The sequence below is a fragment of the Protomyctophum parallelum genome (assembly GCF_964188405.1).
Source record: "Protomyctophum parallelum genome assembly, chromosome: 8".
Classification (NCBI taxonomy): domain Eukaryota; kingdom Metazoa; phylum Chordata; class Actinopteri; order Myctophiformes; family Myctophidae; genus Protomyctophum; species Protomyctophum parallelum.
The window spans coordinates 3,260,921-3,333,009 of NC_139703.1; the positions used below are offsets into that span (position 1 = coordinate 3,260,921).

General features: G+C 41.4%; 3 protein-coding genes across 4 annotated transcripts; all 3 read right to left on the reverse strand.

The window, feature by feature from the left end:
• Positions 1-5,367: 5,367 nt before the first annotated feature.
• On the reverse strand, positions 5,368-7,103 carry il10 (interleukin 10; the record flags this gene model as incomplete). The annotated part of the gene is made up of 5 exons (XM_083772256.1): positions 5,368-5,463; positions 5,592-5,654; positions 6,252-6,416; positions 6,626-6,685; positions 6,936-7,103. The coding sequence occupies 5 exons, from the start codon at positions 7,101-7,103 to the stop codon at positions 5,368-5,370; spliced, it is 552 nt and encodes a 183-aa protein (XP_083628382.1).
• An 11,552-nt stretch (positions 7,104-18,655) lies between these two features.
• il19l (interleukin 19 like) lies at positions 18,656-25,001 on the reverse strand (the record flags this gene model as incomplete). The annotated part of the gene is made up of 6 exons (XM_083772257.1): positions 18,656-18,744; positions 19,792-19,854; positions 20,251-20,403; positions 21,013-21,075; positions 21,451-21,629; positions 24,968-25,001. 6 exons carry the CDS (start codon positions 24,999-25,001, stop codon positions 18,664-18,666), a joined length of 573 nt encoding a protein of 190 aa, XP_083628383.1. The 3' UTR covers positions 18,656-18,663.
• An 8,884-nt stretch (positions 25,002-33,885) lies between these two features.
• Positions 33,886-49,584, reverse strand: prelp (proline/arginine-rich end leucine-rich repeat protein). 2 transcript variants are annotated; one of them, XM_083771814.1, is made up of 7 exons: positions 49,443-49,584; positions 40,545-41,025; positions 39,979-40,164; positions 38,389-38,546; positions 37,691-37,887; positions 35,741-35,816; positions 33,886-35,086 (listed from the first exon to the last, which is right to left on the reverse strand). In XM_083771814.1, exons 2-7 carry the CDS (start codon positions 41,019-41,021, stop codon positions 34,996-34,998), a joined length of 1,185 nt encoding a protein of 394 aa, XP_083627940.1. In that variant the 5' UTR covers positions 41,022-41,025; positions 49,443-49,584; the 3' UTR covers positions 33,886-34,995. The 2 variants fall into 2 exon arrangements, with proteins under 2 accessions (XP_083627940.1, XP_083627941.1); XM_083771815.1 differs by having other exon boundaries at positions 49,447-49,558.
• Positions 49,585-72,089: the final 22,505 nt, after the last annotated feature.

A 72,089-nucleotide genomic window follows, 5' to 3' on the forward strand; every position in this document is an offset into this window, starting at 1 on the left:
ATACTGCTGCAACAGGACCCCATGGTCTGTGTCGTCAAAAATGTCAGAAACTTCAGTACCATTGGGTTCGTGACCTTGCCAAGTTGCCATACCTTAGCTATTACTGAATTGAACATCTGGGCCTATACTAGGCCAAAAGTAGGGCCTATGCACACACTTATAGAAAGTGTGTCTCTAGTCTAAATGTTCTGATTAATTGAAAATGGTGGACCCTGTTAACAAGTGTAGCCTAATGCTTTATCATGGTTCGTCCACTAGTAACAGTTTTTGTATTGACTTGTGCTTTCGTTTGAAATGTACCCATTCTACTAGCTCTGGCCCATAGCCTTCTACTGCTTCTACGATTCCTGCAACGCATTAGAGAGCTATGGACCAGAGCTACCATTCTACATACTTTGTGTGTGTGTGTGTGTGTGTGTGTGTGTGTGTGTGTGTGTGTGTGTGTGTGTGTGTGTGTGCGTGCGCGCCTTTCTCTTCCTGGAAAGTTAATAACAATTATTGTACAGTGTGTATATATATATATTAAAATACTAGTTATTCTAGTGTCCACTTTACAGTTCTGTGTTCTTGAATCTCTAAATGAACAACTCATAATTGTAGGGTTAACATCTACAGCACATCCCAAATATGGTCATGTTGAGGATATGACTGGTGGTTGCATAATATCTGTGTTGACAACTGTGCGTCTGTCAGTGTCACTTCTGATTTTGCCTCCTAGTAAAAGTTACGTCACATCCTTGGACTTTGCAAACATTATTTCCGATAAAGATGCTAGCAGCCGGTATACCCCCCCCCCCCCCCCCCCCCTGCAACCTTAGATTGCAAAAGAAGACACGAAACAAAACTCTAACCCTCTCAGAGTTAAATTAATTCCTCAGGATTTCGTTTTAGTGGCGCTTGCCGTATCACTATAGGAAGCACTGCAGGATGTACATGTGAATGAACTGTTTGTAGAACACCGTGATGCATGAGTGGATAAGTGTAGTAGTGTATACGCAACTACGGTATGCATCATCTTTCTGCACCTTTCCTGGTTGTCTATGGAGGGGCCCTATCCCCTCCAATGTCTGGCTTTTGAAATTACGTCATATGGCAGCCACGTCTATGGACTTTTAATGTTTGTTTAGAGCACTTAAAAAACAGTGGCAGCCAAGTCTATGGACTTAATGTTTGTTTACAGCAGCAGCCCTCACTTCACAGTTCACACAAGTTTGAATTTTCACTTTGTTTTGACAAGATGTGGACCTAAGCTCTGTACCCGCTGAATTAGTCTTGCGTTGCCAAACACTGCCTCATGGCAAGCAAACACTTGCCATGAGGTATAATATAATGGTGTAATAAACAGTCAAATCTAATCTAAAATCTAAAAATCTTAATTAATCAATGTGTCAACTAACTCAAACTGCTCTTGAGATAAATGGTTCAGATTTGGATTTATGGATTCAGCTTCCTCTCAGTGTGGAGCATCTTCTCTCTACATCCCTGCCCAAAAGGGGAAAAGGAGAAATGTCATGACTGCGGTCAGTGCAGTGATCTAAAGAAACTGTACCATACGGCACGCACTTACAAAAACACCTCGCTTTCACTTGCACACTTAGTTGCCACCGGAGTTGTTTGTGATACATACTGACGTCACCATGCCTGCATGGAAATGTACAACACTCAGTTTCCCAAATGATGCATGAAGATGTACTCTCCTTGTGATTGGGGAATTGTTGAAGGAGAGAACGTTGCAGGAGTTTTAACCCATTAAGACCTGTGGGCGATTCTAAACATGTCGTCTAAATCAGTTTTCTGTAAAAAAAAAACAACGTATGTTGCTATATCAAAGTTTTTCATGTAAAGAACCCTCAAAATTATTATGTATTTAGCTGCAGACCTCAATCTCAAAATATTTTGTTCCAAAGACCATGAACGCCCAGAAGCAAAGATTTTAGTTAAGATGTTCTCTTAAAAAAATAATAATATATATATATATATATATATATAATTATATATATATATATATATATCCCCAGTTCACCCCTGAGGTAAAAAAAAGCAGGTTTCGTTTTTGGCTAGACTCTAGACTCTGATTGGATGAAGGAAGGGCCCTCTATAGTCTAGAGGGCCCATCCTTCATCCAATCAGGATAGAGATGGGCTTTCCTCCAATCATGATCGAGCAGAGGCGGGCGGCCTTGGTGTGCGTGCTGTTGGCCTGTTGCGCGTCCCCCCAAGAGCGTGCACATTTTGTTACTGGGACGGACCAGGGTTCTTTCACACAAATCACTGAATGCTCCTATAAAGTGATTAAAATCAAATTTTGACACATACACTTTCCTGGTTTTAATGTGTTTAGACAGTTTCTAAGAAAGAGGTTCCGTTACCTTAGATTGAGATAAGAGCTATTTATTTATTTATTTAACCTTTTAGCTTTATTTAAGCAAGCAACATTATGAGACAATAAAATACATTAGGGGTACAAAACGAGATAAAATTCTAATTTCATCTGTAATTTTCAATATTTAGAATTCTAATGAAGCAATGAAGATGATGCATATAATGCAGTTTATTGAACAGAAATGTACTCATCACATGACAGAATATCCTTTTTTTATGTAGAAAATAAAATGGTTAATCACTCTACTGTGTACGACTTACGGTATAGTACCTTTTAATATCATGTTAATCTGAGTGGATAGCGCACCAGAAATCAGAGCACGGTGGTTACAAGAAAAGTCAAACTCTTTTCACCATCATCAGGTTACTGGAATGCTGATTAAAAAAATGCTATTTAAGAATATGAATTGGCAATTGTAAGTTTTCTCTATGGAAAATGACATGGTCATCTTAAAGTCGTTTCATATAAGCATACTGTATGTGGTCTCTGCGTTATTGTCAGGGAGGTGTCTCTGTATCGTTTGCGACAGTCAGTTACTCAGAAACAGGAGATAGGCTCCTGACCTAAGGACCAGATGGCTCTGCAAGGCTACTTAAGTGGTTGAAGTTTCATTATGTCTCTACAGAGAGTAGGGCTAATATCATTGTTATCCTGTTACATCCCCTAAAAATCACACATTGACTAAGCAGGTTCCTGCATGATGAAATGTCTTAAGAGTACTTTCACTGCAGTAACCTGAGTCAAGTCAAGAATAACCTTGTTGAATGGTCTTTGATGTGTGACGCAAACCACAGAGACAACATGATGGTAGTAATTTACTCACAAGCAGAAAATGCACTTACAGTCAACAGATAAATCTATTATTACATTTGAGGCATTTGACACATGCAGAGCATGCAGATTGCAGAAGCATGTGCCCCTACCCCTGCATTTTCAGCCCAGCTCCATGGTTTCCCTTTCCGTAATGCGCTGGCCCGAGAATATACACACACCAGGGGCCTGTTTGACGAAGGCGGGTCGAGCTTCTAGTATGTGTTACATTCAATCTAGGTCGTTCTCAGACGAGCCCTCCATTAAAAGGCACCAAAATACTATGGTGAAGTATTCTTCAAATTTTGAGTTCTCAAACTTTTTTATGTCATGGACGGTCTTTCTGTGCCTGGGACCCCTCATAAGAGACTATTTGTGTTGTTAAGTTGCCTTAAGTGGGAACTCCTGCAACTGGCTCTGCTGTGCCAGTCTCAGCCATAATATACCCACAATGATGAGCACATCATCAAGCCCACAGCACTGGGTTTACATAGCCTACCCAGCATAACTGATCTGTTTTATGCCTATATTATGTTGGTGTCTGTCTTTGCGCATGGAGTTATTATGGGGGTGATGTTGGGTAGTCGCAGTTTACGGTAAGTTAAATAAATTATAGGTTATACAGGGCCGGCTGCTGGTAAGTGGTATGTTTGAGGTTACGTCGACAGTCTGCACGTGCAGACTGCCAGACTGCAACACTGCAGAATGTGGCTATCAATACCACACACTGCCAAGCCAGAGAGCAGAGGTGTAAAGTATCTAAAGTACAATTTTGAGATTTTTCTTACTTTACTGAAGTATTTCCAGTTTTCAGTATTTTTACTTCTATTGCGCCACATCTCAGAGGCAAATATTGTACTTTTTCATTATTTGAAAACTTTAGTTACTTTGCAGATTTTGATTATTATTACAAAACCTACATTTACCACGTCAACCCTAGTATACTGTATACTGTTCGGCCATTTGAAAATACCAGAGCTTGTAGATCTGCTATTTTCAAAAGATCTGTACTGTATACATTTTATTTGAAAACTTGAAATGGGACATTCCGTGTAATGAGTAGTTTGAGCCTGTTACATTGATACACATACTTTATTCATAATAAATAAATACTGAATACAGACATTAAATTAGCACAGAATACAGGTGGTAAAAAAATAAATATCACAGGATACACAGTCAACAATGATAAATAATGCAGCATTGTGTTTTAGTTGCACACTCAACTTTGGCAACACAAAAAGCCCTACAGTGTTCTACATTGGTCTTGTACCTCCTAATTCCTGGTTTCTTTGCCAAGTTGATTTCTTAGTGAAACCCTAATTTCTCTTGTTCAAAAGTAGGTAAACACGAGGTAATACAGTCAATACGTCAATTGCATAGAAATAGTTATCTAGGATAGGATCATAAGTAAACCAAGAATCTATCAGTCTAAGCAGTAAAATATCAAAAAATAAATAATCTGTCCATTGAAACTATACAAACTATGCCAGGTCAACAAATGAACCCGACATCTGTCTACAAAACATCTCAAATAAATTACATTTTGACCTTTGCATAAGCCTGAAAGGTGCATAAACAGTTTAACCTATTAAATAAATATTAATATATTCGAAGGATTTGTACAATCTCTAGTCTTCATTTAACCATTTTAACCCATTTTGGTGTCAGCATTGTGTCGTGCTTTAGCTATTGAAAAATAGCAGATCTACAAGCTCATATCGCGCCACCGAGTGGCGCGATACGAGCTTGTAGGTCTGCTATTTTTGAAAAAATCGAAGAGCGACTGACATTTTTTTAATCTGATCTCAGGTCAGAATGGGTTAATCAGACCGGCGTGTGTCCAGTGGAAACCTCGTATGAATCTGATCTCAGGTCAGAATGGGTTAACCACTTTTGGCAATATATCTCAGGCACCAATTCATAAGCCCTGAGCACAATGGTCAGTAGTCAGAACTCGGCTCAATATGGACCCAAAATGATGTTTGCCCTCAGGACAAAATAGTACATTCAAACAACAGCAAAATTCCAGGCTTCAAGTAATCCAAACTGTATCAATAAGTTCTTCTTGGACAAAAAAACAAAACGTAAAATGTATATAAAGGATTGGATTGCTTTTTTCTTCTGAGATGAACGGATGTGAAGAACAACTTAGGTAGTGGACCATCTCTAAGCTCAGTGTCGCAGTTTAGAAGCCAGGTATGTCTCAATGTAATTAAAAAACACATCCAGCTCTCCCATAGCCTTATAAAGACCTCCATTATTCTCTATCTGTGGAGTGGACAAGCAAAGAATACTCAGTTTAGCAATGTTGTATGAATGCAACACAAACGCTTGAAGAAAACATAATTATGTTTAATGAGATTTTGAGATATCCAGCACTTTTGACTGACACTCACCTCGTTGTAAGTGGAGTTCAGGTTTTTGATGTCAAAGGGCCTCTGGCAGGAGAAATAGTTTCGCTGCAGGAAGAGAAGAGATGGGATTTTAGTATCGATATAGCCAGCAGAACAGATCAAATTGACACCGACAGTGTCATGGTGTTTGTGTGAGTGAGCAGGCGCTCACTTTCTAGATCAGTATAGTTCTAAAAATATATATTTCAAAGGCCCCACACAAACGGACTAATACAAATTAATTAAATAATGCTCATTGGCATTATTTAATTAATTAATTTAACTTTGCCTTTGTCAGTGCATATACTCATTGGTATATGCACTGACAAAGGCAAAGTCGTAAATAGGCTATTGTGTTACGACATATAAAAAGTGGATATGTTATATTGTTAGGCTCCACCACATCAAAACACAATATAACCCAAACTTCCTATATTGTGGGTTTACAAAAACAGCAAGTTGTGGATCATTAACCTATGGATCCATGAGTTATAACCTAATTTAAAGAACGAAAGAAAAAAAGGATATCTATTAGGCTAGCTGCACAGCACAGCCTTGACTATACATCATTAGCCCATTAAAACCGTGAAAGCATCTGTGTCATTTTAGATTTTAGTTATATATTATAGCAACATAAGTCTTTCAGAAAACTCTTGTACTCACGCATTGGATCATCTCTCTCTTGAGCTCATCTAAGATCAGCTCTATGGATTCCATATGCTGTGTGAAGTCCCTGATCTCTTCTGTCAATCCAGTCTTGGCTGATGGAAAAACTGTCCCCAAGTAAAACTCCAGAATTTTGTTCATGGCATAGCAGCCGAATGGACTCTGATGAAGAAATGAGTACATTTAATAATTAGTTGATTAGTTTGATAGTTGATACCACTCTTTTTTTTTAATGTTTTTTAAATTGTACATTTGGGTAAATTTGCCACATTTGCAAGTAACTCGAAATTTGAAATCAAATCAATAAAAACACTGGGCCTGGGGAGAAGAAGACTGTAAGAAAATGACTTAACAATAGAAGTGATACTCACTTTAAAGTAATTCTCCACATTCTGGTCTAGCAGTGCGATCTCAGAGCCGTCTTTGGCTTCCTGCAGAAACAATGGGGTGTCAGTCACATTGAAAGTGAGAAAATCATATAGCCTACTATTGCACAATACGTCAGATGTTGGCTGTTAGACAGTTCACTGCATTGTAGTCTACTCTACATACAGTAGGCTAGGCTATACCCATTAAGAATTAAGCAAAGTTTAATGCACCAGTGCTGCAAGACAAAAAAAAAAAAACATATTCATGCATATTAGGGTCTGTGGTTGGGTTTTCTAATTTAAAAATACTTACATAATAACCTCTGATCTCTGAGAAGCTCTCTCGCAGCTTTCTGAGTCTCACAGGGAATCCCTCCAAGAATTGGCAGCACTGGTCACGACACAGTGGCGTGCACCACAGCCCCGACAGCAAGCACAACGCAGTCAGCAGTGCCAAGGGTAGAGAAACAAGGGAAGTCATGCTCTGACCGTCTGCTATGGAAGTAGGCTAGTAGTGCGTCTGCACGTGGAAACCTTCTGAGAAGATGCTTGCTTGCTGGTTCTTGGACGGAAGAATAGAGGGTAGAAAAATCTTCTTGTCAAATTATTGGCAGAAGAGCAGATGTTGTATACCCTGCACTGTCCTCGGTCGCTGCATTTATAATCCTGTCCAAATGGGAATCCCCATTTGGGGGGAGGGCAGTAACTGGAATTGTTTCGGGGTTAACATAATATTCATCATGCAACCTCCTTACAAACATTAACGTGAATTGAGATAATCCTGTTGATTAATTGGCTTGAATATAATGTGATCATTATTATTAATTAGTTTTTCATCATTTGCATACTTTGAAAGGAAAGCTGATTTTCTGATTAGCATTGGTTAGCATTGCTTAACCCAATTGTTAAAACATTAGACATATTGACTTGTTTAAAGGTATATTCAGTGATTTCACTTAATTCAAATATCACTTATTTTTTTGTTTTGTTGTGATAATCCTCCCTACTATAGAGTGTGCTGGCCATATAAGGAGTTCCTCCCTGTCCCCAGTTAACCCCTGGGGGTCAAAAAACCTTAGGTTTCGTTTTTGACTCTCTGATTGGACGAAAGGCTGGGTCCCACAGCCAAAAACGAAACCTAAGGTTTTTTGAGTGAAATCACTGAATATACCTTTAAGCAATTGCAACGACTTAATGACACTAAAACGACTTTCTGATGGAATAAAAACATTCTTTAACATTCCAACTGTGTTAATGTGGCTAAAAACGAAAACCACCAAAAAAAGAAATGAATTGTATTTTCATCTATAACTGTATATCAACTGTGCCGACTTGTGGTTGAAATCACTGGACTGGGACACAAATGAGAACACGTTCGTGAACTATCGTTCTTTGAACGTGTTCGGGTACAACACTGCTCATCAAGCCATTCACTGTCCCTTCCAGGCCCTTGGATGGTGCATGCAGGCTTTGTACATCCTGGAATATAGACCACCGGGATAGAGATGTTTCATGATATAGAGTAAGGTCTCAACTTTGTACTGAGTGACCAACTAACCTCTGGAGAAGGAAGGAAGGAAGTTGACACATGCTATAGAAAAATGTCCCCATAGCACAACAGTCTCTGAGGCTCTCTTTGTGTACGTCAGACATGCACTTGCCCACCCCAGATATGGTGGCAAATTGTGATTGGCCAGCGTTTGATTGGATGGGAGATGTGCCATTGGTTGAGAATGAGATGACGTTGTATGATGATATGATTTTTGAACCTGAGGAAGTTGAATGACCGTCCTAAACGTTGCTTTAAATACATTATGCTACGTGTCGTGTACCAGGTCATCTTTTGTCGATGTTCACCATTTCACTCCCGCACTTTTAATCTGGGTGTGCAAAAGTGTTCTATCGACCGTGATTCATGAAACTGTGAGGCTAGACGACAGAAATGCCTCTGCAGATTTAAGCCCTAACCACACCAAAGGGTCCAAACGGTTGCAAGGAGTTGCATGGTGACCCTTTGGTGTGGTGTTTGGGCCATTGAATTCCATGCGTTGAATCACTTGGGACAACTTGGGACGACGTGTAGTGGGGTCAACGTGCAACAGGACATATCACACACCGCTGGGACAGCGCTAAAACCGCCTCGACCCTTTGATGTGGCTAGGGCTTTACACAGTGTCATGTCAACCCTATACAATAACCCCACTCTCTATTTTCTGACTCAGAATGACCACATGCTGTACGTAAGGCACGTTTATCTGAGGAAGTTGCTCAAGTTGCTCAATTGCTCGAAGTTTCCTCAAATATCACAATAATGCATGACCGTCATAGTCATCGATTTTCTTTCGGCCACAGTTTCTGACCCTAATATCCAGTAATGTCGGAACTACAGACTGAGGTGCTGTAGTCAGTTGTTGCTATTGAAACATTATTAGCCAGATGAGCATTCTTCTACTTCTACTAGATATACTGTACTATGTGTCGTTTTTTTTTTTCGTATTCTCCTTAACGGAAACAACGTTTTACACCTGTTTTACACAGGTCTGTAAACCTGTGATGTGACAAGTTGATTTAGCTGCATTGGACTTGAGGATGAAAAGTGAGGACCCCAGTGACTGGCCAGAATGTGATGATACATGATGATGAGAGCGCCCCTTACGTCACACAGGTGTTTCTTTTTGTAGTAACTCATTTTGCAAGCTCATGCGTGCGTGTTTGTGATACAGTCAGTGTGTTTGTGTTTATTTCCGTCTTACTCATCCACTCAGGCATTAACTAAACTCTGTAGTTGTAGCATCTAATACCTCTGGTTAGTCACTGTCGTTATCGCTGACAGATATTGAGATTGATCATTTGACTCCATCTCATATATGGATCACTCATAGTTCACAGTTCACACTATGTTCTGTTCAAGGTTGTACTTTATTGTTACATCTTGTGTACAAGTACATAAGAGTAAAACTTATTTTTGTTTGGCTTCCTTCAGACAATGCAGCATCATAGATGTCAGCAAACACGGCAAACAAAGGGATAGAACAAAGAGTTCAAAGAAAACGAGCAAACGGAGTAATAAAGAGTATTAAACAAGTTAAACATGTGCATGTGTTCCCTATTGTAGCAAAGTTAGGTCAAAGTCTGTGAACAACTGTCCCAGTAGGCTAGCTCTGGTCCATAGCCTAATGCTTCTATGATTCTGCCCTGCATTGGCTATGCTACTTTCACTTTTAAATCTCACATGGAACTCAGACCAGCCTCTCCTCTTTAGCGTAAATAAAAAGAACGTTTTTGCTGCTCACCAAAACAAAGGTGGGTCGTGTCATTAGAAAGCCTACTTTCCTTAGTGGGAGCACTCTGAGCCCCCCCACCACACGCATAAACAGTACTTTTTGGCCAGAAAGGGATTTTTTTTCACCGGAGGAAAAATATTCTCTATGAGGCAATTCTCTGGCCAATATCGGTAGAGGGCGGATTGGAGTAACTAAAAGTATTTTTTTTCCCGGTGGAAACAAAATCCCTTTTTGACCAAAAAGTACCGTTTATACGTGTGGTGGGGGGCTCAGAGTCAATATCAGGTCTTGCATGGGTTATGCTGCTGACACTGCTGTTGACAGGATACACAGCCTGTGAGAATGGGAAAGACGTCAAGTGATTTTCGCTTGACGTTTTCTCACGCGCTATTATGACTGAAAGCAACCTCATTTCTACACGAGATTCTGCACTCTATACCCAATAGTGATGGGAGATTAATCGGCAAACACATCGGTATCGGCCGCTTCTAGTTGTTTTTAGATTAATCGGTATTGGTTCGATTAATCAATCGGACCGATTAATTAATCGGTCTGTCTTTACAGATAAACAAGCCCAAAGTAACAGCTTGAACAGATCTACAAGCTCACAATATTAAATATGAAGGTATTTGTGACTGACTAGTCCCCACCCAGGGCAAGAAAGGACACAACACAGGGCAGCTTCCTTAAGTCTGTAGCTTTATTCCTCCAAGTCAAGGGAATAACAATTTGAAAGCATCACAATATTAGTTTACACAGGAGAGCAGATGGCTCTCCACTGTTCGGACAGAGGCTATCTCCTGAGTGTTTGTGGACATGACTGATTTAACCTGTTGTGCCTTGATCAAGTCCATGATGCACAACAGGTGTGCAGCCACACCCAGCTCTGAGTCCAGTTCTAGTTTGACTCAGGCCAGGTGTGACTGCTTACATCAGTCATCGTCCATCTCACAGTATTACATTTAAATCTGACTTCCCTAAGCCTGCAGTGCAGATACCCTGTTACATGTATTTTGGACAAAATTAATGTAGGTAATTTTTTAATACAGAATGAGATCATATCGACATCATCGGTAATATCGGTTATCGGCCATAACAGTAATTAATTATATTGGATATCGATATCGGCCAAAATGTCTTATCGGCATATCCCTACTATAGCTATTCTAGACAATTCTGCAGCTATGTTTCTACGTCCTTATACAATTATTTACAAGTCCCCCTCGTTAATTTACAATTCACAATTTTATTCACAACTAGTCAAGTCAAGTTCATCTTTTGCATAAGCTCAGTTCCATAGGCTTTACAGGCCTGCATTTTTAACAAAGGAAACAAAACAATTCCCAAGAAACGAAAGAAGCCCTTGACGGGAAAAATGCTCAGAGGAGCGAAAAGGAAAGTGCCGGGCAGACAGGAGTGCAATAGGTGCTGACTGTGGACACAGTCCAATCAAAACAAACAGTGTTGTGTTGGTGAGTACGCAGGTCAGAGTGGGTTATTATCAGTATCAGCCGGGCAACGAGGGCATCTGTATCCTTCACAATGCACTATACCATGGACACCACACCCATTCAGATCCTAGTACTTATAGTATTATTAAGCCCTGCTACTCATACACTGTTGGTGGTATAGATTATGATAGTAATAGTCTAAAAACACAAGATCATAAGAGAGACGAGGTCGTACAATGAGAGATGTCGATGTACCGTCTGATACAGATCAGTTGAAGACAGTTATTTTATTTAGCGAATTAAATCCTCCTTTCAGTCTTTGGACAGGGCAAAACGTCAATGATGTGCTCCATAGCTTGCTGCTCTCCACAAGCACACGGTGATCTTGGGTGGCCAAGCAGCAATAACCACCATAGTGGTTTTGTCTATATCTGCCAGGAATTTGCCTTATTTTTACACATTTTATTTGTATTGCACTTTTCATTCACATGGAATCCCACAAGTTACAACACATGTAGATCAATCACAGAACGTGATTGATGTGGTGCGTGTTACTGTCTGCTTAACAGCACGTTTTAAATGGGGTCAAATGTTGTCATGTGACAATCACTGAGTTGTGTGTGTGTGTGTGTGTGTGTGTGTGTGTGTGTGTGTGTGTGTGTGTGTGTGTGTGTGTGTGTGTGTGTGTGTGTGTGTGTGTGTGTGTGTGTGTGTGTGTGTGTGTGTGTGTGTGTGTGTGTGTGTGTGTGTGTGTGTGTGTGTGTGTGTGTGTGTGTGTGGTTTCAAATGTGTAAATAAAACATTTTAAAAATAGCAGATCTACAAGCTCACAGTGCATCACAAATACGTCGCGTCGCGACACAATACATTTTCGAATGAAATGCAGGTTGAACTGGTTATTGTATGTTTTGTAATAACAATAATCAAAATGTACTAAGTAACTAGTCACCATGTTAGTTGTCACCATGTTTTCGCTTTCTCAGAGTATCTCTATAGGGCATGGGATAGGAGGCGAAGGGTGACATATAACTCAATTATATTATGAACGTATGGCTGTTATTGAATGTTATTGTTTTGTTTTGCTGTTTTTGAATTGCTGTGTCTGATAATCCCATGTGGGATGGGTCAAGAAATTGTCTGGACACGAAAATAAAACATTCATTCATTCATTCATTCAGTAGCAAAGTTTTGCAAATAATTGTAGTGGAGTAAAAGTATAATATTTGCCTCTGAAATGTAGTGGAGTAGAAGTAAGTAGTACTGTAATTGGAAATACTCCAGTACAGTAAAAAAAAAAAAAACGTTTACTGTACACCACTGGTGTATGATGTGACAGTTCATCAGCAGATAATCAGTAGTACATGGGCGTGTACAGTCGGAAATGGCCCAGGAAACTATATGTTCACGCAATAATTGACCTGCTGCAATTTGTGACTTCATCACGAAACTGAAGTCTGCATGACCTGCATCTGAACTCTGTTCTGTACTCTCTTCTTGACTCACATTGATGTGATGGTGATATCAGATGGTGGCCTGAGACAGAGATAGAGATGTAGGAAAGGTGATTTTACATCCACACCAAAGCAAACTTATTTGTTGAAAATAGCCGATCTGCAAGCTCACCTAGCAACTCCTTGCAGCGTGAGGGCAGGCATTGAGTTGTATCTGCAACTTTTCGGTGGATGGCTAATGTAGAAGACAAGTGGCTAGCTAATGTAAAAAAAGTTCCTATCATGCAAAGACTTTGCTGCCCCCCCCGCCCCCCTGTAGCAACTCTGAGGACCTTTCCCAACGGTTCCCACCGTTCCGGACCCCATGTTGAAGACCCATGTTGTAGAAAATCATTCGTTGCCTGCATCTAAACTTCCATATAGGCTACTGTTATACCTCTTACATTGCTCCTATACAGTATATTGCATGTGAGACTGGGGAGATCCTCTTTAATAATTTAATATCCTCTTTTGGGGGGTAGAAATGCACACATCAGCGAGAACTATGTGGTTTATCCATTTCAAATCTTTCTATTTAATGCTGCTGAGTAAGCCAAATTAGGAGACATACTGTACAGTACGTAGTGCACGTGAAACTGTAAATATACTGAGCCAGCAAACCCACACCGCAAAATGGCACTTCCACTCGATCATGAACTATTTTCCTTTTTTGCAATACAATAATATTGATGGTTTAAAGTAAACCATGATGTGTCACTGAGCTATGCTTTACGGCAGGGATATAGGCAACCTATACATCCTGCACATAACATTCATTCAAACTCCCATAAATCTGAATGGGGAGGGAGTGTGGGGGTCTAGGAACCCTGTTCTACGGATCGTACTGTACATATGTTATTTACATTAAGCATAATGCTTATTATGCACGTTTAATGCAACTTAATGAGCACACTGGCAATTGGCATGTACTGTACAGTACATCTCCATGTGTGCAAAAAACATCTGTATATGTGAAGGTGTTAACCACAATTATGTAAGCCCTATTTTGGTGGGCTAGTTTCGCAATGTATAGGCATGAAACTTTTTTTTTTTTCAAATCTTTTTGATGAATCGTGCGAGGAATCATTTGCTGAGACATCAGTACCAATATGTACTGTACCATGCCAGAATATGATGATTATGATGGCTGAATGGCTGATTGATGGATTTAATACTTTATTATGCAGAAATGTAAACGTTACAGAGTACAGTCAAACACTTGACTTAGTCACTTGACTAAGGGAGGAGCAATAATGCATACAATTTATATAGCGCTTGTCAAGGTACTCAAAGTCGCTTTACAGAACCGAGAAAATTAAAACAGAAAATGAAACTAGTTAAAAAGTTGAAAAGGTTCAAAACTAGAGACCAAAGGTCTGAAAAGGTAGGTTTTGAGTGTGCTTTTGATCGTTTCGAAGGTGGGGGGCAGCTCTGATGTGAGTTGGGAGTGAGTTCCACAGTGAGTGGACTTGTGGGGTCCCAGTTGGTTGGCAGTGCTTGACCTTGACCTGGTTGTTGAGGGCTTTGTATGTGATGCTGAGTATTTTAAAGTCAATTCTGTACTTGACTGGGAGCCAGTGGAGTTCACGTTTTGGACAGGTGTGATCTGTGATGTGGTCCCTGGATCTGGTTCTGGTGAGCAGGCGGGCAGGCAGAGTTTTGTACATACTGTAGTTTTTTGAGAACCTTGGTGGTGACGCCATACAGGAGGCTATTGCAGTAGTCAAGTCTGGAAGTGATGAAAGAATGAATGAGTGTTTCAGTGGCAGGGTGTCATAGCATGGGACGAAGTTGCAGAGGTGAAAAAAAGTCCGTTTTGGCAGGGATGTGGTTGACACGGGGCTGGAAGGAGATGGGGTCAAGGATGACACGAGATTTTGAGGAGGGGGTGAGGGTGGCGAGGCCAAGGATGAGAATTTCAGATTTATTGCAGTTGAGCAATCATTTCCTCTCCCTTTGGCTAAAGGACACCATTCTTTTTCTTTTTTTTAAGGGAAGGGGTCAGGGCGAAAAAAATAAAACAACGTATCAAGTTATTAAAACATGAAACCAGGGTTTCTTACCAAGACTAATTTGCGATCCCTGTCCCTTATTTAGGCCTTTCTATACAAATATCTACCTGTTAAATGAGGCATCCAATTGTTCTGAGCATCCACTGTTACATTATGAGTTATGACCATGTGATGTGAACTGCTATTGTAAGATCCCTTTACCTAAATCATCAGAGTATTGGCTCAGGAATGCTTGAAAAAAAATATCCACAAATCCTAGGCTTCATTGGGTGTGTAATTGATAGAAAATACGTTATTTTTAGGTTAAATTGCTGTCCTCGGATAAATATTAAACACATTGGATTACTAGAGAAAGGCATTACAATGCATGGAAGTCAGTGAGAAGTGTTGAGTTTCCATTCTTGATAACTGCATAATACACACAATAATATAATTATTTCATTAGCTGTAGCTCCTCTAGCACCATCTACAGGTCAGGACATGGACATACAGTTGATGTGGGAGTGAGTGAGGATAGAACCATATAAAACTAGATTGTGTGTGTGTGTGTGTGTGTGTGTGTGTGTGTGTGTGTGTGTGTGTGTGTGTGTGTGTGTGTGTGTGTGTGTGTGTGTGTGTGTGTGTGTGTGTGTGTGTGTGTGTGTGTGTGTGTGTGTGTGTGTGTGTGTGTGTGTGTGTGTGTGTGTGTGTGTGTGTGTGTGTGTGTGTGTGTTCGTTCTCTATGCAGTTGAGAGTGAGAATTGTTGAAGTTTATGCATCGATGATGCTGCTGCAAACACACACAATAAACCAGAACCCCAGTCCGTGGCAGCCTGGGATTGTCGGTTATATACCGATGAAGTATTCTTTACTTAAGTAAAACGCAAAAGTATCAATATCCTACTGTAGAAATAGTCTGTTACAAGTTCCGTATTCAAGATTTACTTGAGTAAAAGTATAAAGTAGCCTATTGGCATCCACCAGTTCTCAGAATGTCCCATTTCTCAAGTTTGTAAAATATGTATAAAAATCCTTTGAAAATAGCAGATCTACAGTAGTTGTGAGCTTGTATTTTCAAATTTCCAAAGAAGTCTGAAGTGGTTTTGTAATAGCCTAATAATCAAAATATACAAAGTAACTATAACTAAAGTTGTCAAGGCTACAACATTTGCCTCTTGTAGAGAAGAAGTCAAATTAAAGAAGTATAGGCCTACTCCAGTAACGTAAAGAATACCTCAAAACTTTACTTAATCCATTTTGGGCGGGAACCCCTTTTGGTGTTAGCATTATGTTATGCTTTAGCTATTGAAAAATAGCAGATCTACAAGCTCATAGCACGCCACCGAGTGGCGCGCTACGAGCTTGTAGGTCTGCTATTTAAAAAAAATCGAAGAACGTCTGACATAGAAACATAGCTTTTTCAGAAAACTGTCAGGATGTAGAAGACATTTTTAGAATCTGATCTCAGGTCAGAATGTGTTTTTATGACTGCAGTTCAGTGTTAGTATTTAATAGCAGATCTACAAGCTCATAGCGCGCCACCGAGTGGCGCGCTACGAGCTTGTAGGTCTGCTATTTTTGAAAAACCGAAGAACGACTGACATAGAAACATAGCCTTTTCAGAAAACTGTCAGGATGTATAAGACATTTTTAGAATCTGATCTCAGGTCAGAATGTGTTTTTATGACTGCAGTTCAGTGTTAGTATTTAATAGCAGATCTACAAGCTCATAGCGCACCACCGAGTGGCGCGCTACGAGCTTGTAGGTCTGCTATTTTTGAAAAATCGAAGAACGACTGACATAGAAACATAGCCTTTTCAGAAAACTGTCAGGATGTAGAAGACATTTTTTTTTATCTGATCTCAGGTCAGAATGGGTTTTTAAGACTGCAGTTCAGTGTGAGTATTTAGTTACTTTCCACCACCGGAGAATCCCTCCGAAACGGAAGCTCTGGTCATGACACACACCGGTGCGCCGCAAAGACATACCGTTTCACCCGCTAAGTAAACATTAAGCAGTGCCAGCGGGAAGAGAAAAGGAAGTCCATGCTTGAACCTTCTACTATGGAAGTATACTGTCGTGCGTCTGCTCTGCATTTGAATTCTTCTGGCTGGAGAGAACAAGCAGAGGATCTGCTTGCTGGGTCTTGGACGGGATATCCGGTCTTCTGAATAAAACCTGTTCTTGGCAATAATTGGCAAAACAACAATGTACTGTACACCGTGTCACCGTACGTACTTTGTCCTCGGCTGCCACAAGGTGGGGAGGGGGAGGGCTATTACTGGAAGTGATGGCTGATGTTTTCTTTTTTTTTCGGCTTTTCTGCCGTTTTAGTGTGGCAACCAGACTCTAGTAATTGCAACACTTTATTATTCCACTAGAGTAACCTTTTTTTTGACGCGCTACTCCTCCCACAGTTTTGACTGTACGCACTTGAGCCATATCTCAAATTGACCGGCTTCATCTTTATGAATAATATTTGCATGTTTGTTATGATATGCACAATATGCAGCTTTTATGAGCACAGCACACCAGTACCTTAATTGGCACGGGCTGTCAGCTGTATCAAGCACTAATTTCATGAGCTACAATGTAACTTGTGCATATTAAACGCCACGAGGCGAGCTTTCAAATGCAGTCTCTATTTTGCAGTCTCTAGAATGCATCCAGAAAGTTATATCCAACTGAGAGAACACATTACTTCATGATTGTTTACAGTAATGCGCCGCACTGACCTACCACTGACCGTGACTGGTGGAACATACTGTTTGGTCAGGTGATGAGGGAAATGTTCTGTAATGCATGAGGAAGGCAGTGCATGCAAATCCTTGGCTCAGGTTTAACCCATTTTGGGCGGGAACCCCTATTGGTGTTTTAAACATTATGTTATAATTTAGCTATTGAAAAATTGCAGATCTACAAGCTCATAGCACGCCACCGAGGGGCTTGCTACGAGCTTGTATGTCTGCTATTTTTGAAAAGAATCACACCAGTGTGAACCAAGTGGTGCAACTCCCATCTATTGGTTCTCTGTATCGTTCCAATTTGTATCATTCCAATTTCTTCTCTGTAACGTTTCAATTTCTTCTGTATCGTTTGCGTCCAGCAGGTGGCAGCCATGTCACATACTTCTCTCGTTCCATGCTCAGGGGTACACACACACACACACACACACACACACACACACACACACACACACACACACACACAGGCACACGGACATTGTAAGCTGGATGTAGAAGTGGTTGCACCACTTAAAAATCGTTCAATCAGATCTTCATCAGGACATATACATTGTACAATGTACCACTTACTTACCGGTACTTACTTTACACATGCAACACATTTCATGTGAATTTCAAATGTATTTTCATTGTTTACCACTAGATAGAGCAACCACTGTTAATGTTTGAATTATGACCAGTTATAATATGAACATGAACTTGAACATTGTAAAAGTGCTATGAGCAGCGATAGAAAAACCAAACAAAGGTCAAGTAAAAATCACATTTTTAATAGATATATAAATATTCTGCAGTCTTTATATTGCATCATGAAATTAGAGTAACAGCCACCCCCGTCTACAGAGAACTCTACTGGACCATTTGATTCTTCAAATTAGTGGTTTACACGTGTACAAGTACATTCAAGTATTTCACATACAAAACAGCAACAGCTTTAAACTTGCTTACTTAAGTAGTGTGTCAGATAATGCTAACTTCATTCTCTATAGTCTCTACTGAATCTTTCTTTGAAAGTACTTAAAGGAAGTCATTAACTACGACCGTTCTGTGATCATTTGTTTCAGATCCACATGGCTCCTACTAGTGTTCAAATCCCTCCAGATATCCCAGTATGGTGTCCAGCTCCCCCAAAGCCTTGTGGACCGCCTGCTTCGTGCCCAGCTGCAGAGAGACGGACGGAGAACAGGTATTTCTGTTAGACATCCTCATTATGACAATCCCTTCTGCATGCAGCCAATAGTACTGATTTACATTTCTAAAATTAAATACATGTCCTCAGAATCACATTAGGCCAGAGGTATTCAGGGTTTTTCAGGACCACTCAGCTGAGAGGTCACACACACACACACACACACACACACACACACACACACACACACACACACACACACACACTACATATTGTACAAAATTGTGATGCCGATTAGATTATTATTTACACATTATCTATTGTGTTATTTATGTTTGATTCATGAATGAATTTTCATTAATTTAGTCGATCTGCAAGCTCACGTCGCAATGTTTCCCTCAGAATGTGGATGCTATAGTACCATACAGGTTCAAGTGGCTAGCTAATGTAAAATAAGACCCATGCATTATAGGCACATAGTGTCGCAGTCCCGTCCACTGCGAGGGCACCGGAAGATCATTTCCAATAATTGTTTTCCATAGACGTTTCAGAAAATATTTATTTAAAGACCTTTAAGCCTAGGACAAAGCTAACTCGGTTCCTGACAAATAAACATAGGCCTAACAATAAGAAATAGATAAATTAATAGATAATTAGAAAGAAGAAACAAGGGCAGTCTACAAGACTTTTTGTTTTTTGTTTTTCTTCTTTCTAATGTTCTAATGATATATTTGGCCCAAAAAATTGGGTTTGTTGTCATGAATTGTCAGCTGGCTTTGTCGGAGGCTTTAAAGGTCTTTTAAATAAATACTTTCTGAAACGTCTATGGAAAGATGAATGGGAAATTCTCTTCTGGTGCCCTCATTGTTCTGAAAGGTGGCGGGACTGCAACGCTCTATTAGACTGCCCTTATGGAAGTCAACGAAAAGCATTCTGGCCTTCGGGTCAATGACTTCATTATTTCCGTAGCCAGCTCCTCGGCACCATCTACAGGTCAGAACATGGACTGTTGATGTGGGAGCGAGGATATACTGTACACAGTAACTGTGGATGTTATAATAATCTAAATGGATATATACCTTTAAAAACTCAGCGTGCAGGGAGTCCATTGACCTCTGGGTTTCTTCTCCACAGTGGCAGTGCTGCACAACAGACGAACAAAATGAGTTGATTCCAACAATCATGTCAACAAAATTTGTAGAATTGAATGGGTGCAGTACAATTTAATGGATCACTTTTTAATGTGTGTGTGTGTGTGTGTGTGTGTGTGTGTGTGTGTGTGTGTGTGTGTGTGTGTGTGTGTGTGTGTGTGTGTGTGTGTGTGTGTGTGTGTGTGTGTGTGTGTGTGTGTGTGCGCGCGCGCGCATCTTGATGCATGTTATTCAAATGGCTTCAGGTTGGATTAGCAGCCATTCAGGGGCGCTAGGTAGAGTTTAGTTAGGATAAAAAGGTGTCATTTCTTTCAAGTATAATGTTGAATGTCTTTGAACAAAATGTGACACGTGTGTGTGTCTGTGTGCACGTGCGTGTCTACTTACACATAGTTTAAGCTCTTTTCTGATGCCGAGGAGAGAGTTAGCCAGTGCGCTAGCAGAGCGCCGGTGGTGTGGCTGAGACAAGCGGTGGCTGCTGAACACTCTCTCGATGTAGAAACGTAGCAGGAGGCGCAGGTAGCAACACGCCTCCCCCTCCTGACAAGGACGGGCCACAGGTCAAAGGTCAGACACAGCACATATATGTGCTACTTTATAATCGGTGGTTTTCCAAACCTTTTAGCATGAGACCCAAAACAGAAATCAGACGTTTGCCTGGGATCCAAACCTAGTGAGAATTGCAGTTCTACAAGCTCACAGCGCGCATTGTGAGCTTGTAGCTATGCTATATTTGCACTATACTTTATAAACTTCTGTTTATTTGTTTATGGAAATTATGCGATTGTTTCATTTTATTTATGAAATATAATTTTGAAATATTTTGAAATAATATATATGTAGGAAACACAAAATAAATATATTTTCTTGCGACTCACTGGAAACGGTGACTTACATGAATGATCACAAACCCAAATATTCACGGCTACACACGCACACACGCACAAGTCAGTCACTCGCTTTGCTTTGAATAATAATTGAAATAATATTGAATAATGAATATTGATATGATTGGTTGGTTGGTTGATATAGCGAGGTTCACATGGAAACAGTGTGGCTCCATCGTGGATCAATGGGTATATAAAGCCAGATAAAGAATAGCTTGACAGAGGTTTGAATCAGAAAGGACAGACAAAGCTATATGCTCACCTGGACACCCTTCATCAGAGGTCTGTTTAGAAGTCTCACTGACATCTCAGTGTCTCCAGCGAGCTGCATGTTAAAAAAAACACAATGATCGCAGGTTAGCTGGACAGAGGAAGTGGTGTTTGTGCAAAGCATGGTGACTTTTCTTTTGAATGATTGTGTATTTTGAGTACACAGGAACCCCAATGGAAACAAGCCATATAGGCTTTCTTGGAAAAATAATAATTTTAGCAGACCTACAGGTTAACTGTTCCCTCTACCTGTCAAAGTATTCAATCAATCAATGTTGTGATTTTATTGTTGATTGATATGCTTGGTTATTGTAGGGCTTTTTTTGTCGCCCTCTGCCGTGTGTGTGTGTGTGTGTGTGTGTGTGTGTGTGCGTGTGTGTGTGTGTGTGTGTGTGTGTGTGTGTGTGTGTGCGCATTTGATTAAACTCACAGCGGTCTCTCGTATTTCTGTGTAGTATCTTCGTAGTTCCTGTGTGTGGACGCTGACTGTGCAGCTGTCCACACTCAGTCTGCGGCCCTCGGCCACTTGGCACAGGTAGGCCAACAGGGTGAGACTGAGCACACACAGGAGAGACTGGCCAAACATCCGTTTATTCTGCATGGTATAATCTGATGGAGAGAATGAAACGGAGAGAAACTTAATTTTAAGTGTACAGATGTAACCAAATGGACAGCTACACATTTTTTTTTAGTATTTTTCTCCACTGTTCTATTAATTGTTAATAAAACATAAACTAAATAATATTTTATGTCATGTTTTATTTTCAGACAGTTCTGAAAAACTAAAATGTCAGATTTGGGTTCTAAATTAACGCTGACGAAACGGCGTTTTTGGTCGAGAAATACAGTTAATTGTATGTTTTTCGGGTTCAACTTTGATTAGAGACATGTGTTGCATGCAGTTGCATTTTCTCTGTCGGCGTACCGACAGAATCATTCAAATTGTCTTTCTTGTATGGTTAGTCACAACACATATTGCACAGCCGTCCCAAACAGAAATGACATCATGCTCAACACGGGTTACAAACATGCACTTTTCCGTTTTGTCACAACATTCCAGAATACCTCAGATGAACATTGTTTTGTGAGAAAGTAGTTTCAACTTCCTACTCCACCTTCTTGCGTCTAATTAAAAATAATTAAAGGGTCATGAAAACCCGACCCGTTGCGAGGTTGTCGATCTGCTAGTGCCAGAAGTCGGCCAGTGACAATAAATTAGTGAGTGTTACAGAGGCACAAGTTGACAGGTCTACATACAGTAAATCCCAATCTAGGGTGGCGTAAAAGACCTGGCACTAGAGGTCGATTCATTCTTGTAAAATACTTTAATTAAATGTATCATGCAACATATCAATAAGCTGAGTGTTTTCTAACCTAAGCTGCTTCACAGACCAGTTTACCCAACAAATGCAGTGAATGAAAATGTATATATTTTTAAGAAATCTGTTATTGAATTTCTTTAACTCCCATGTGAGGCTATAACAGTATGTTTAAGTGGTTGAAAGGGATTTTCTTTCCCTCTTGTATAACCATAATCATCAGACACTTTCCTAATGTAGGCTATAGCTTTGTTGTTCACAATTCTACTTTAATTCAAATGCCAAGTTCAATAAACGCACTGACAGTCAATGTAAAAAAGTGCTCATATCAGTACCTAAAGGTACAAGTACTAATATACTACAATGTATAAATGGTAAGAATCCTAAATACTTAAGCAAACTTGGGCTTAAAAGTAGAGACAATTTCGCATCAAAATATACTGTAAATATAAATATTATTTATATTATATTTATATTTATTATTTATATTATATTAAAGCAATGGATAAATCAAAATACTATATTATGTTTACTGAATTATAATTATTGATGCATTAATGTGTTCATCACTTTGATATATTTTAGCTTGTAAATATCCACTACAGATCAATAAAGTCTTATTTATCTGTTGATTTGTATGAAATAAGAAATATTTGTATTGTCGGGAAATGGTAATACTAAGTACATCACAAGTACCTCAAAATTTTAGTAATTGAGCAAAGGTACTTAGTTACTATAACACACTATTTAAATTCTGTATTTTCTTTTCTTTTTTCATAAATTAAAGCACTACTTTCAATTTGTATTCCCATAACCCCATTATCTGAGCCCCCTGCACTGTCCCTGATTGCTATTTGACCGAACGGTCTAGATGGAAAGATGGGTCAAATTTTAACTTAAAGCTATTATTATGAAGCACATCTTGACTCTATTACAGACACAAACTCATAAAAAATATTTATTTTTATAAAAAAAAAAAAAAAAAAAATCGGATCAGATCTATTCCTCCAGTCAGTCAACATCTTGCTGTTTCCATACAACTGAAATTGTCTCAAAATAATGTCATATTTAATGTAATAATGTGTGTTTCTGATCTGCTGTTTTTAAAGAATGTGAAAAAGGATCCTCTAAAATGTATCTTCTGTCAGACAGGTCCTCCCCTTCCATCTCCCACTGTACATCTATAGATACAGGACACACTGAACCACCACCAAATAGGTACCAAATAGGTATCCATGCATCCTTACCTGTTTGTGAAGTTGTTTGTCAGATAAGAAGTGTCGTGATGTGTCTCTGTGGGGCCATGCTGGGTCTACTTATAGTCACAGGTGGGGGATTCACCTGGTGTTACACAGGTCACACAGGCACGCACTTGAGCACTTGCATGAATTGTTTTACAGGAGAAGGAAGTGAATTGGATGGGGGGATTTTGCCTGATTTGTTCAAAGCGAGGCAGTAGGTTAGTAGGCTGTTACTGTAAGACATTTTGACATCTGAGCTTTCAGTTTCACAGAAATGCCGTATGGAACTATGGATCATTACTGTATATAATTTTTGGTTCCTTGACTTAATGCTGTCACCTGTAGGAATAACGTGTCCCTTCCACGCGCTACGTCCGGCCGGGGAAATTCCCCTCTGTCAGGTGAAAAGAAGCAGCTTGGACTCCTCATGCATAGAAGGAGGCATGAGGTCAGTCCGCTGCCCCCCCAGGTTGGCAGAGGAAGTGTAGCGCCCAGGATTACATTAGATAATTGGCACTGGGTGAAAAGAAAACTGGGTTACAAAATCGTGGGATAAAAATGTAGATAAAAAAAAAAAATGCTGTCACCTGTCTTGCATCATACTGTATCGGCTGTGAACTGAAATGCGTTTACTTTCGCTGTTTGTGATGGATGACTTCCTCTGGTGACATCAGTGACAGTGGAAACCAAAGTCAATAACATGTTGTGTACCTTCGTCACGCCGCGTAGTGAGCCGACATCACCACTAGCCTAAAGGGGAATGGGAGAGATATTAGGGTTTTGTCAGGCTGAGATTCTGAGCCATGCAGTACTGCTACACTCACCCCTCCTTTTGACCTCCCTTCACCAGGAAACCTGATCGGGGTCACATCCATCCATCTTCAACCGCTTATCCGTGAGTGATTGACTTTGCTGAACCTAAAGTTGGTTTTAATTGGTTGGAAATGGTATTCCTTTCCTTATTATGAGCTTCAGGCCAGCAACCCTCCGATTCACTCGAGGACAATGATATAAATTCCACTAATCACTTTATCCCCCATATTTTTGTTATTTACGTCAATTAAAACACCGAACAGCCGCGATAGGTAGATGCATAACATGGAAATACAATTACCTTAACGTGTCTTATCTTACAGTATATTCCTTTTCAATTTGATTCTCCATAAGCCCATTAAATGAGACCACCCCCCAATGGAAAGAGGGGTCTATACTGTAGGGTGGAATCAATTGTTTTCACTGTCTGCTTTTTCTTATTCCTTGAAGTGTGTATTATAAGCTCAGGGGTGGCTCAGGGGTAGAGTGGCCGGATGGCAACCGCAAGGTTCCCATTTCGAACCCGGGCTCCCCCAGAGTTAGTGTCGAAGTGTCCTCGAGCAAGACTCTAAACCCCCGATGTGCTGGTTGGTGCCTTGCTCCGCCATCGTTGTATGAATGTGTGTGAATGGGTGAATGTAATGCACAATCTATGTAAAGCACCTTGGATAAAGGCGGTATATAAATGCACCATTTACCATTTATGATTCAAGCACATCTTGACTGTACAAAAATCTCCAGTCGGTCACCATCTTACAGTTGTCATACAACTGGAATTCTTTCAATTATCCCAAACTCACTTTCCACGTTTGAAAGAATGTGAATAATAAACTTTCCCCAAAACTTCCCACTGATTTTCTGACAAACAGGTCCTTGTTGACCCCTTCACTGTACAGTAGGCCTACTGCTCGCCTATACCCAGCTCAGCCCACAAGGACCAGGGGGGCAGTCAGCCAGATATTTCGTGAAGCCTCATTTGAAATCGGTAGTTCATATAATGGCCTGTTGTGGCGCTGGACTGTCACTGGACCCAAAAAGCCCCATAGCTCCATAGAGGCCCATGTATTTTGGCCCAACTTCACCTAGACTGTATTACCTTAATAAACATGGTCATGAATACTTTCTTCTTCCAGTCACTAGTTTAAAGTCTCATTTCTAATGTCATAATATTCTTTTTGGAAAATTATGGTCCCATTAATTAAAATAATGACCATAAAGTCGCGTATGTTCTGAGGGGCGTGGCTACCGTTACCGTCTATGATCGGGATTCCCCTCCCACTCAAGAGTCTTCTCCTCCCACTCGAGTCAAAATAAAAACCAACGGAGAAGAAGGGGGGAAGTCCCGCCTCGTTGTCTGGGCAGCCAATGGCCAGCTGGACCCAAACGGAGCCAGCCAATGGCCAGCTGGTCCAAAACGGATCTAGAAAGATGGCGATTTACATGCAAGGGATTTCAGGCTTCATTTTACGTTCATGTTAGACCCGGGGAACGCTTTGTCCATATTTTTTACAGTCTATGACAAGGACGCTGTCGAGTCATTTGGAATTGAGTCAGCGAGTAACGATGTTGGAAGTCCAACGGAACTGGATTGACCAGTATGGTGGAGCAGCACTTAATATCGCCCACAGTCATATTGTGACAATAGCAGATCAACAAGAGCTTGTAGCTATCGGCTATTTACCAAAAAATCACACCTGTGTGAACCGAGTGGTGCAACTCCCCTCTCTCTCCCCCCCTCCCCTTCCTCTCTCTCTCTCTCTCTCTCTCTAGCTAAATTCCAATACCCAAAATCTCGGACACTCGCTCACTCCCACTCGGTCACTCGGGGTCATTCCAGCGTGACCCGGAAATGGTTAACGTTCCGATTGTTAAAGCGCTCCATCGAGGAGGAGAGGAGAGTCGAGTGGAGGAGCCGAGTGAGCTCTCCGAGACCGCATAGAGCGAGTGTACATCAGGTGCAGGCTCGGTGGGGTATTTCGTCTCCTCGCGCCGGATTTCTGCATCACGTGTACACGTTTTTCCTTCTCCAGTGACGTATAAAAAACGCCCCCTCCACATGTGGATAGTACACAAACAAACGCAAGCGAAGATGGCAAGGAAGGAGGCAGAACCAATCCATATGTAAGTTTGCGCATACATGCGCTATATTAATTCTGGAATAAATGGCTGTGCACACCAACAATGTTAATTATAGAGATAGCAATGTGGCCATCCACATTGATGAATGAAGATAACTGGTTGCACATGTGTTTTTTCTTTAGGAATCCACAAATATACATCCAAACGTAAAGAAAATGACAGTTCATATACGTAAATCTATGAATATTATGTGCCTATTCTGTCTCATCAAAGACACATTTGTGATTTGAATCGACATACTAGCTTGACACAAACAATTCCTTTTACAGGGACGGATGAAGAGACTCGTCGCTCATACTAGTGAGAACGACAAGCGAGCATCTGTTTGATGGCAGACGTAATTCTGCAAAAAATGCATGGACGTGAGTTGCATCAATTAGCATTTTATTTGTCACAATATGTATCAGAACAAACTGAGCTTTAGTTGTGTACATTTCAACTTGCAGGATAACATATAGAAAGTGCATATCCACATTGTTTTGAAGCTTTCAATGAAATACATGTTCATCTTTGTCACTATCAATATTAATAGAGTGACAAAGATGAACATGTATTTCATTGAAAGCTACAAAACAATGTGGATATGCACTTTCTATATGTTAAATGTTCAGTCAGCTGCTGGACTGTATTTTACTGTATATGTAGAGTTGACAATTGTATGAATGTGCGTATCCTGACATCATCCCTATTACAAGTTCAATAGCATGAACCATTACCATCAAATTCCCAACACATGTAGTAGAACGTGTGCACGTAACATGTTTTGTATTCCCCAGGAAAGTACCACCACCACCCAGCTCCGCAAGAAATGGGACAATTTACAAGAAAATACAAGGTATGGTTGCAGTGTGCAATTTCAAGTGCTTCGTGCCGTTTGGCCTCTGCTGTGTGTGTGTGTGTGTGCATGTATGTATACTAGTCTCACACATTGTGAAACTTGTAAGGCTGTTCAACTACAATGTTGCTTCTTTTCTTGTAGGAGATCAAATGTCCCCCTACTGGGTCAGGGACGGATAGAGGGGAGGACACACCCATAACCTGGCCCTGGTTTGCAGAGATGCACAATGCCATCGGGGACACCCCCTCTATGGTGCCCCCGGTTCTCATTGATTCCACTAGCACTGTAGTCCAGACGGCCAGGGGTGTGCCTGGCTCATCTCCTGGCCAGGAGGACAGGCAACTCTGTCTGTCAACTCTGTCTGTCCCCCATCCTCCAGTTCCACATCATCCTCCACCTCCCATCCATCCACCGGTACATCATCCTCCTCCTCATCTTCTTCTGCCAAGCGTCCATCCACCAGTTCATCTTCCTCTGCCAAACGCCCATCCGCCTCATCCTCCTCCACCTCATCTTCATCAGCTGCCTCTGCCGCCCCCCCATCCGCCTCATCCTCCTCCACCTCATCTTCATCTGCCTCATCCTCCTCCACCTCATCTGCCTCTGCCCCCCCCCCCCTGCCGCCTCTTCCTCTGCTCCGTCAAGAAAAAGGAAAACCATCACTGACTTCCTTGAGGAAGAGCAGAGGAGGGAGGAAGAGCGCCAGGCTAGCGAGGAGCAGCGCCATGCTGCTCAGCAGCGGGACAATACAAGGTTCCTTGACCTGTTGGCGGAGCTGGTGAATTAAAAAAAAAAAAAGATCTTTATTTAAGAGGCATTTTTTAAGAGACATTTATTTCATTTATTTAAGAGCCATTTTTTAAGAGACATTTATTTAATTTAAGAGGCATTATTTCATTTCTTCAGAGGCATTATTTCATTTCTAAAGAAGCCACCGACCATCTGCTGGTATACTGTACATTTAAGTGAGCCTTTTGAGGTGCTGGAGTCACAAATAAATTCCCAATTGTGGCCATATTCGAGTGTGTGGATCCTCCCTTATTGTTTTCCCCCCCATTTCTTAAGAAAAAGGATATAAGCTTGTAGATGAACAATTTGCTATTTCTATAACAAATGTATTCTTTCATTCTATGCCAGAAACACTATCAATCATTACCCTAATAGGAATTGGTTTAATGTGTTTGTTTATTTAAACTTCAATTCTTCAACTGCATTTAAGTTAACCAGTTTTTTTTAAACCAGGGCAGTATAGCACAAGTGGTAATTCCATCTCATACTAATTATTTAAATAGAAGAAACACACTAGACATACAGTACAGTACAGCATGTAAGAACATTCATTAAATGAAAAGAGTCTAGTGTATCAACGCCCAGAAGTTTTATTCATGAAATAAATGAAAGGTTAAACAAAAAAACAAAAAAAACTACAAATAATCACGCTCGTCCATATGATAAGGTATGTGCTCTGGGTCTGGAGCCGACAGTTGGGCTGCCATTCTGTCCCGCAGACCTTCCCCACACTGTTCCCCCCTCTCTGGACCGGCTGGAGGTCCATCCTCCTCCTCCTCCTCATTGTCAGGCTCTATTATGTCCCCTTCAGTAATAGCAATGTTGTGTAGTACACAACATGCAGTGACCACAGCTGGGACAAATGTGTTGTGGACCTCCAGGGCCTTGAAGAGCAGGGACCTCCATCTCACCTTCAGCCTGCCAAAGGCCCGCTCAATGATGGAGCGAGCCTTGGAATGGTGGTGGTTGTATCGGATCTTTATGGGTTGGACTGGATCCCGGTACGGTGCCACTAATGGTATGGGAGCACTGATGCATGGGTAGCCACCATCGCCCACAATAAAGTACCCTGGAGGAGGGTACAGAGACTCCCTGTACATCCCGCTGTTAAGAGAAAATAATGTTATTTATTGTGCAGCAAGGGGGAAATGCCTTGGCATATCAAGCCCACACACATGAATGATAAGTAAAGGTATTTGGACCATGATCCTGCCAGATGGAATGATACAATTCTCATACCTGTTCCTCAGGATTCTGGCATCATTGACACGGCCAGGATACCCCACGAAGGTGTTTAGGAACCTGGCCTTCGCGTCACATAAACCTTGCAGCTGCAGAATCAGAAGCAACTTTATTGTCACATCACAGGTTTACAGGTGAAACTAATTCATCAGTGGGTGAATTAATTTTTGAGGCCCCATCGTTTATGACATTTCCATAAAGAAAGGGGAGAATAAGAACAGTGCAAAGGGGAAGAAAATGATCTACATATTTATTTACACATAGTACTTGATAAGACATAAGGTGATACCTGTATGGAAGGGAAGACCTTTCGGTTCATATACTCCTGGCAGTGTGGTCCAGAGGGGAGCTTAATGCGTATATGGCACCCATCAATGGCACCAACACATTTGAGGAACACTGGACTGTTGCCCAGGCCTTCAAAGCCTCGCCCAACCTCTGCCAGCTCATGAGCAGCAGGGAACCGGATGACCTATTGTTAAACAAAAAAACATGATTATTTAATTACTGCATTGCATATCCGTATCTTAAGAGTTGTTGTGTCATATATGTTTCAATGAGTGTGTTGTTTGTTGTTCTTGTTGTTCTCGTTTTGTATGTTGAAGCATGTGTATTTGGAATGAGCTGTTTAAAGGCTTCTAGAATATCATGCTTCATGTTAAACCACAATGAAAACTGATCACCTCTGTGCGAAGAGCTGCAATAATAATAATCTTTATTGTCCCGAAGGATATTTGTCTTCACAATCTGTTCAACAGTTCAACACCCACATCAAAAACAACACAGAGCACATAGCACCAAGACAAAACATGAGTTCCCCACTGTGTACAGAACCATCCTATCGGCGGGGCAGTTTGTTTAATGCCGCGATGGCTGAGGGGACAAAACTCCTACTAAAACGGACCTTTTTCCATGGCAAGGTCCTGTATCTTTGTCCAGATGGCATGAGGTTAAAGAAACGATGCAGAGGATGATCAGTGTCATTTGATATCGAGAGTGCTAGTCGTGTGATGGCGTTATTGTTCATATCAGAAAGTGTGGGTGTAGGAAGTCCGATGATTTTGGAAGCAATACGGGTGATACTGAAAAGTTTGTTCCTGTTAGGCATGGACAGTATGGTGTAGAAACATGCAGAACAGTACAACAGAACGGGTTGAATAATGCTTTTGTACAGTAATAGCAAAAGATGAGGAGCAACAGATGGTGATCTTAATTTACGGATTACATGGAGTCTTTGCTGAAAGCGTGACTGGATTGATGTAATGTGTTGATCAAACCTAAGTATATTGTCCAGTGTGAGTCCAAGATATGTGAAGCTGTCTACCTGTTCTATTGTTTTACCATTAATGAGGAGTGGGTTAAGTCCAGTGTGGGTTGTTGTTTCAATGACCAGTTCTTTTGTTTTGACCACATTCAACTCTAGATAGTTGTCAGTGCACCACTGTGTGAAATGAGAAATGGTATTCTGATAGACCGTAATAGAGTTATTGTCATGGAGCAGTCCGAGAATGGCAGTGTCATCAGAGTATTTAAAGTATGTGATGTTAGTGGGTGAGGGGCTAATACAGTCATTTGTGTACAGAGTGTAGAGGAAGGGGCTGAGGACACAGCCTTGAGGGGCCCCTGTGTTGGTGATGGCAGTTGATGAAAATGATGTACCTACTTTAACTGTTTGTGGTCTATTGCTCAGGAAGATGTGAGTCCAGTGTATGAGAAGTGGGGGGATGTTGAGCTGATGCAGTTTCTTGATCATATGATGGCGTTGGATCGTGTTAAAGGCAGAACTAAAGTCAACAAAAATAATAGTGGCAAAATTGTCCGAGGATGAATCCAGGTGTTGGAGAAGGGAGTGAAGGAGGCATGCCACAGCACGTATGGCACGTATGCAATGGCATACGTGCCACTGTGGACCAGCCTGTGAACAGTGGTCTTTGGCATGTCAAATGCCCCGGACACCACCAAATAGGAGGCGCCATGTGCCAGCCAGTACAGTGTGACAAGCACCATGATGTCCCGTCCCCAGCCATGTGTCCCCTCATTTGGCAGCAGCCTGATGAGGGCCACGATGGTTTCCCGGCTCAGGCGGTACTCGCTCCTGAGGTGAGGGTAGTTGGGGTCAAACCATATTTTCAGGACACGCACACTCCTGTTCACAATGGCGTACCTTACCAGAGATGCAGGACTTTGGTCCTGTGAATTGAAAGTGAATGATTGTTGTCATGTACACATGAACTATATGTTTGTAGTCTAAAATACAGGCAATTTATCAAGAATCTCTACAATGGCATGAGGCCTGTCATTATTAACTTTGCTATGTATCCATTCATGTAAATGACTGACCGTAATGAGTGCTTGACAGTGCATGCAAAACACAAGATGTGTGAATTGTAGGATTTTGTTTGACATCCATGACATTGCCTACCACTTACTGATGTTTGGTTTAAGAACAGCTGGCTTACCTTGTGGATGAGCAGTATTAATGCACGGCGGATACGTGCTCTCCTGCGAGCGGACAGGGCCTGCTGCTCATTTTGTTGTTCTTGCCTTTTCAGCTGCAGCCACAGCCAAGAAGCTGTAATCAAAGCTGTCTTCATCTTGTCTGGTGATCATCAAATTGTTTGTAGAACCCCTTTTATATTCTTGATATTCGGCATCACCTGGTGTGTTCTGTGTTGCCAGCCAATAGGGCATATAGTAATTAAGGTCCATAACAGAGTGTAAACAAAGAGCATTGCTGGGAATTAAAAATAAATAAATAGATTGACTGATTGAATCAGAGTTTTGAATAGGTACAGTCCAAGGAAGGTACAGGTCAATATAAAAACTGCTATATGGTCTTCCATTTTCAATTCATCAAAACATTTAAAGACATAAATACACACATCTATGCAAAAATAAAAATAGAAATCATGAAATACACAGTTAGAAAAAAGGGAATAATAAGTGAACCAACAGTATAGAAGAATAGAGGGGAAGATTAAATAAGATTGTGATGAATTGTCTATTCTGCTATTCGGTAGGCTACTATTCTATGCATGTGTGACCAGGGCACTTTACCACTATACGTCACCCTGGGAGTTTCACCTGGCAGAGATTAATATGATAATAATACAAAATGATAGGCTACCAATTGAGAACCCACTGGGCTGAGATAAAGAAAAGGAGCAGAGACGTGCGTTTCCAATTGTACAATGATTCTGATGAATTTTGGGGGACATTTTGGGGGCCTTTGCAGCAATTTCACATGAGAAATGTACCATCTGATGTTATTTATATTATTAACTTAAAAACCCCTGGCGTAGTGCATTCCGAATCAGGAGAAATGTTCTCTCCACCAGTGACCACCACTCTGTCCTCGCATCGGATCCTCTCCTCCTCGCTGGGGGCGGAGCCGAGGAGCGAGTGGAGGACGCGAGGAGAGTGAGCGAGTCTGAAAGTTGCGGTATTGGAATTTAGCTTCTCTCTCTCTCTCTCATTAGCAGGCAGAAGGCACAGCACTACCCCTCTCTCTGTTTTTGGCGTCCCCTACTGGTATTATGTGATTTGACAATTAGGCCAACGTTTGACTTCAATGTTAGTTTGTTGATTACTTTTCTTTTTGACTGGTGCAACCAGTCCAAGGAACAGCATTGTCCCTATGTCCATCCCAATATGTCCATTATGTTTATGGTACCAACAGGGGGCGCTGTTGCACCACTCACTTCAGACAGGTCTGACTTTTTGTATTATTAAATAGGTCTTACAAGTCCTTAAATTGTTACTTCACTGTCATCTGGGGACCACCCCCTCCAAAAAATCATGTGGGGTCCCTCCCGACCCACAGGTTGATAACCACTGGGTTAGAACACTCATTCAGTGGTCAGTGACCACTAGAGGATTCAGTGAATGTTGACCATGGGGTCCACTTGAGGATAAAGAGGTCAGGCTCAGAGTCAGAGAATTTATTCATTGGCCCTAACTTTGGACACTATTGTACCGTTCATGCTTTCAATTTCACGCAGTAGGCCACACATACTGTAAATGTGTCCCTCTGGATAAACGGCTTTGCATCGTAAACCTGTAAGTGACATACATGTACCTACATGACGTCTTACAGTAAGTGTTATGTAAGCAACTGCTGTGGAAATGAATTTCCTCCTTGAGGACAAATAAACGTTCAAATTTAGTTTCTTTCCTAATTTTAGTTAACCGTAAACAACAACATTAACCCTTGCATCCTCATTTGGGGCAAATATACAGTACACAAAAAAAAAGGCAAGGCCTTTCTCAAAGTCATTAAAGACATTTCAGAGCTTTTCTTCTTTTTATTCAACGTTGCAGCGCTTCTTATTGTATTCGACATTAAAGGGCACGTCCCCCTGAGATTTGTATATACTTACTTGTAATACTTGTAATTCAAAAGCCTACACTAGAGGGCAGGGCACACTACTGAAGGGCACACTACTTTCACCATTACATGAGCATTAATGAACACATACAGTAAATGACTGAAGAAACGAATTTATTTCCTTTTTTTGGTTTTGTACAAAGCTTCTCATGTAAAAAAGGTCATTTTTACATGGGGTAAAAAACACGGGTACATCAAGGACATGTGTACTACATGGTAGTAACCTTTTGAACCTGTTTCTCTCCCTGTATTTTGTCACGTTTTTTTCCTACTCCTTTTGTAATTTGCTAGTTGAAGTCATAGAAAAGAATGGACACGGGAGCCCCATTGGACTGTTTTTTGAAGAAACATTTTCAGCTAATTCAATTTGGCCATCTTTGAACTTCTGGTCCCGAAATTAAACCGGAAACGACTGCTATGGGCTGCGACTGCAGTGAGGGCGGGTCTTCACTCGGTAGAACCAGTAGAAGCCCTAGAAGCATACTATACTTATTACTTTATCATAACGAAATATAATGGGACCAGAATTTAATAAACGCATATAATGGTATTTGAAAGAAGACTTTAAACTAGCGACTGAAAGCATAAAGTATTTATGACAATATTTATTAAGGTATAATGGTATGGTAAGGGCTTCAAATCGGCACCGATTCCTTGGCGCCTGGTTGAAATATTACAAGCATAATACCCTCTGTATATGTCAGTCAATGTAACTGTATTTCCAGGTCATTCTAATCTTCACAACACAACAACAATCCAGAGTGTGTAACACTTCTGGATTTTACTGTCTATCTATTGTATCTGTGTAATAAACAATACAAAACAAAAATAATCACATAAAGAACTGTAACAACTCCTACATAAACCATAATCTTAAAATGTAAATAACTCAGTATTTCAAGGACAACAAATAAGATGGTTCTTTGCCCTATTATTGTTCTGATGCACATTCAATGTATCAACATTTATTTAGTTTGAACTTATCAGAGCCTTTCCATTGAAGTGTCTCTGACAATAATAATGTGGTAGAAAAATTGCATCACTTTTCGTCTACCATATACTTTCAACAAGGACCCGTTGACTTTAAAGGAGTGTGTGTGTGTGTGTGTGTGTGTGTGTGTGTGTGTGTGTGTGTGTGTGTGTGTGTGTGTGTGTGTGTGTGTGTGTGTGTGTGTGTGTGTGTGTGTGTGTGTGTGTGTGTGTGAATCTAGATGACAACAGCGTGTAGGTGTCTGAAGCACATGATGACGTCCATAGGGACAGGTGGGCTCAGGTGATTCCCGTCCAAACGCAGATACCTGAGGGTGGAGAAAAAAAATACCCATCGTCATTGTCAGCATTTTTAATTCACAGATATCGCTATTGTTCCAGACTTCCTTGTCACCGCACCAGTGGATTTCCTTTAACAGTTATGTCATCATTGTCACATTCCGTTCTACAGCATGTGTACATTTTCACATACAGTACCACATGTTTCTTTTCTCTCACACAGACTGTAACACACGACATTGCGGTAATTAAAAATAATACGGCGTAACAAGTTTACCATAAGGGTGAAACACGAAGATGAGCGTGACTAGAGGTAAGTCACGCTCAACTTAAGTTGTCCTGGAAGCAAGGCAAATTGAGATGTCAGTCAAATCTAAAGAGCTATATTTCAGGATGTCATAAAAATATGATTTATTAAAAATGTGGTCATGTGGCACAAATTGCCTCAAGTTCAGGGTAAGTTGATCCAAGTCAAGTGGTAAGTTGACCTCAAGTTGACTCAATTTACCCCAGGGGCATTTGGTTCACTTTACCCACAGCCACCACTAAATTGACGATTTGATCCATTGGCAAATCTCCAACATGTACTGTATGATATAAAATTTTAGATCATGTTGCAAATGGGGTTTACGGGAATTCGTACTGAACCGTCATTGTTTCTACTTCCTTGTGATGTGACCTACCTTAGTCTTGGCACTGAAGTTTGATCGCTCAGGTCACCCTGCAGGCTGTATGGGCAGATCTGGGTGCCATTGATGCCTGGCATAAAAAGGAAATACCCATTAATGTATTCATGTATTCATAATAGATCACATTACTGATACGGAGGGAATTGTTTTCAGACGATCGTGGGAAATTGGGTTGGGTTGGCCGTGGGAAGATATTTACAGTAGGAGGTGCTGAACGTTTGGTAGTAACAGAAATCTGTTTTGATTGAAATTATTATTTTCCCCCTCCTGTCCGAGGAGGCGGGGGGGGGGGGGCTGTGCCTGGGGGGAGGGGGTGCTCCACAGTGGCGTGCACAGACATTTAGAGGGGCAGGTGCTCAAGTGAAAAAAAGGGCACCTTGTGCAGCGCTTTTTGGGGGCGGGAACCCATATTGGTGCTTTAGCTATTGAAAAATATCACATCTACAAGCTCATGGCGCGCCATGAGCTTGTAGGTCTGATATTTATGTATTTATCGTAGAACCACTGACATAGAAACATAGCTTTAAATTGTGGGGGCCTAAATAATATAGTAGAAGCGTTTTTTATCAAGATTTGATCAATGTCACCGCATGGTCCACACACTACAAATTAAGAAAAAAAACGTTTTTTTTTTAGCACATTGCCAAAAGGGCAGGGGGTGCTCTAGCACCCCCTAGTGTCTATCTGTGCACGCCACTGGTGCTCCAGCACCCCTACTTCCCTCAGCCATGGTTGGGCACAAAAGTAGGCTAATAGAGATGGATGGACGGACGGACGGACGGATAGATAGATAATGTTGCTGGGTGGCCAACTGTGAACCGATCAAATAAAACCAAAAGCCTTTTAGATTTTCCTATGCAAGGCAATGGGAAAAGTTTATTCACTAATAGTAGGCCTATATAAATTAAACTTTTCTTTGGAAATAAATGCTGTAGTACAATCATAAGTACACCATTGATGTGTGATGTAAATTTGTTTGCAATATTCTGCATAGAAATGAAGTTAGAATATTTTCATTTTCGGTGTTGTACTTTGTAGACGGTCCCTAACCGCTCAGCACAACGTCTGCTGCCAATATTGAACTCGGAGGTTGGCTGTTTGGGCTTCAAATCAAGTTGTAGTTCGTCCTTTATCTAATCAGGATAAGAATGACTGAGTGACAGACAGATATTTTTCGGAGCATTTAGTGTAGATGGTGATTGAAATTTGCCTCATTTTTTGCCAATCTCTCCTATAGTACAGTACATGCATGGTACTGTATGTTCAGCAATGTTTGAGATGTGCATGCCTTCTTGCTGGTTCCTATTTCAACTGTATACTACTGTATGTACACAGTTCCCTACACCAGTGATTCTCAACCATATTCTTTATATTTAAAGGACATTTCAATATGCATTAGGTCACATATTCACTGCATCTTTATCTCTGGGATTGTCCAATCTACACTGTAAAATCCTCAGTGTTAATTTAACTCTTGAGTGTACAAATGGAACCAAATGGCCCTGTCGGTTCCATTTGTACACACTCAGAGTTACAGACCTGTTAGGGTTCCTATAATTAATAATTTAGCTAGCTGGGACCCCCTAGAAGAGGAAACTCAGATTAGTGTCCTACTCAGTGGTGGTATAGAAGTACTCACATGTTTTTACTTAAGTATAAGTATCAATACCACCATGTAGAAATATGCAGATGTATCAGATCAACAAGCTCACAATGTGTCACATCGTGAGCTTGTAGATTGGCTACTTTCAAATTGCCAAAGTATACAGGTGTATAGGCTACTGTAGGTCTGCTTTTCTAAATAATAATCCAAAATGTACAGTGCCTCATTGGAAAATAAGACATATTGGTTAAAATAACATTGTATTCATTAAAGTTCCGCGTGGCATGCTCCAACAGTGAGGTTTTCCCAGGTGCACGTCGAGGTGCCGTGTGTGAACTCACTCTCGATGCTGTTGTGGTTGAGGTGCAGGTGCTCCAGGTGACCGTTGAACAGCGGGACGGAGGACAGCTGGTTGTGGGCCAGGTGCAGGTCCAGCAGGGTGGTCACGTTGAACACGGCCTTGGGGATGCCTTTGTCACTGAGCTGGTTGTAGTTCAACCGGACGAACGCCAGGTTACTGAAGCCTTGGAAGTAGTCTCTGTGGACACGACAGAGAGAGGGAGAAAGTGTCAATGGCCCGGTTTCCCAAAGAATGGTGTTGCACATGCTCAGTTGCCCTCTAGGCCGCACATGAAGCCTGTGAACATAGACCTTCCGTGCATAGATAGTGCCACGCAATGGTAGGCCTCAGGCCTGAGGTCTGGTAAGGTAGGCCTCAGGTCTACCATTCTGAAGTTTAATTTAATAATATTTAGACAGCTGACAGTAGGCTCTCTTCACTCTTACATTTTTTTCTTTCAATTTAATTTCTTTGATGCTGAAGTAGGCCCACACATTTCACGTGCGTGCGTGCTTGAAGAGATGCATGCGATCATCAGTAAGTCAGTGGTGAGGTGACTCCGCTTGTGTATGAATGGTTTATACGCCAATGTATGACGGAGTCTGATGTCTTTTCCAGGTGAAACTGGAAAAAATCCTTTTGCATGTTGATGTTAGTCTGGACACGTGGACATTGCATGAAATTGCATGAAATACTTGCTTTGGAATGTCGTCGATGCTGTTTCTGTCCAGGAAAAGCTGTACGAGGCCATTAGGGACTCCGGCAGGCATCTTCCTCAGGGCGTTGTGGGCCAAGTTGAGCTGCACCAAGTTTTTGAGGTCCTTAAAAATGTTCTTTCCAATGTTGGAATCACTGAGCTGAGAGAGAAGGCAGACAGACAGTGTAGTGTCACATTTCATCAACAGTAGTAGGCCTAGGCCCTGACTTTCTATAGAGATAATGTTTTACATGATTACTGGGTTTTCATAGAGTTGACATGATTAGATATGTTATATAAACCCACACGCATAATACAAACCCCATGTTTTAAGTAGCGCTAGCTCCGTTTGTAACCTCATATCTACGCTTTAGCTCCGAGAAGAGGTTACGTATCAGGATATCCCTGCATCGGTAGAATGGGGGTTGAGCTGTCCAAAAATAGTGGCGAAATCCCTATTCGCAGTATCGTTTCCAAAAAGAACTGAGCTACAGATGATACATTTAGGATAGGCATGTACAATTTTAAGTCAGGGGTGAAACAACTGCTTAAATCAGGCTTAAATAAAAATGTAGTCCAGTAAACCCCCATCTGCATGCGCAGTGCTATTTCCGTAGGATTGCATTGGGAAGAAATGATACTGGCTGACAAACAGCGGCTTTGTAAGCTGTTTCACCCTTGACTTAAAAATTAACAGTTTTTATTACAATTATTCAGTAAAACAATTTTAGTGTGTTTTTAAAGTTACACTTACATCCAGTGCCACGTATTAATTAATTTGCCCGTGCCTAGGTCTTTTCAGTCGTGGCTTATTCAAGCCGAAAAAATTACCCCAGGAACGTAAACCGGAAGTTAAAGCCGCCTATGTTAAATCTATTGCATCGCATATCTAAGTCACACGAAACATACATTTGGTAACCGTGTTCAGCAACGTGGCTGTAATCGGCTGTGAATAAAGCTTGTTTTAATTAGAACCGGAATCTGGGATTTGAATCGGAGATAAAAGCATTAAAAAAAGTAAACAAACCGTGAGTCAACGGCCACGGCCATCGAGGTACATGTTACCTAGTTTCCCTTTAAGGTTGGGTAGGCATAGTTTTACAGAGCTTACGTTTAGGAATACAGTTAGGTTTAGGCCTTAGGGCATAGTTTTACAGAGCTTACGTTTGGGATACTGTTAGGCATAGTTTTATTGAGGTTACGTAACGTACGTTTAGGAATAAGGTTAGTTTAGGCATAGTTTTACATGGGTTACGTTTACGATTAACTGGTGGTGTTCGTTCTGAGGTTGCCGGTTTTGCCCCGGGGCGAGCATGTTTGGGCCGAGCGTTCTTCTGTTCCTCAGAAGTGCAATAACTCATTGCTTTATTTATCATAATGCCCCTCTCAACAAAACCCAGTGGCCGTTATTTACAGAAAGTACCAGTAGACCATTACTCTCTCTCTGTCCCGATGTTCCCAGTTGAGTCCAGGCATTCAAACTGGCAGCTTGCCAGTCACCAGCTGTTCCCGATAATAACTGCAGTAGACTGCGAGCTGACTCCGGACACAGCAGGTGAGTGAGACCACTGCTGGGGGAGAGAAGGGTTTACCTTGTTATGGTGCAAGTCTAGCAGGACCAGGTGGTCCATCTTGCCGAAAGCCCCGGGAGGGATCTTTGAAATCTGGTTTCTGCTGAGTTGCAGCTGCTCCAGGCCTGCTGGGAGGTCTGACGGGACCTCCTTCAGCTGGTTGCGCTCCATGTACAGGAACAGCAAGCCGGGGATCTTCTCAAACACCTAGGAAGAATTACTCATTAGATTGCACCGCTGTAATGTTTAATTTTTTTTTTGCACTTCCAGAAACACCAGATCCTATGGGTTTCATTACATCATTATCTTTGTAGTTCTGTGGGTCCAGGGACTCCCAGGGGTCCTTGAAGGGGAGCGCCCCAGCTAAATGTCTGGTATACATAACATGACCAATACCTGATGCTGTAGAAAAATGAGGGGCGCCTCAGTCTCGAGATGTATTGACTCACATGACGTTTATTGACCCACATGACGTCGCATAAAGTGTACTGTTGTCAAAATGTCCATTTATTTGGCTGCCATATGACGTCATTTCAAAATCCAGATGTTTTGTTCTAATAAAATAAACGACGCAGCGTCGAACTGACCTTCTTATCGACTCGCTGAACGCGGTTGTTGGCCAAGTTGACCCACTTGAGCTCGGTGGCGTTTTGGAACGGTTCCGCCGTCACCTCGGAGATGTAGTTGTTCTGCAGGTACAGGTAGTGGGTCCTGGACGGGATGGTAGGGATCACCCGGAGGTTCCGGTTCTCGCAGTAGAGGGCGCTGGGGAAGGAAGGGGGGCAGAAGCACTCCCGGGGGCAGTCGTCGAACATGGAGGGGGGACCCAGGATAGGCGGGGGGAAGTCCGTGGGCTCCTGCGGCTCAGCAGCCCCTCCCACAGGTGCAGCAGGAGAAGGCCTTCGTACAGGGGGCTTCCTACTGGAGGGTACAGGGGGCTTCCTACTGGAGGGAGGGCGCTTTGTGGGCTTCGCAGGCTTCTTTGGCCGAGGTCTCTGGGTGAACACTGTCCCCACCAGGAGGAACAGTGCCAACGCACAGAAGAGTCCCACACCAGCCTTCATCGTCCTGTAGAGTGAGAGAGTTTAACACCCATTAAAACCGGGAAAGCAACAAAGCATCCATGTGATTTGACTATTCAAAAATAAAGCTCATACTGTAGCGCGTCACTTCAAACGAGGGCCCCAAAGTTCTATTGAAAGAAAAGAAATCCTGTACATTGTCTTCAAATGCAATTAAAACGTTTTACCGGTAATAGGAATAACAATGTTTACGTCTGTTAAGCCCTAACCACACCAAAGGGTCACCATGCAACTCCTTGGGTCCAAACGGTTGCAAGGAGTTAACGCTAAAACCGTCTCGACCCTTTGGTGTGGTTTGGGCCATTGAATTCCATACGTTCAATCACTAGGGTCAACGTGGGTCAACGTACAACAAGACATATCACACTGCAGGGGCAATGCTAAAACCGTCTTGACCCCACAGACATTCCAGACATTCCGAAAAATTAAGCATTCCAAATTGAAATGTCATTCCCTTGGGAAAAGTACTTCTTGTACAACATGTACAGTACATGTGCTTGCATTATCGCCATTCGGGCCTCACCATGTACAGTAGAATGCCATCATGCTTGTTAAAATAAAATACATAGGCCTCCGACTAAAACATCCTCTCACAGGAAAACACTCCTCCGACTTAACACATAGCAATAAATTAAGCTAGGGAATGTACATTGTTGACATTGCAAAAAGGGAAGAAAAAAAAAGTAGAAAAGAAAAACACAATCAAGACTTCCACTAGCCTGAAAAAAAGAAGAAAAAAACTCCCACTGGTTGGTCTCGGAGGGCTCATTTGGGGCCAGAAAGCTGTCTGTACCATACAGACTTTGCCCTACAGTACGTCTCCTAGTCAGTGATGCACTGAGCAGGAAAGACCACCACTTTGTTTTGGATGCAACTGAGATGCTTGTTATTGTCTCCACCAGGCCGAAGGCATGGGGGGAGAGTATGTTTTGCACTCCGTCCGTCCGTGTGTGTCCGTCCGTGTGTGTGTCCGTCCGTGTGTGTGTGTGTCCGTGAGCAGCTAATCTCGGCCACCGTTAACCCGGTCGATGCCAAATTTTGCACACACACTCCCTGGATGCCAACGATGAACCTCTGCCCCAAACTTTCCAGAACGGCCTGTTATAGCGCCACCAGGAGGCCGCTTTGTGCAAAACAAGTTTTTGCACAGTACACCTACAGATTTTGTCCAAACATCACGCAAATTGGTACACAGTCTCTCTAGAGCCATTCAACGAAACCGGTCTTTCAGATTTCTCAGACTCCATCCTGATTGGTTAAGATTGGCTTCCAAAGTTCACAGGAGTGCTCAGTTTCAAACAAAATGCTGCAAATCATGAACACATCGCGTGATTTCCGTGAAATTGTGCACCCACATTCCCACTAGGCCGAGGACGAAATGCCACATGAACAATTTCAACTCAGCCTCAAGGTGGTGCTATAACTGGCCGAAAAGTGTTTTTACCTCTAACTGCACGGATCTGTGGATAACTTTGTATGCCAACTCCCTAGAGGCCAAGGAAAAACCTTTGCCTGGAGTTTTTCACATCTGCTCTTTATAGCGCCACCAGGAGGCCGACATATGTAAAACACATTTTCTATTATTACTCCTTCAGATTTTATCCAAATTTCACGCAAATCGGTACACATGATCTCCATAGTCATGTGATCAAGACAGGTTTGTTTGATTTCTCATATTCCATCCTGATTGGCCACGATTGGCTCCTACAGTTTTCAGGAGTAGCCCGCTTTGTACAAATCGCCACAACTCCTCAACGCAGCGTCCGATTGCGATGAAACTGTGCACGCATATTCCCACTAGGCTGAGGAAGAATCCTGGTGGAGACCTGTGCCCAGAAGGGCACTTTTTCTAGTTTGTTCATGTTGCTTGCTCCACCTCTCCCTCACAGTTCCTTGTCACTCGACCCATTTTAGCCTATACATCCAGTGGTGAAAAGTAACTAATTACATTTACTCCAGTACATCTCAGAGACAAATATTGCACTTCAATTATTTGAAAATGTCAGTTACTTTGTAGTTTTGAATTATTATTAAGCCTACAAAACATTACATACATTCAGCCATTACAGCCACTTCAGCCCTATATAATATATACTTTTGCTATTTGAAAATACAATACTACAAGCTCACAACCCGTCGAGATGTGACGTGTTGTGTGCTTGTAGATCTGCTGCAAAATATTTCTTTTAGTTTTAGACTTTAACGGGACATTCTCCATAACGAGTATACTTTTGGTACTTATTATTAGTATATTTCAATGCCAATACTGTTACTCAAGTAAATTATTGATTGCTGGACAGAGTATTTCTACATTGCAGTATTGATACTTTTACTCAAGTAAAACATGTGAGTCATTTTTCCACCACTGCCTACACATCTACCTATACTAGTACCTCCTACACTACAGTAATCACTGACCAGTGACCACTGGAGGACCCTAGAGTAAACAAGTCTTTGTGCTTTTTCTGGTTTTATCCTCTCAGCAGTTTTTGTATTGACCTTTACCTTCCGTGAACTGTACCCATTCTGCAATCTGTTAATCAATCAATCAATCAATCAATCAATCAATCACGTCACAGCGCCAACTGGTATCCATAGCAGTGTAACCCTAGCCTGGTTAATAAACCAGACTAATATCGCACGGATCCGCGGGATATTAGTCTGGGGAGGCTCAGCTTGGATTTCATTTCCAGGGAAACATTTTCTCTTTGACGCAATTGGTCAGAGCTACTGTCAGTCAAAGGTCTCAAGCATTGAACGTCACTGTACCAAAGCCCGCCCATATTGCATACCGTGTCCCTATTGGGCGCACACGTTCTCGCGTGTAGAAAATGGGCGTACAATTGAGCCTCTCCAGACCGAAATCCGCCGGTAGGCAATTTTTTTTTGCCAACGGCTGATTCGGTCTGGTTTATTAACCAGGCTAGTGTAACCCACCTTCATAGCCCACCACCAACCCATCCTCTTGCATCGATCAGCACAGCTGATGATGGCTTCATTCACATGAACACGAACAGGGCATTGAAGTGAATTGTGATGGAGGACAACATCCCTCCATCACTGTATACAGTATTGCCCTGAAGATGTCCTAACACAACATCTAAGAAAAGGAGCAATACTTGTATTGCATTGATATGATATAGTACTTTATTGTCAGTTCACACTGAAATTTGTCTTGTGACCCAGCATCCATGTACGCAGAAAGAAACACATATACTGTACACACATTTGACATGGCACAAAGAACACATTGGGGTTATAAAGTGCAGAGCTGTGAGTGGGCGGGATAATATTTCCCAGAGGAATTAATGAATTAATTATTAAAGTAATGGTAGAGCTTCTGTACAAGCAGTCTAACCACGAAGTCCCAGACACGTTTTTCACGTGTGTTTTCATCTGTCCCAGCGTTAAAGGTGGTTCACCCAAAAAAAATACTTGTTTTCTATCAATTACGCACCCCACGAAGCCTTGATTTCATGGAGATTGCTTTTGTTTTTATTGCATTCCTATACTGTAAGCCAATAATTGAATGACGGTGGCTGGTCAGTAGGAGACTCAATTTCATCAAATTATTGGCTCGGGAATGCGACAAAAAACATGAATTCAAGGCTTTGTGGGGTGTGTAATTGATATAATTAGTCTATCAAACTACTCCTTTAGGGAACAGAAGGAGCTCGGGGCTGGAGGAAAGTTGGAGAGAGAGAGAAAAAGAGGCGAGTAACGAGTTAAAGAGAGAGAGAGAGATGCGATGAGAGGAAGTATAATATTTGACTCGATGTAATTAGAGAGAACTAGGCAGATATTGACACAGGGGAAAGAGTCCATGCATGCATATGAGAGAGGGAGGAAAAAGACTGGAGGATAAAGCCTCCATTGTCAGCACCGGTCCAGAGGGAGTAGTTATAGCATGGAAAATGGCCAGTAAGGTTCTCGGGGTTACGGCTCTTTGACCCTTTGGGAGGTCCAGAGGATGATGGAATCGGCACGCAATTATATACGTAGTCACAGCAAAACTGCACACACATCAACGGTGATGGAAGAAGTACTCACATGTTTTTACTTAAGTAAAAGTGCCAATACTGTAATGTAGAAATGCTCCGTTACAAGTAAAAGTCTGGTATTCAAAATCTACTTGAGTAAAAGTATAATAAAGGTATTGGCATTAAAGTATATTTTAAGTACCAAAAGTAAAAGTACACAGCAATTCTACAAGCTCACAACTTGTTGTAGCTCTGATGCAAACCTTTTCAAATAATTGTAGTGGAGTAAAAGACTTGCCTCTGAGATGTAGTGGAGTAGAAGTAAAACTATAGAAATTTGGAAATAATCCAGTAAAGTAAAAAATACACCTTTACAGTACTTGAGTACATGCACTTAGTTACTTTACACTGCTGTTTGGAGCGGGACCACATCACCTCTGTACTTGGCCTCGATTCTTTGGCTCCCAGTACAGTAGAAGAACTGATATTAAAGTGTCTTTGTTTCTAAAACTGAATGGATTTGCATCAGCCTATTATTATCTCTGGTCTGCTGTGCCTGTGCCCCCGGGCCCCCCCCCCCCCCCGCGGACTCTAGGTCACTCAGATCCTCTGCCAAGATGCTTCTTATGATCCTGACTGTGAACCCGGTTTAAGCAAAAGGGTGATCACGCTTTTTTTGTTGTTGCTGCCCCTAAACCTTCCCTTTAGGTCTGCTACCTCTCTGGATACGAAGATGAAGATTCAAAACACGGCAGTTTCTTTGTATCTTCTTTGTGTTTTGCGACCAAAGGTCACAGTTAACTATGGAGTCGTGCATTTCCCGTGTCTTGTGACATCATGTGACATCATCAGGGAAGGAGGTGTGGAGACCCTGATGTCATAGTAAATGCGACCTGCTGTCACAGTTAGTCATATGGAGTACCCTGATGTCATCAATATTCGTCAGAAACTCTACATCTGACCTCAAACCCTTAGATCTCCATATATGGATATATGTCAGAACCTGGTCTCACATTCCATATGTTGATCCTTCCCCAGCCATCCTTCCTCTTCGATGTCTCCCTTTTGACTCATACCTATATATTAGTGCAGCCGCGCCGGGCAGCCGGCAAACTAGAGTTCTCAACAGCCCTGAAAATTAAGGCCCTCCCTGGGCCCTCATCAAACCCTGTACACTAGAGAATGTCCTGGCTACCACCATTATATCTCCATTATATGGAGCTGACCTGTTCTGACATTCCATATGTTGATCTGACCTCATCAAACCCTGTACACTCAAGACATGCTCCTTATGGCCAGTACAGAATTCATTCATTCCCCCATGCCAAAGCGCCAGCACTCGCCCAGCAGTCTGTTGTCAACGAGGCGGATGCGACGTTGCTCTTTGGGGCGAGGTCGCTTCTTGCCCTCAGGCACCTTACTGGCATTGGTTATATCTAATATATGCGGTTAATACATTGGATTTAGCATTATAAAATGCAAACTTAAAAGGACACACACAAGATCTTTCACGTGTACCAGGAAATTAGCAAGTGGTTGCAACTTGACTTCAGCTGTTAAATTAATAGTATGCTAAACAGATGTGTTGTACACTCTACCGGAGACTGTCTCAGCTCTGTGTACAGTATATACAAACTAGAATGATCTGGATGGTCGTTGCACTGGGCCTGCTCTCAAAACGGATCAATGTGCTGATGAGTGTTGGATGGATGCCCAAAGTGTGGTTTGGGGTGCATTAGTTGGAGTGTACACGAGTGAGCGCACTGGAAGGAGATATTATGCAGATGTTTTACTGTTGTATTGCCATGGAAATGAACCTAGTTGGAACTGCTCACTGAGTGATGAGGGACCTCGGCAATACATCTCTGTTCATCTCCACTACATGCCTGCATAAGGAGGGGCTAACATTTATTTATGTTGATCTTACTTTAGTGTGTGTGTGTGTGTGTGTGTGTGTGTGTGTGTGTGTGTGTGTGTGTGTGTGTGTGTGTGTGTGTGTGTGTGTGTGTGTGTGTGTGTGTGTGTGTGTGTGTGTGTGTGTGTGTGTGTGTGTGTGTGTGTGTGCGCGCGCACATCTGCAGTAAGCGCTCATGCATGTTTGGCCACTTCATATATGCAGCCAGATGTTGTTTCCTATCACCAGGATCGATCTTTCGCAAACAATCACAAAACACAGCTGTCAAAATACACAAATACAGTATTGTAGGCCCTACCTTTAATTTGTAATCACTTTGCTTTTCTTAGCTAAAGCTTATTGACCTATTTCGATAAACATCATGAATCATGGGACTGGAACGAAGCGCACTGTATAAGGGAGACGGGTTTTGTCCAGCCAGGAAAAACAGTGCTGAACTTTTTCTCCCGGCAGGCTGACTATGATGATGATGGTGTTCCCTGCCGCTGCCCTGTGGACCGTGTGATTCCACTTTTCCTCCTCAGTCATCCAGAACCTCTCCCAGACCAGACGCATGCAGAGCTTATTAAGTAAATAAGATTGGGGGTAAGTAAGTCCCGGGCAACATACTAGCGTCATGTCCAGGGGGTGTACTTGTATACATCAAGCTGTCATCATGCTACAGAAACAGGAGATCATCCTACTGCACTAGGGGCCTCATGGCTCGGCAAGGCTTACTACTTACTTAAGTAAATGCACTTAGTTACTTTCCAGCACTGCAGTCTAAGGCCCGACTCACACCTTCGCATCTAGCATACAACATTGATGCATGCTAGATGTATACAAAGGGTGTGATACATCTTGCCCCAATGCATTTCCAATGGAAGTCACATGGTTTGACACAACATTTGTGTTCCGGCTGTGTTTCGACTGCCCCGGCCCCCACCCCCTCATCATACAACACAAATGTTGTGTCAAACCATGTGACTCCCATTGGAAATGCATTGCGAGCTTGCATCAGCTATACATCTCATACAACAAGCATACATCAGTCTGTTGTAAAGGTGTGAGTCAGGCCTAAGCTCTCAGACAGTGATGAAGAGTATGATGTGCTCTTGGCCCGTCAGTCTTTTGATTGATGAAGCTCGTCGCTCAACAGTACAGTAATTCCTGCAGGTTCATGACTTACCACTAAAGCATTGCTTTCCCACGCACAGCTATACCGAATACAGTCGGAGGCATTACAGATGTCCCTGGCCTCCCTCCCACCTTCTATCCTGCATTACTGTTATTTGGATTACCAAATATTTCCTCTTGTGGGTTGGGCCGCGCTGACGCTGGACCAGATCAGACTTGTTATGTTGACTAAATATTTATCTGACGATTAGATATGTCTGTATTACCAGGTCCAGGCAAAAAAAATAGATGCATTCTTATGTCAAGTGGGTTGAGATAATACCAGCACCCAAGAGATAAAAGGACAATCCAGGATGTTTGCATCTAGCTTCTGTATAGGCTCCAGGCTATCTGTCCTGCATCCTGTCTGCTGTCTGGTCAGCCCCGTTTGTCTATTCTGATGGTCACTGCAGCCAGGCTAAAGCAGAGATCAACATAGCTTTCCCCTCGCATTCTTTGCTCACAACCATAGCGGAATTTTGATCAACACTCTATTGCTCAATATTTTTTCCATCCAGCCGTTTGCCACGGTCTTGTAAAAACACTTTGCATGCCTGATATTTTTCCATCGTTCAAATATTTTTTCCCCCACCTCAAGCTGACTTTGGCCACTGGCTGACTCCCTCTCTGATCGACGATTATGACCTATAGCAAGATTATCTGTCACGAAAAGCTGCTTCAGTTAGAGCGGTTCTTTGCGATACATGGAATAAGAGTCGGGACCAAAGCATTAATGGTTGGATTTGTGCCTCAAAATGCACTGACTTTCCGATGTAAACTACAGAACAGCTGGAAGTGGAACAATGTACACTTTCTGCACCCCTTGCCAGAATCATTACAAAAGACTTATTCAAGAGCCAGACCTCGGAAACCTGTATGTGCACTGCCCTCACGGTCCCATACTTTAGCTCTATTCACTCACTGATGGAAAAAGGTTAAATCAGTTATACACTGTAAAGTTCAGAGTATTCTTTTAATTCTGTTAAAAAAGTACCAATTTCCCCTCCCTCCTAGTTAAATTAAGACTCAGTGGCATGAGTGAGGGGGGGGGGAAGTCCTGTAATGCAGCTCCCTGGCAGAGAGTACCCCTCAGTATGGCACAAGGTTTCTATAGAAACACACAGGCATGGCTCGAGTGTGCCAAGTTTTTCCTCAGGTCCACAGACACACACACACACACACCCCTTTCTGTGTCTCTCTCTCTCTCTCTCTCTCTCTGAGTCAAACACACACACACACACTGTTTGTATCTCTATCATTCTGACACATACACACACATAAACAAACACATCGGCTCCGCTTGCTTGTTGTTGTTGAGCGTGTAATTTGTTAATCAAATAATGCATGTCTTACCTGCCTCTGGTACCTGCCCTGTTTTGTCAAGTCACACGTTTTGTGCCTCTCGTCTCTCTGCCCCTCTCACTCCGTTCCCTACCCCTCCTCTCTCTCTTCCGTGCTCCTTCTCAGTCCCCCACCAATCCATTCCTCCCTCCCTCCCTCCCTCCCTCCCTCCCTCACTCTCTTCCTCTCTCTCTCTCCTCTCTGCGGAGGACAAGCCTGGCTGTTGGTTCAGTTCCCTGGTGTTTTTCCCCCTCCTCTAAAGGTCACAGTGCTCTTTTGGTTCTCGTCTGCCCCGTCTCTCTCTCCAGGACAGTGAGATTTAATCCACAGGACCATCGACTCTGTTAAAGTGTCTAAACCCCCCCGGCTGTCACACTTTGTTATTCAGACTGGTCTGAGTAGGCGTCAGGAGGATGGGGCTCACATGTGTCGCACTTGCACAGAACTGCATACAGTGCGCATCGTTGTTCACACTCAAGTGTGAAACACTTGCGTGTGCATTTCTGCAGCGGTTTGCGTGCAAGAATGCATGTGTGTGTGCGTTTTTTACAGTGTAAACAAAGTAGGCTATTATTATTATCATTCACTCATATCTCTCGATAGCGGGAGCCTTTTATGCATTCCAAATCATGATTACCGGAAGTAGCCGATCTACAAGCTCACAACGTGCGCCGCGATGCGAGTCAGTGTGAGCTTGCGGATCGGAAGCGCAACACTGATGTGTAACCAAAGTATATAAACGAGGCCTAACTGTGAGAACAGAACCGTGGACCCTCATATTATGACGAGAGCAGAACCGTGGAGCTCCATATTATGACGAGAGCAGAACCGTGGAGCTCCATATTATGAAAAGAAGCGACTGTAATTTCATCTCCTCCATCCTCTCTCTCTCTACTCTCCTCTCGCCCACGCGGCGATTGTTTACATGACCCACAGCGATCCCACAATGCATGTGCTTGTCATTAGCAGCATCTCTCTTTGCCGTGCTCTCTGCATCTCTGGCATGTCTGTGGTGCCATGCCGTGCAGTTATACAGGGACGTCCAGGCAGGGTTTCCACAATGTGATGATTCAAGGCTATCAGGGGGCATGGGGTGTTAGGGTCTGTCGGGACGCTGGGGGTTGGTGGTTAACGAGGCGGGACGTCTGACTCAGCCTGTCTGCCTGTATATGTGCTGTACAGTATATACTGTACAGTTGTGTGTGTGTGTGTGTGTGTGTGTGTGTGTGTGTGTGTGTGTGTGTGTGTGTGTGTGTGTGTGTGTGTGTGTGTGTGTGTGTGTGTGTGTGTGTGTGTGTGTGTGTGTGTGCGCGCGCGCGCGCGTCCGTGCGTGCGTGTGTGTGAAACCCTTCCCCACATATGTTCACCTCGTTACCTTCATGCTGCATCTCACAATCCAAGAATGCCTTTCACTCACACACAGACGCACATACATAAATATAAATACACATGCTCACGCACACACACACACACACACACACTTTCTCATTACTCTCACACAATTAATTCGATATAGACCCCCCCAATAACCCCCCCCCCCCCCCACCCCCACCACCTCTCCAACACTCCCATGGAGCCCCAGATCATGAGCTCAGTCCAAACCCATGAAGCCATCTGGCCCCGACTGCTCACAACACAGGGAGGTGGATGAGTGAGGGACGACAGAACAATTCCAATGAACAAGGGAAAACGTGAAGAAAAAGGAAACTGCGTTCCCTCAAATTGGTGACATGCACCTCCCCTACGCTCTGCGTTTGAATCTGTATTTATTCATTGGGGTGGATTCAGCTCGGATCCAACTACTGTGGGTTTTATGAGACTCCCGTGGAGATGACATCATTGGAGGTAGTTTGGTCATCAGGGCTGTAACAATAACTCAGTGATGAGTTCATGATAAACTATGAAATGCTCAGTGTTCAGTCAAATCCGAGAGTGCACAAATATCAAATGGATCTACTGTAGATGGTTGATATCACACATTACATTTGAAACGAAAACAAATTAATTTGTTTACCGTATCTATATGCTCAATACACATACAGGTCTGCCACACTGTGGCTGTCTTGCCACAGTTTTAATTACAAACGCACCAACCATAGTAAAGGGCATTTATTTTCACCAATTCAACCATGTCAAGTGAAGATACAACCATTACTTTTTGTGACGTGCCAACTACGTAAATATCCGTATCAGCTTTTAACATTGGTCTCCCCCAGCACCAGGATCTTTGCACACGCCCTCCAATTACCTCCAGTCAAAGTAGGATTTTCAAAGTCTTATAACTCTGAAAATACGAGCGCTGTACTTGGTGATCGGCATCCATCCAAGGTTCAGATGTCATTTGTGATTTTGTACTGCATCACTCCCGACGTTAAAGTTTCTGGCGAAAGATAAACCGCGTGGGTTAACGCAAATAGCCAATCGTTACAACGGTGGTCTCTAGGTTGGGAAACGGGAAATTAACAAAAATAGAAGAATCCCCCTGACAGGGTTTACCTACACTCTGCTGCCACCTAGCGTGGCACAGAAAGAATATTATTAAAGACCTAACAGGAAGAAATGTGGTGGTTTTTGTTTCTAATGCAAAAAAACAACCACTGTTGTCTTCTGGCTCGTAACTATGTCTGACTAACAGCAAGGTTTGGGGTCAAGTATGAATTGAAGTTGCAGATTTTCACAAGCCTACTCTTTATTGGGCTAGAACCCACTATTAGAAGAGGCAATATTTAAGCAGCAGTCCCTACCATCATTACCACATAGTAGCAGCTGTTTTCCAAACAGATGAGGAGAGGGAGTCAAGCCAGGGCCCGACCCAAATCACTTAACAATCTGATCCAGGAACTGTCATTTTCACAATGACTCAAGTTGTGAAATCCTGATGTGAGTCTCAGTCAGAGCCACTGGCAGAACAAATCCTAAATGTTTGTCTGTTTCAAAACAGGCAACCTGATCCAAGGTTAGGGGATGTGGCACAGTACGTGTCACTGCACTTGTTGTTGATGTTCAAAGCTTTTACACTGATATATAAAAAGCCCAATAAAGAAGTTTAAGGGCAAGGCGACCTTTAGGTGTATAAACGCTTGATGTCTTGGCTGATTGTGTTCTAACTTTTGGAACGCCCTGCCCAAGGACAAGAACATTGTTCGCCTTCTCAAAACCCCATGAAACCCGGTTGTTGTTTATAAAAACAATGATCGTGATGAACATGATTTTAGTATGTTTTATTCGTCTCTAAAACTTGCGTTTGGTAGTAGCACGTGTCCTAATAATAACAGTGATGCATGCAGTTAAATCTAAAACCATGCAAGAGTAGCACATCATGTGAGTGTGAGTATGAGTACGTGTTGCAACGTTACATGTTGTGAGCTATATTTGATTTGATTTTGCAGAGGTTTTTCTGAATATAATATACAGAAGGGTTTAAGTGGTTAATAGCTAGAGTTTGCCAGGATGAAGGATGGCCAGAAGAATCCCCCCGTAGACTCAGTGAATGTGAGTTATTACTTGCGCAAGCAGAGCGTGCAAGTACTGGTCGGTGTTGTCCACTGGCCAATCAGATGTACAGTATGTATGTCGGCGTTGTCCACCAGCCAATAAGATGTATATATGTCGGTGTTGTCCACCGGCCAATAAGGGACCACCATTCTTGATGACGTAACTAAGGTATGTTTGGTGATCGGTTGCGGGTATGTATTATGTATGTATGTCGGGGTAAGAATGGTGGTCCCTTATTGGCTGTTGATGGTGACGTAACTAAGGTATGTTTCAAGGTTGGTATAAGGTCAATAACGGGTCTAAAGGATTTAGAACAGCAGTTGTAATAGACATAGGTTAATAGTGCATTTCTAGTTGATTATTTTAATATTTTAATGCAACGGGCAGGGCAATGGCATTTTCCTATTGCTATTCTTTCCGTCCAACAAAAACAAACAATTATGTGCTGTTGAGTTGTTTTGCAAAGTGCGCCTAAATAGTTTCTGCACTAGTACACAATGTATTTGTGCACACTACACTACACAATGTTGTAAATAGTTTACTATTGTGACAAAAACATTGATGTGATACAAAATTCTGAGGCTGTTCTGTCACGATGACCGACACAATACATTGGCTGTTGGCTCTGATAGTTCACAGCTGGTGACCGTGTGGATTTGCCCAGTGGCCCCGCCTGCCCCTTGAGACTGACAAGCCCTCGCCATTTCCAGGTGCGACGATTGCAATGTGCTTGTATAAAATGAAAAAGAAGAAACTCCCACACAAAAGGTTTTAATGGGAAACAAACAACATTTCCGTATGTTAGACCTTCGTCAGGTTATCATTAGAACCAAACCGAGAGAGAGAAAGACCATCTTTATAGGCTGTCTATAATCTATGGTGGAGTAATCGGGTCACAGCAAAAAATGGCATCACTGTTTTTACAGTTGTAGCAACTCATAATGTAATAGCAACTCATAATGTAATAAGGGCTCAAAAAGGCTCATAATGTAATAAGTTAAATGTAATAAAAACTCATAATGTAATAATCAGCTCATAATGTAATAAAATCATGAGCGCATAACGTAATAACAGATTTTTCAAAAAAAGACCTGTTACATTATGAGTTGCCTTAATAGGCAGCTCATAATGTAATAAAAGTTCATAATGTAATAATGGCCCATATTGGTGAGAAAAGTCTTACACTGTCATTGTTATTACCTCTGTTGACAAATGTAGACTTTCATATGGCCCATATAGTCTTACACTGTCATTGTTATTACTTGCGCAAGCAGAGCGCAACACAAATGACCATATTTCTTACGTCATCATTGAGAGCTAGTCATATATACTATATACATAATCAGTAAAAATAAAATAGCAAATTGTGCCTGATCTGCTGGGACCAGAGTACGTGGTGTGTATATGTATGACTAGCTCTCAATGATGACGTAAGAAATATGGTCATTTGTGTAATCTGGTCTCAGCAAAACAGGCACAGATTTGATGTTTTTTTCCATAAACATAAAATGGCGGGTTGGCTGTCACGGTTTTTGGTGCAAAGTAACCACAGTATACCGCTAGTCAACTTACAACTACATACTCTATATAGTATATGTATATGTATACGTATGTCTTACATCATCATTTAGAGCTAGTCATACGTATACTATATACATAACCAGTAAAAATAAAATAGCTAATTGTGCCTGATCTGCTGGGACCAGAGTACGTGGTGTGTATTTGTATGACTAGCTCTCAATGATGACGTAAGAAATATGGTCATTTGTGTAATCTGGTCCCAGCAAACCAGGCACAGATTTGCTGTTTTTCTTGCATACGCATAAAATGGCGGGTTGGCTGTCACAGTTTTTGGCGCAAAGTAACCACAGTATACCGCTCGCTAATCAACTTACAACTACATACTCTATATAGTATATGTATATGTATACGTATGTCTTACGTCATCATTTAGAGCTAGTCATACGTATACTATATACATAACCAGTAAAAATAAAATAGCTAATTGTGCCTGATCTGCCTGGACCAGAGTACGTGGTGTGTATTTGTATGACTAGCTCTCAATGATGACGTAAGAAATATGGTCATTTGTGTAATCTGGTCCCAGCAAACCAGGCACAGATTTGCTGTTTTTCTTGCATACGCATAAAATGGCGGGTTGGCTGTCACGGTTTTTGGCGCAAAGTAACCACAGTATACCGCTAATCAACTTACAACTACATACTCTATATAGTATATCAGGCAGATCAGGCACAATTTGCTATTTTATAACTGCTCTCAATGATGACGTAAGTAATCATGCAGTTCCAATCTACAGACATGAAGCTATCATTTTCCATGGAGGCAGAAGAACAGGATCAACAAATAGGTTTCAATTCCCGTTGACATTAGCTTGGGGATTAACTATTCATAAGGTTCAATGTTTAACTATACAAGAGATTGTCGTATCTATGAAGGGCTCACATTTTAACCCGGGACAAGCCTATGTAGCATTCAGTAGAGTGAAAAGGATAAAAGATCTATACCGTATATACTTGACTTTAATCCTAAAAAGATCAAAGTGGATAAGAATGTAGAGAGAGAAACGATACGATTACGACAATCACCTCTTGAAAATCCAAATATACGGAAGATAACTCAATTACCATTAAAACATTCATTAAAAATTGGATTATTGAACGTCAGAGGTTATCTAACACATTTAGAAGATATAAACTCAGATTCCCAACTCGAAATGTTGGATCTAATAGCTTTTACTGAAACACACTTAAAGAAAAATAATAACATTACAATCAGGAATGACAGAGAAAAAGATATAGGTGGGGGAGTTATGTTTGCTATAAAAGAAGATATTTCCATTGAAATAATTCAAAATGAAATCAGGATATTAGAAAAAGTAGAACACGTATGTATACATGTAAAATATAAAGATCTATATATCATTCTTATGTACAGATCACCTAAAACAGACCTTTCAAAATTAAACACATTTCTCGAAAACATGGTAAAGTATCTATCATCTCCGACTTCTGCAATTATGATAATAGGAGATTTCAATGAAGACCATAATACTGAGAAAGATAGAAGTATAAAGACCTACATGTCAAGATTAGGCTTTAAACAATTAAATACAAATCCAACTACAGATTACGGAAGTATTTTAGATCATGTATATTTTAACAAATGTGAAAGTATTATTACAGAAATTGAAGTTAGAGACACATATTACTCTGATCATGATTTAGTATTAATATCACTATAGTCCAAGATGAAATACATTTCAAACAATTGACAATTTACAATAAGTAATACAATAATTATACTGTATAATATATTTTAATTCAGTTTATATAAAAAAAAAATCATCACATTTTTCTTTTTTTTCTTTGAAAAAAAGATAAAACTGTATTTCTTATATAGATAGAAACTCGAACCATACTTAATAATACTAGGTGTTTACATGCATAAAGTAGGTAGGTAGCAAATAGTTACACCTAATGATTATACATTTCAAACGTTCCTTCACAGAGATACTGAGATTTAACAGTTTACAGCGGTCGAAAGTACTTGCGCGCTCTGCTTGCGCACTAGTTGGCCATTTATGGCCTACTAGTGTGCAACAAGCAAGTATGCACTCGACAGAGTGCAGTTCTAGTTACCTCTGTTGACAAATGTAGACTTTCATATCGTCACCTTATTAAACTAATTAAACTAGAAATATGAAAAAGTATGACTATTGCCATACAAATAAAGGTGTATGTCAATCATGTAACATGTAAGGATAAAATGACTTGGGCCAATATCTGAACATGCCATTTTAACTTAGGCAATTATAAACGTTATTTAGGCCAAATTACTTCTGCAGTAAGTAACTTAGGCAAAATGTTTTATTCCAATTATTTTTAATAAACCATGGTTTAGGGTCAGATTGTTTAAAATAATATCAGAGAACAAAGACATTTGACACTGAAGGGGAGTGAATGGGAGTGAATGGGAGTGAATTTGGAGTGAATGGGACTGAATGAGAGGTACTGTTACTATGGGACTGAATGGGAGTGAATGGGAGGTACTGTTACTATGGGACTGATACTATGGGACTGAATGGGAGTGATTGGGAGTGAATGGGACTGAATGGGAGGTACTGTTACTATGGGACTGATACTATGGGAGTGAATGGGACTGAATGGGAGTGACAGTCCCATAGTAACAGTACCTCCCATTCACTCCCATTCAGTCCCATTCACTCCCATTCACTCCCTTTCACTCTGAATGGGAGTGAATGGGAGTGACAGTCCCATAGTAACAGTACCTACCATTCACTCCCATTCACTCTGAATGGGAGTGAATGGGAGTGACAGTCCCATAGTAACAGTACCTCCCATTCACTCCCATTCACTCACATTCACTTTTATTCACTCCCATTCAGTCACATAGTAACAGTACACCCCATTCACTCCCATTCAGTCCCATTCACTCCTATCGTGTCAGTCCCATAGTAACAGTACCTCCCATTCAGTCACATTCCCTCCCATTCAGTCCCATTCACTCCCATAGTATCAGTCTCATAGTAACAATACCTCCCATTCATTCCCATGCACTCCCATAGTATCAGTCCCATAGTAACAGTACCTCCCTTTCACTCCCATTCACTCCCATAGTATCAGTCCCATGGTAACAGTACCTCCCTTTCACTCCCATTCAGTCCCATTCACTCCCATAGTATCAGTCCCATACAGTACCTCCCATTCAGTCGCATGCACTCCCATAGTATCAGTCCCATAACTAAAAAACGTTGCATGGATGCACCTGTGACGTATCCTCAGTGATGTATCCTGAGGTCAACAGGGTTTCGGGTCTCTCAACATCATACCCCTCACTCAGGCGACCCAGCCGGGGTTGATCAAGTCCCGATTTACGTCCCAGTAGCTACCCTCAATCAGTCCCACTAGGGAAAAACCAGGGGCACACAATCCGTTGGAACTATTCCAGAACTACTCTGCCAGGGCTGGGAGGTACACTTCTGGCACATGGAGGGACTAGGCTCTGTGTCTCCTGGCCGGGCCCCTCCTACGTCTCACCAGGTCCACTCCTGCTCTCACCAGGAGTAGAGCGAGGACCTGTGCGTTGCACCAGAGTCCCAGCACCAGACAGTTCATTCAGGAGTGGTGGGCAATGGTTCCGCAGGGTCATGGTGCTGCGGTTCCGCTTGCTGCTTGCATGGCCCTCCCAAAGGCCTCACCGAGGGTTGTTGGACTTCATCCTCACAGAGGACACAGGCTGGGGCACTAACCCATACTGCTCACCCGGGTGCCGTCTACATTCCGGCTGTCACCCGTCTCTCCGGTGGTCACCAGACTATACCTTGTTGTCACATAGTCTATTCCTATGAGTCACTATATAAATAGAAGAACTATAACTAAAAAACATTGCATGTGTGTGGGACGTATCCTCAGTGATGTATCCTGAGGTCAACGGTGTTTCGGGTCTCTCAATATCATACCCATCACTTAGGCGACCCAGCAGGGAGTGATCAAGTCCCGACTTACGTCCCAGTAGCTAGCTACCCTCAATCAGTCCCACTAGGGAAAAACCAGGGGCACACAATCTGTTGGAACTACTCCAGAACTACTCTGCCAAGGCTGGGAGGTACACTTCTGGCACATGGAGGGACTAGGCTCTGTGGGTTGTCTCCTGGCCGGGTACTGTTACCCATAGTAACAGTACCTCCCTTTCACTCCCATTCAGTCCCATTCACTCCCATTCAGTCCTATTCACTCCCATAGTATCAGTCCCATAGTAACAGTACCTCCCTTTCACTCCCATTCAGTCCCATTCACTCCCATTTTGAAATGTGTGTTAAAATGGCCTAAGTCACATTTTATTATGAATTAGGCAAAATAATATGGCCTAAGTCTCCCTCTTGACATAGGCCATTGTTTTAATAGGGTGTAACAGGAAGGCCTTTTACATTAGGGCTCGGGTGATTTTACCAGAGGTGGCCAGCATCACCAGGTGGTGATTTAGGCAAAAAAAAAACAATTGGCAAAAAATGACTTAGGCAATTAGTATAATAAGGTGACGATATGAAAGTCTACATTTGTATGGGCCATATGAAAGTCTACATTTGTCAACAGAGGTAATAACAATGAAAGTGTAAGACTATATGGGCCATATGAAAGTCTACATTTGTCAACAGAGGTAATAACAATGACAGTGTAAGACTTTTCTTACCAATATGGGCCATTATTACATTATGAACTTTTATTACATTATGAGCTGCCTATTAAGGCAACTCATAATGTAACATGTCTTTTTTTGAAAAATCTGTTATTACGTTATGCGCACATGATTTTATTACATTATGAGCTGATTATTACATTATGAGTTTTTATTACATTTAACTTATTACATTAGGAGCCTTTTTGAGCCCTTATTACATTATGAGTTGCTATTACATTATGAGTTGCTACAAAGGTGAAAGGTGCTCTCATAAGAATAAAGATAGATAACTATCAATCATAAATACCGGTAGTCTAAATTCATAAGGGAAAATGTACCACATCATTTAACCATGTTAATGATGATGACAGTATACAGATAATAAGTCTCGGCTTCAATTAAATGTTAATCATGATAATATAGGGTATATATATATATATATATATATATATATATATATATAGGGCAAAATGCTGGATAAAAAAAAACATGGTTAGATACATGACATGTAATAGCAGCTCATCATTATATTAAGACCTTTTATGAGCAATCCAAAAGGCTTCGCGTCTTTTTGGCAATAGGTCGTGATCGCCTCCTTTGCGCGGCGGATCGACCCTTTCAATGATGCAAAAAGAGAGTGATGAGATCAGTCATGCTTATGATCATGAATCGTTCGAGTTCCCTCGAGTGTTAACTTGTGTTCTACTTTACGTCACGACACTCGTTTTACGGTAATACACACATAGGTGTATACGCATGCGCAATGAGCGCCATGCCTCGGATGTGAACTGTGGAGGGAACTGTGTTTATATGTCCTGCCAGTGTACAGTGAATACACTGAGTTAAAACTGAATAAACGTAATTTATGAAGTCGTGATCAACATCGAGATCTGCGACACAAGCTGCTTCCACTGGTCTCTGTTGCTCATTGCCACACTAACTTCATTCACAGTCAGTCTTTATTGAGTCCCCCTACTCAACATCTGGAAATGTGAGTGGTCTGGTTCTCCACAGAATCTGAAATGACCTGGTCTTTTGCTCTGTGACAATGTCCAGAAAAGCGGAGCTTTTAGCCTAAATGTATAGTTCAGCAGATAAGACAAAAGGTCTCCTTGTTTTAGTGTGTAGCAGAAAGGAGGGGAATATTTGACTTCATCATCATCAAAGGTGTCCGAGTGCAGATCCAGTCAATCTAAAGAAACAAAATCAGCCTGAATTAATTATTCTATAAATGTTCATGTATTTTAATTCTCTCTCAAACGTATGAATGATAACAATGTGGACTATCGTGTCACATTGTATTGCAATTGTGATGCCTGTGTAACACACATCTGACTTTATAATTGAGTCGGACAGATATTATGGATGATAAATGATTTGAATGATAAATGATTTCCTTTAGTCTCTAGGGGCTAAGACACATTGCATTGCAACCCTGCTCCCATCAGGCTGCGACACATGGGACTTCATAATGGAGTCAAACACTGAGCCCCTCTGCTCTGCAGTTGAAGTCGGAGAGAATGAATAAATAACCTACTTCTGTAAAAGTAGGTGTGACTTCAAGGGAGCGATCTTTATACTCCTCCATAGGATGCAGACAGAGCACATTCCCACATGAGTATCCCATTACTTTATTATCATGTCCCTTCAGTCTGCTGAGGACAGTCTATCATACTTGGGATCAGTGTTCCCAGATTTTGCGAGAGAAAAAAAAGCAACCATGTCTATGAAAACAAGCCCCAAAGAAGTGACTATATTATAGGCCACATGAGCACATTAAACGTATATAATATATATATATATATATATTAGGGCTGTCAATCGATTAAAATATTTAACTCGATTAATCGCATGATTGTCCATAGTTAACTGTGATTAATCGCAAATTAATCGCATATTTTGTATACGTTCTAAATATACCTTAAATCAGTGGTTTTCAAGATTTTTCATATCAAGGCCCATTATTTATTCTGCATTTGAGCCACGGACCACCATTTGATGAGATTTAGCCTTCCAGACCCAAACTAAAGAACTGTATTGATGTTGGCCAATGGTACCATTACGAGAGATAACAGGCCATGTTGATCAAAATAACATTTTTTCTAAGTTTTCTAATTGTGTAGACTCACTGGGAGAGAGAGAGAGGCGGGGCTCACTGACTGCCTGCATTCACATGCATGCGTCTCTCAACCATTCTGTCAAACTTCACAGTGCGTTAATCGCGCATTAAAAAAAATTAGTGCCATTAAAAGGATTGTGAGTTAACTAGTTAATAGTGCGTTAACTTTGACAGCCCTAATATATATATATACTGTGTGTGTGTGTGTGTGTGTGTGTGTGTACCACCACGTTACTTTAGCCACCATGAGCCACCATAGCACTTGGAACGAAATCATCAATCATTGTGCGACTGAGCTACCCGGACACGAATTGTGCGCTTGCAATGGGGGGAAGACATGCAGTAAAGGCCTTCGGGATCGGGAGTCGAACCCGCGGTACACTGCCAGACTGGATTACCAGCCAAGGTGCCTGGACCACTGAGCCATGGCCCAGGCCAGATTTTGGGATGTGGGATCCATGGCCAAATACATATTATTTTGGGGGTCCTTGACATGAACTGCCAATATCAACTACAAAAGCTACTTTAGAGAAAAACAAGCTCCAAAGTCCCTTATAATAAGCAAATATGGCAACACTGGACAGGACCAGGCTCAGACAGGCCTGCTGCATAATCTGATGGAATTAAATTAACTATCTTCTGTTAAGTTAAAAAAAAATAGAAAAAGAAAAAAAAAGACTGAGACAGTAGTGACTTGTATATTTTAATTGAGTGCATATTTATTTTGGTCGTGATTTCATGTCAAGTGCAGAAGATTATGAAAAGTATACTCTAATTAGTCCAGTGTTTCCACTGCATACTGTAGCTATAAAAAAAACACAACTGCAACCTGATAAGAACTGATTAAATTTGGGATTTAATTCAAACTAAATGAAATTAAACCTCTTCAACTGATCCTGAATTTCTCCCTTTGAAATGTGAGGCAAAATTGTGTAGTATAATTTCTGTGAGCTGTAGACTGAGGTTGAAAGTTAATGCACTTTCATCTCCCTTCAAAATGGATGATACTGTAAGTCTGCTCTCTTTCTTCCAGTTTCAACTTTCCCTCCCAACAGTTTTACTTTGTGTGACTTTCTTTGGTGCTGTATATTGTAGCGCTAAAGTCTCAGTGACCATTGCCAGACGGTGATTGTTCTTACCACATTTGGCAGTAAATTCACTATGAGTCAATGTTTGGCAATGTCTAACAATCTGTGCTCCGCTTTTCAACAGTCCATCTCCTGTCATCTGCAATCTTGCAGACAAATATGTCATGTGGAAACCTCATATATGTCCATAACTGTTCAGGATTCAAAATTTGTAATAACAAAAGTAGCACATTGGCAAACTCAAAACCTGTCGATTCGCGCCACGTTTCGAGTTTTCAGATCTGCTACTACACTGCAGAATGGCAAGTTCATTCATTTAAATAAAAAAAGCACAAAAAGTTGAAATATGGAGAGGTTTCTGCCCGACAGCGACGGTGTAATAAACAGTTACATTATTGTTAAACATCTGCATTACTTAATTTATGCTTTACTTTAAGAAGTCTACACAATTATTATATATATATTTTTTTTCATGCTCTTTAAATGTTGTAATATTGTATTTTCATATCATATGAAGTATTGCTAAACGTTTATTAAAATTTTGTATTTTATGATGTAATTTTTATATGGAAAGCACTTTGGGTCAACTTCTGTTGTTTTTAAATGTGCTATATAAATAAAGGTGACTTGACTTGACTTGACTTGACTTGACAATTAGAGAATGTAGAAGAATTGTTATTTTGATCGTTGGCCGACGCCACAACTGCCGATAACGGCCGCGGCTCACGACATGCGTTGCCGGTTAAAAGTCACTGGTGTCTTCTAGTGGAGGAGCTTAGGGAGAGATAAGGGATATTCCACGCTAATTCGTCTACAAGCGCCAAACTTTGCACAGATGTAGCCCCAGGGCATGATCTAATGATTTAGCTAGGGCGCCGAGCCAGCGACCTTCATGGTCGCCACAGCGGCCAAATCCATATGGCCACTATTAACCTATTTAAGGCAACATTTTCTAAATTTCATTATGCTTTAAGTGGCATGTGACGTGTCAAACAAGGGGGGTTTCATGATTCTGAATCCATTCCAAGGGCTAAATTCACTAGCCACGCCCCCTCCCCCCTCCACACACACCTGCTGCAAACAAGCAGGCAGACACCAGCTCCTTATGTTGAAAAAAATAAAATGAGTGAAATAAACAACTTATAATGTAACTTTATACCACATGGAAGTTGAGTGGAGTAGTCAGGGTTTTTAGAAAGTGTGTGAGAGTTTGAAAGATAAGTTAATTCATCTTCATAACAACCTGCTTGGTCGATTTGCTTTTATTCTGCAGGTGAGTTAGCTATCTATGCTGAGCACTAATGTGCGTGCATGCGTGTGCATGCGTGTGTCTTAGTGAGAGGGAGGGAGGGAGGGTGAAATTAACAAACAAACAAAGGTGCTTGAAGTGCTGTGTGCATGCCATATGGTCATATACACTTATACAGACACAATGTTTTGCTGGTGGTGTCACAGCACGAAAACCTTGTATGAAACCTCATTCTTAACTATTTACCAATGATGGTTTAATTGAAAGTGATATTGAACCAACTGAATTGCACATCTAGATTTCTATCTATCAATTTATTTTAAGGCATACCCATGTCCAAATTAAGTCCCCACAGTTTCCTTCCTAAAATGTATTATTTATCCGGTATAAAACTAACATTACATATGTACACCTACCTATACTAGGCTGTGTTGTGACAGGATATACTAGGCTATAATGTACTGTATATACTACTAGACTATGTTAAACGGAACGATGCAGTATACGGTAGTTACCCCCTTTTGATTTACATCAAAAGGGCATGTGAGCTCAAACCCACAATTCAACATTTTGGTTTTAAGATGTTTATATTCATTTTGTATTCATCCTTAGGACCCCTAATCACACCTTGGAAAGCATGAGTGTCTATTTCAAACAAGTGTTTTTTTGACTGGGGGGTCGTATAGGGCCTTAGTCCTACTCCTCCTCCCAGCCTAAACTCCCCACTGACAGGTACTGTACGTAATTACACAGGCTATGTATGCTGTCTGCTGTTGCTAGTGAGTGGTGACAGGGTACAGTGTCACAACTTGGTCAGCTCACGTTCTTTCTTTCTTTCTACCTTACTCACGTATACTCAAAGCTTATGTTGTCTCTCTCAACCTGCTCCACAGGTACACCAGCCAGGGTGATGACCCCAGACCCCTAAGCTCAGCTTCTTCTCAGCCCTGAGTCCATTCTCCTGTGACATGCTGTGAATGCTTGACCCTAGAGCCTTGCGCTAAATCCCGGACCACTGCACTGCACTACACCAGAATGCTATGTGCAATACTAAACATCCAAGGCTGAGTGAGAAGATGGCAGCCAGGAGAATGAGGCTGGTAGGTGCCATTGATACTGGGAGGAAAGTGCTGGCCAGCTAGCCAGATGTATGGAGGATGGAGATGACTGGAGACACCGCTGGATTGCTCATCGTGAACTAGAGATAAGTTTGACCCTGGCATCACTTAAACAACTGATAAGTGAAGTAGAAGACGGCTCAAGGTAGGAACTTTTTTTTCTTCTTTCTTTGCTTCTTTGCTGCTGCTTGTATTGTATGCTGTGTAGTGTGATTCAAGCTGGTGTGCTATTGCTGTCATTTTGGGACCCAATGACTGAGTGACAATGAAACATGTTCAGTAACGTTTGTGGCTCTGGAATTGAATGCTGATGTGAGATACAGTTTTTTATGTCAATTATCCTATGAGTGAATTTGCTATTTCCTTTTGATTCGAGCTAGATGTTTTGGGCTTCATAACAGCCATCAATTCCAAATGTAAAATTTCAATTGAAGACTGACAAACAGTATTATTTATGTTATGTGAGTTGTGTGGTGGTTGCTGAGGTTTGTTGTGAGTTATTTGTTCATTTGTCAGGCAAAAGATGACAGAAAGAAAGATGTACAGTACAGTACAGATTTATTTACCAAAAAGAGTAATGTTATTCCTTGTAAGAGAGAAGCTTACAGTGTGTTTATGATTGAGGAGCTCATTTCCACCAACCATTTAAATGTCCACATCTTTCCCCAGTGTATTTGTACTGTATATCTCTGACGCGGTCGACTTAACATCCACTCTATTTAATTAACTTGGGTTTGAAAATATTTACTTTTCACTAAGCCATGCAGTCCTTCATAGAAAAAGAAAGGTGCTGGGTGCTCGTAAGTAAAAAACAATCAGACCCGTTTGAACTGAGTGGTGCTGTACTGTACTCGTGCTGTAGTATTACTGGTGTGTGTGTGTGTGTTGTGTGTGTGTGTGTGCGTGTGTGTGTGTGTGTGTGTGTGTGTGTGTGTGTGTGTCATGCGCAGGATGAGTAATTAAAGGGTTGGAGGTCTCAGCCTTGCTTGTAAACAGGCCTGTAAAGCAGCTCTCAGCCCCCACGGAACATCTGGCCAAAACCACTGGATCGTGGAGGTCTAGCGTTGAGAAGCAGTGATTCCATTTCCCCACCCAGTGACATGCCAACTCTTCATTTGGCAGACATTATAATGAGCATTGGTGAGGACCAATTATATGAAGAATAGCCTGCAAATTGGTGAAGTCATCCTTTAAAGGAGACAATTGGCCCAGACTGATCCCGACGGCTTTTCCTGTGTGACACACCCCCCATCCCTCTCTCTCCCTGTTTCCTGTCTGACTTCACTTCACAGGCATAAAAAAAATAATCTTAATAAAAAAAAACACAATCAAGTACTTTTCTTTACAAAAAGGTTTTATTGCAATTTCAATAATATAAGTCTCAGAGATCATATGGCAGACATAATGAAAAGACTATGTTGTTGTGCAAAACATGCCCCTTCAAGACAAAAGACATTTTCTCCCCTTCAAGTCCCAATTTAGTAAGGCCAATTCCCAATTCCCCAGCCTCTCTACGAGTACTCCATCTCTGCTAACCCCCACAATCAGTCATTGGGAGGGTGAAGAAAGCCTCTGGTCTCCTCCCATACCCGGGCCGCCAAGCCACCATCTTCTTTCCACCTGACAGTGACGGGGACACAATAAAGTACTAATGAGGCAATGACGTCACACTGGTAGCATATTTCTGTGTGTTAATTAGAAGGCAAGACAGACAGGCAGACAGACAGACACAGTAGAATACTGTAGATAGGTAGGTAGGTACAGTAAATATAGGTTGGTAGATAGATTGGCACATGGCAGTGCTACTATTTGTCTTCTATGTCTAGCTCTGGAGTAGCTAAGACCGAACACTATCTGCATATGATTGGAGTGTCTGCCACTGATCTCTGTGAATGCGGAAAACCACAGACTGTTGAACACATAATTGATGAATGCCCAATCTTCACCACATGGAGTCAGCGGCCTAATTGAACTGGACGACGATACCACTTCTTGGATGATGTCCAAATTGCCTGTGTGTGTAGCCCTACACGAACGAACGCTATGTCTAGCTTAACTTACACACATGATTATTTGGACTGGTTAGTGACAACTAGGGTTGTCCCGATCCAATCACGTGATTGGAAATTGGGGTGGATCATGTCATTTTCAAATGAACTGAATCGGATCGGGAGAATGAGCAACGTGATCGGGACATCTCTAGTGCCAATCTTATATCCATATCATGATATTAGACTGGATATGGTCTGTGATTTTGGATATTGTACTGATATGACATAAGTGTAAAAGTGTACAAATAAAAATATCGGATCAGGAAAAATCGGCATCGGCAGAAGCAAATGATCTGAATCTGATCGGGTGCAAAGAAAAACGTGATCGGGACATCCCTAGTGCCAACTATTGTTCTCATTGTTTAGGTTAATATTTATTACACAGGATTGAAGACTTGTTCTCCAGTCAGGCTAATGGTGGCTCTTGGTGAGTGAGTGTAGCAGGATGTTGTATGTCTGTGTTTATAGGGGCTGTACATGTTGGTGTTATGATGACACTATAGGGAGATCACAGCCCTTTGTTTTGACTGTCTGTTTCCACGGCAGAATTTCTTTGAGGAGAGAGGAATGTCTGAGCGTGCGTCTGTATGATACCAAATATACATGATTGCTCCTCCAGTCATTCTGTCTTTGGAAATGCAAAGAATAGACTACTTTTATGATTCTCAATTTACAATTGTGGTATTTAGCAGATGGTCTAATATCCACAGTGAAAAAGTGCAAGGTCTAGTAAACGGCACACACCCTAATAGTCAAACAGTAACTGGGCTTGTGGTCAACTAAAAAAGGGAGAAATTATTTATGTCCTAGACCTAGGATCATCAGACCAGCATCTGTCTGAAAAACATACTTAGCATCTGTGGACAAGCAAACAGCATATATCATACAACATCTATTTAGATTATCTAAATAGCATCTGTGATTGTGAACAAAACATCTGTAACCTACGGCATATATCTGGAAAACATAATTACCATATATCTAAATAGGCAACACAGTATCCGGAGAACTCGCCAGTTTTCTGACTCACCGCGGTTTAGTGAATTTTAGTTTTACTTCACCTTCATTTAAACTGCATTGAATTGAGAGAGAGGGGATAGTTGTTTAGAGTTTATACTAGATGAAGTAGGAATGCTAAAGTTTAAACACCAAAGTACCGAAACAATGTAATTAATTAGTAAACAATATTAATTAGTAATTCACAACAATAGTAATTCAATATCCTGAATTGGTAGGCCAACTATCATTGGTATTCACATGCTCAACTTTTTATCATCATACAGCTGACCATTTAATTGCACAAAATAACTTTGGAAATGAACTTATAACAGCTGTGGGTTTGACATACTACACAGCATGTTAACATAACGATGAAGACATTGATGAAGAATCTTTGCTGCGGCGAGTTGGTAAACTGGCGAGTTTTCCGGTATCCGGCAACACATACAGACACAAATAAATAAGGATTCAAGTATTGGAATACTGTACACAAGTTCAATGATTTGTTTTTTGTCAAACTTTGTAGCAGCGATAGCATTAAACAAGAACAAAGAAATTACTAAAGAATAGGGAAGGAATATAGCAAGAAAAAGTATGTACTTTTGTCATACATTGGTCACTGTGAGAGAGAGAGAGAGAGAGAGAGAGAATATACATACGGTATGTATTTACACATATTTTTGTGTAGGTACTCAGTGGTTGAAGAAGTATACTCATATTGTGTACAAGTAAAAGGACCAATACTACAGTGTAGAAATTCCAAATGTACAATTCCAAATTTAAAATACAAAAGTATTTGTACTCATTTTCAGAATGTCCCATTTCACAAGTTTCCAAATGTAGAAACATTTTTAAATAGCCTAAATATGCATAGGGTTTAAGTGGTTGATGTATGTTTTGTAAAAAAATAATCAAATCTACAACGTAACTAGTAACTAAACTTTTGTAGTGGAGTAAAAAGTACAATATTTGCCTCTGAGATGTAGTGGAGTAGAAATTGGAAACACTCCAGTAAAGTAAAGATTCCTCAATCATGTACTTAAGCACAGTACTTTAGTACATGTACTTACATTACAGTAGTTACTTGACATCAATGTACATGCATTTCTATGTATAGGTACTTTGCGGTACCTAATGTTTTGTATGTGATATTAAAAGGAGTGCTAGGGGGTGAGGGTGAGTGACTCTGAAGTCCTGGCTGACAAAGGGACATCATTCTCTTTCGACGAATAAACTCGACATTCGGGAATCTAGGATTTACAAGAGAATAACATTGCGTTCTTCAAGTGAGCAATTCCGTATCAGCTCCAGGATACTACTGACTGACCGGTCAATTTTTCCACTTCCATTTTCCATCTCTTTCATTTCCTTCAAGCCTCTAAGCTGGACTTGATGAGGTGGCACCTGGCTGAGCCCTTGGACTCGCATGTTAGCCAAACAGCTCCTGATTTTCAGAAGTGCTTGGCCTTTATTGGAGAACCAAGGCTTCCATTCTTTCAGCGATAATATGCTGCTTCGTTCATTTGAACATTCCACGGAGGCTTCAGATATTTATTTGTACTGACTGACATCCAGTTCTTCTACGCATTAATAAAATATATTCTGTGTTAATTGTGGAAGAATTTATGCCTGAGAGCTATTGTTTTAGTACAGCCTGTCTTGTTATGGTACAACTTGTCCTTGTAGCAGAACTAGTATAACTATGGTCTGGTCTCTAGTTGTCAGACCTACCTTACCTACCTCACCAGTCTGTGTCAGACTCTACAGTTTTCTGAAAAAGCTATTTCTATGTCAGTCGTTCTTCGATTTTCCAGAAATAGCAGACCTACAAGCTCGTAGCGCGCCACTCGGTGGCGCGCTATGAGCTTGTAGATCTGCTATTTTTCAATAGCTAAAGCATAACATAATGCTAACACCAAAAGGGGTTCCCGCCCAGAATGGGTTGTACTTCTCCCCATGATATAACCATCACCACATAGAATATTGTCTCCGACTCTCTTGCCTCATCAATTATCCAGAATTCCCTAATTCCTATTCTGGGGCAAACAATCAGTGAAAAATAACAGATATTTTCAGGGAATGGATTTGGTGAATTGATTGGAATTAAGGGAATTAATGGCTGACCTGGGATAGAACTCTGGGGGTACCTGGAAAACTAAGTATAGTGGTTTATGTGGTACAGTATAATGAGTATATGTATACTACGTAAGTTTATGTGGTTACATTTGACCAAAATGGACACTAGGCCATTGTTCTTTTGCTCTGAGCCGTGTGCAAATGAATGTTACATCGAGACATTAGGTAATCGCTACTGTAGCTAGCTAATATTTTAAATGAGTACTTACCAAGTAAGCACCTCCCAACAGACTACACATAATTTGTAAATGTTTGTACAGTACTACAGTTTCTTTGGTGTTAATGCACCGTACCTCTCGGACAAGAACATACAATTACTCATACTGTTCTCCGTGAGCAATACAAAAATATTCTGAATATGAATCACGAATTTGGCACATGGCTCTACTCTTTCAAGTCAACTTGCAGAGGACAGGCTGAAATACTACCACAGGACAACATTGTGGCTCAATGTTTTACAATGTTATTTCAAGCTCCCAAAATTGACTGTTAATATCAAATGTTTTTAAAGCCGTCAGCCATAATATGTTATGTTGTCATATGTTATGTTGTCATACAAGACAGTACTAAAGCATATTGCCGTAAAAATGACATACAATACAGTACTAGAGTATATCACCATAAAAATGTCATAATATGCTATTGCTATAATGACCAAACTACGCCCTACGATATTTTCTTGAACATTGTCATATTATTAGTAGTGCAGTCCAATATTGATAATAATAAGACTGAGGGATATGAGTGGTCGGTAAGGGTTACAAGATAACTGCCATAAATATGGTGCTGTCTCACGCAGATCGGTTGAGGACACACTGCCAATACTGTGGTGCCAATAAAATGAGATATTATACTACTGCATGTCATAAAAATATGTCATGTTATATCCTTGAATGCCCAACAGTGGCGTGCACAGACATTTAGAGGGGCAGGTGCTCAAGTGAAAAAAAAGGGCACCTTGTGCAGCGCATTTTGGGGCGGGAACCCATTTTGGTGCTTTAGCTATTGAAAAATAGCAGATCTACAAGCTCACCGAGTGGCGCGCTACGAGCTTGTAGGTCTGCTATTTTCTTTTTAATCGAAGAACCACTGACATAGAAACATATAGCTTTAGATTGTGGGGGCCTAAATAATATAGTAGAAGCGTTTTTTTATCAAGATTTGATCAATGTCACCATGGTCCACACACTACAAATTAAAAAGAGAACTTTTTTTTCTTCTTTTTTTTTAAGAGCTCTAGCACCCCCTAGTGTCTATCTGTGCACGCCACTGATGCCCAAAATAAGTCATAATATACCATGTCATCAAAAAAGGACATGCTGTTTACCCCTTAATAAATGCAGAGCTGCCAACCTGCACACATTTTGTGTACCAACCACGCAATTCTAGGCGTATAGACACCTAGAATTGCGTGGTTGGTACACAAAATGTGTGCAGGTTGGTAGCTCTGTAAATGGCATGGCTCTCATCTAAGTTGAGGGACTTGAACGCTCATCCGCACAGCCAAGTGCTGCTGAGACAGACGGAACCTTATTTTCCAAGGGAAATTGGATGTTCTGAGCATTATGCTGCCTAACACATGGAGTCATTCGAAATATCAGCTTTTTTGTGTTTAAAACATCTGAAGATGTTCAGGTAAAAAAATATAATTTAGCCACATAGTCCTGAATGTCTGAATGATGATCTGAATGATTGTGTCAAGGCCTGCTCTCAACCTTTGGACTTTAACAACTTAGACATTTATTAGGTCTTTAGTTTTGTTTGCCTGAGTTACATGGTCATTATTTAGTTATCTGTGTTCTGTGTCTAGGTCTGCGATCTGTTAGTATTATGTTAATTCCCCAGGTTCCGCTTGTGTATCTTATTTTGTAGTAGTGTTATTGTGCTTCCTGTGTACCCTTGTTTGGTATTTCCTGTCTTGTCTCTCCAACCTGATTATTAGCAGGCAACAGTGCAGCACTGTCTCTCTCTCTCTGTTTCTGGCACAACAGCGCCCCTACTGGTACTCATAGTCATACTGGTGCTCATTATAGTCACATTGATGAACCAACACATAGATGAACACGGACATTGCTGTTCCTTGGAGTGGTTGCACCACTCAAAAATAAAGCCAAGGCGACGGTGAAAATGAAGGTCGCGTGAAGACACCAAGGATTCGTCAGTGATGTCACTGACTGGCTGGTTT

Coding starts and splice junctions, on each gene's coding strand:
- prelp (XM_083771814.1), bottom strand. CDS start 41,021: ATGAAGGCTGGTGTGGGACTCTTCTGTGCGTTGGCACTGTTCCTCCTG. Junction 35,817..37,690: donor CAACCACAACAGCATCGAGA/GTGAGTTCACAC, acceptor TTTTTATGCCAG/GCATCAATGGCACCCAGATC. Junction 35,087..35,740: donor ACTTCAGTGCCAAGACTAAG/GTAGGTCACATC, acceptor CTCCACCCTCAG/GTATCTGCGTTTGGACGGGA.